Here is a 72089-nt window from a genome sequence, read left to right on the forward strand (position 1 = left end):
AGTGATGCTACTTCATCACATTACAACCATACTATTTAGAGTGAACTCATTAGAGAGCAGCATGAATTGAAGGAAGAGCTCAAACTCAAGCAGATATGAATATACCATAAGCAATAATAAGCAGCATTTCAAAGTTTTAATTGGAACAGTTATGATATACAGGAGTAACTTATTGGTTAGAAATAAGTAGTTTAACCCCAAATTTCCTGATTCATTCCTTGGATGACAGTTTAAACTGACATACTGACTCAAAGTAGAATGGATCAAGAAAGCTGTATGGAGGATGCAGAAAAAAAATTTTTTTTTAAAAATGAGGACTAGCTGTCAGGTTAGAATGTTTTTTTTTTTTTCTTTTTCCTTTCTTTTTGAAAGAAGGAAACATATCTTGTTTATATGAGGTTGGACAATGAAGTTTGCAAACTCATCCTAGAAAAAGTACTACATGCCTCATTGGTGAATATCACTGTGGCCACCTTTGAAGTACTCCCCTTGGGAAGCTGTGCACAGACGCCAGTGTCTAGTCCACTCCTCAAAGCAATTCTGGAGCTCTTTTTCTGGAATGACCATTAAAGGTATCATCCCAGATATACATATATATACAGGGTGACCATAAAGTTCATGTGCAATTTTTAATTAGTTGTCTATTTTAAATTTCATATGAACATTATGGCCACCCTGTATATATATTTACCAACACCACGTAATTGAAGACATTCATATTTAGAGACATGCAGAGATAAACACTTTCTAAAACCTGCATTATGGGATATTAAAGGCATATGAGAAAAAATGAAACAATATCAATAGCAACTAAAAAATTATGATCAAATATATTTTAGAAACTAAGGTTTACAAACGCGAGCACTTTTACGAGATTTCTCCAAGCCATGATACACTAATGTAACATCAAAACAGGACTTTTTTGCAAAGCATGTCTGAATACCAAATCATTTTCTCGTGGAACACCTTTTCTTAATCATGTTCTAAATGACTTCAGTTTGGAGAATGATAACTGTAAACATCCTAATTCCAACATAAATTGCCTTTCTCATGTTTGTATACTTGCTAACTAGTACCAGAAAATTTTCTCCTTTGTGCATAAAATGAAATTCTGAGCCAATTCTGCAGAATTTTCAACAATTTTATGCAGTCTATGATCACTCATTCTTAATGACCCACATAGAATATGAAAGGAGTCACAAGAGCTTAAGATCTACGTGAATTGTAAATAAAAATAGCTTTCATAATCTTGGTTAAGGAATTCACCAATAATATTTTTTTAATTAGTTGACATATATTATGCTCATGCTATGTACTAGAAAAAAAGAAAAAGAAAAAAAATAATGAAGGGCCACACAGCAAACATGGCATCTTTTTATTTGTATATATTCAGTGTATATTGATTAAAGTAGAACATGTTTATTTCTTTCCCATTACCTTCGTGACCAATATAAATTCTTAAATAAAAAATTACTCCTTTATGGGAATTAAAACAAAAAGACATCTGTATCATTTTGAAAAATAGATGCAATGGTTATGTTTAACCACATGAGTTTCCCTGAAAGAAATAAGTTCCTTATTTAGATTTCTACATGTCTACCAGTTGATCTACCAGTTAAGAATAAGAATTTGTGTTCTACAATAATTTCTACATTGATCTACCAGTTAAGAATAAGAATTTGTGTTCATACTTACTAGGGTTTTAATCTTGGCTCAGTTGTGTAACGTTGGAGAAGTTGGTTTCCCTCACTGAGCCTGATATTAGAGACGGGGGTTATAATGACTGTTAGGTGTGGCCAGCGTGGTGGACTCTCACATGTAAGGCACGTACATAGTGATATGCACAGAGTGGATACTTGGTGTAAATGATGATGATGAAGATGATAACGAGGATGAATAACTGAAGATTAATCTGCTGACAGAATGAATTAGGGAGATGGGATATGGGAGACAGAGAGAATGGTAAGAGACTATAACTCAATGACAATGAGAAGGTGAAGTGGGAACAAATTTGAGATACATAATGAAATAAATTATTATCACCTCTTAGTGAGGCTCGGCACCTATAGTTCAGTGGCTAGGGCACTAGCCACATACACCTGAGCTGGCGGGTTTGAACCCAGCCCGGGCGTGCCAAACAACAACAACTACAACTACAACAAATAAAACAGCCGGGCATTGTGGCAGGCGTCTGTAGTCCCAGCTACTTGGGAGGCTGAGGCAAGAGAAAGGCTTAGGTCCCAGAGTTTGAGGTTGCTGTGAGCTGTAGCGCCATGGCACTCTAATGAGGGCTACATAGTGAGACTCCATCTCAAAATAAATAAATAAATAAATAAATATCTCTTAGTGAACATTTGAAAGGAGATGGAGCTCGGCAGTGAGTGCCTCCAGGCTCTGCACCTGAGGATATGTGTGTTGTCAGAACTGTTAGCAGTTATAAGGGACTAGCAGGTTTGGAGACTCTGACCAGGAGTGTTCAGTAAGGTAATAATTAATAACATCCATATGCCTCATAAGGAGATAAATATAGAACCGCTTACTTCTCATAGTAGTGTTCAGCCACACCTCAAAGAGCAGTTAGCAGTATCTTAGCTAAAAAACCGAAAGCTCTTTCTTTATAGCCAATGTGTTTCTTTTCCTTCCGAGTTTGCATTGTTGGTATTTCATGGCAGTATATGGTACAAAAGTGAACTTCCTCTTGGCATATTATATTTATACACTAAAGCCTTTCAGATAAGGTTGTGTTAGAAAGTAAAGTTTTTGGCCAGGTGTGATGGCTCACACTTGTCATCCTATCACTCTGGGGAAACCAAGGCAGGTGGATTGCTTCAGCTAAGGTGTTTGAGACCAGCCTGAGCAAGAGTGAGACCCCATTTCTAGTAAAAAAAATTAGAAAAATTAGCCAGGCATTGTAGCACATACCTCTAGTCCCAGCTACTTGGGGCTTGAGTCCAGGAGTTTGAGGTTGCTGTGAGCTATGATGCCACAGCACTCTAACCAGGGTGACAAAGGGAGACTCTGTCTCAAAAAAAAAAAGAAATAAAGTAACTTTTTCACTAATTCCGTGGGGTGAATAGTTGTTCTGTGTGAGGAGTAGAACCTCTAAGCATCAGCCTTACTGAACAAGATCCATGTATCTGTAATTCAAATGGATGTGATTACAAGAGAATTTTATAGTTATTAAATTCTTCTAATAATAATAAAAAAACTACCCAATAACGTAGGTGGTGATTTGTCCAAAAAGTTCAGTACTTAATGTGCTCTTTATAATCCCTCGAGCCCCTAAAAATGAAGTGTAAACCTTGGCTTCTGGTGGTTGAATTTTTCTAACTGAGAAGCAAAATTGTGTACAGAGGGATTTTGTGTCAAGTGAAACCAGAAAGAAATAAACTATAACTTATTTAAATGCAGTGTCTTGCTTGATTGAATTTTTTTTCTTTTTGATTTTTCTTTTTGTTTGTTTTAAGAGGTAGGGTATTTTATTTGGAGATAATTCAGATTATGATTATTATGCTTTTATTTTTCCGAAGAACTGAGTTACAAGGTGAACATCAAAAGTAATCTGTGCCCATGTATTTATTTTTATAGTTTTTTGCTATAAATTGAACTAAAATTTTAATAGAATAAGAATACTGTCCAAAAACATAAAACATTCTGTATTTCTTCTTTTTTAACATTCTGTATTTCTTCATTATGTGCAGTGCACATCCGAAGAACTCGATAATGTCTTACGGAATCATAATGATAGCTCATGTGACTCATGAAATTGTGTAAATGAGTATTAATAATAACTGTTAGAACAATTATTAGGAAGGCTCTCATTTACAGACAAGGAAACAGAGCAGAGATAATTATTTCATTCCAAGTCGCCAACGAGATCATGACAACCAGATACCATCTGTAAAGATAACACCTCTAGTGATTCCTAATCCTCTTCTTAATTAATTGTTCAGGAACGCAACCTAAAAAAAAAAAAAGGGAAATTGTTGCACAGAGAATTTGTTACTGTGGTTGTTTTTGTCAGTTGTGATGGCTGCTTCTTTATCACCCAGGTTGATTCTCAAGACTTTGGAACCGGGTGGTTCCGTGTGCCTGCAATGGGCATAGCAGGAGATTCCCACATCACTGCTCTTTGGGTCATTAGTCTAACACAGCCAAACAATCCCATTCTCTTTATTAGCCCCTAGTTACAGGTGGCTGACTGGTTCAACACGACATAAAGGGAAAGTTGCTGAGAAAATTTGCTTTGTTTCTAAAAATAGTGCCAAAAAAACCAAAATGGGCCTTTTTTTCCCTTCTAGACATTGCTGTGTCTCCATATAACACCTAAAAATTTTAAAGCCATTGTATAACCATGTTAATAGGCTAGCTGTAAGGCTCATTATAAGGCAACGAATACCACAGTCAAACATTCTTAGGAATTTCTTATCACGGGAGATTACTTTTCTACTATAAAAATCAGTCAAAATGCACCCTATGCATAAATAGAGATGCTCAGTCTGCCAGCTAAGGCCCCTTGGCTTTTCCTGTCATGGGATCTGTCTATATAATGACAAACTTTCAAATAAAATGGGAAAAATTCAATATGACAGTAGGCTCTGAGAACATGTGTGAGCTTGAGTTTTCATCTGGAAATAGGGTGCCACCTAGACACCACTTAACTGATGCAGAATGTGTTTAGACGCCTGGCAGTTGAACTCCTGTCTTGTTGACTGACACCGCCTATTCAAGGAATAAACTGAATTTAATCTTTTCCTAGATTTTGATATTCCAGCTTCTTTCTTATACAGTTGGAAAACAATTCCTATGTGGTCATCAAAAACAAATGGAAAAATATTGTCCAATGAAGCCAAAAAAATTAACAATTTTGTAAAATGTTATAAAAAAAATTAGTTTTACTATTATTCAGATGTTCCGCCCATGACAGATATTCTTCCTTGTTTAGGAGTTTGACACAATTTTGTTTTGGCAGATGTTTCATTTGGCTTTTGTTTCAATCATGTCAGAGCTTGATTTAAGTAAAATCTGTTGCAATGTGTGACTGGCAGTCAAATAGCAGTTCCATGGCAATGAGCGATATGATTTATCTGAGCTGTTACCACCACCCACTGCCACTGCTCTCTTAGAATCTGTTTTGTGTGGTTACTCCCATGAGATCGTAAGTCACAAGCAGAGACACTGGCAGCCAAAGCATGAGGCAAGCCTAGGGATAAATAATCTAAAAAGTTACATAAGTCTGAGATCCATAGCAAGTAATGACAATCTAGGCAAAGGGTCATTTTGAGCAGGGATCCATAAATAAGGTCCCCAAAGCTAAGAGGAAAAGGTGAATCCAGAAGGAAGAATTTGTGTCTGGTAATGAAAAGGACATAGGTGTTGCATCTAATAGGTTTGGATGGAAAATCTCTTTCATATTCTAGCCTTTGACTTTGCCAACTTTATTTCACTGTGTGAGTCTTGGTTCTCTCATCTTTGTAACTGAGAAAATAGCGTCTGTCTCCAAGAAAAGAGAACACACACGGAAAGGGGATTTCCTGAACAGCCTGTGTTTACTCTAAACGTAACTCACCACTATTGTTATAGTTATTTGGGAAGTCTCCAAAAGTAGGCAGAAGCAAAATCTTATGTCAAGAAACCTTAAAAATGATAGGAATTAGAATAAAAGGAAGTGTTTTGACTGTGGACCCTGAATATTGTCTTTTTGTGGTGTTGTTTATGACCCTCGTCATGCCTGGAGCCACAGGACTGGAGCAATGAAGTAGCAAAGCACACGACTAAGTTCCGTCTGTCCAGTGAGAAGGGTCATGCTGGCTTATTTTTTTAACTTGATGTAGTGAACCTTATCATTAAGATTATAACTGAGTTCAAGTGAGGTACTTTCTAATCCTGCTAATTCTCTTTGCAATGCACACCTACCCAGTGTTTTACTTGTTCGTTTCAAGGAAGTAGCAGTGATACAGTTCTCTCCCCTTAACCATGCATAACACATTTCAGGGCCCCACCACAGGTGACTGAGACCTCAGACAGTACTGAACCCTACGTATCTCTTTTTATTGTCATATATATATGATATAAATTTGTAAATGAGGGACAATAAGAGGTTAGACACTAATTAATAATAAAAAAAGAGAATTATAACCATATACTGTAATAAAAATTGTTTCTCTTTCTACCCTTAAATTGAGAACTTTGATATTTTCCATGAAAGGAAGTAGCTTATAGTTTCTCTTCGGCCGACTTGAACGGCCAGCATCACGTCTGTTGTATTCAGGGGTCCTTATTAAGTAACGTAAGGGTTACCTGAACGCAAACACTGCTGCATCAGAGCAGTGATCTGATGATGAAGACAGCTACTGAGTGACTGATGGAAAAGCAGCGTCTGCGGCATGAGGATGCTGAACACAGGGAGGTTCATGCCCTGCTGGAACAAAGCAGGGGGCGGGAGATTTTGTAATGGTACTCAGATCAGCTCATAACTCCAACCTTATAAATTGTATATTTCTGAAATTTCCAATTTAATATTTTTGAGCCACTGCTGAGCACAGAAAACTGAAGGCAAAACTGTGTCTAAGATGAGAGGTGACAACTATATGAGGAGACGTGAACCACAACACCTGCCTGGAGAGTGCCAAGGGATGCAGAAAACATTAACTAGAAAATGTGTCAAATCCTGTGACCAATACATATGTAGACATTGGAATAATATTAAACAAAGCAATGATCCAAATGGAATGAAGTTAGCAAGACAGTAAAACGGAGGATGTGTAAATCTTGATTCAGACGTTAGAGGTTAAGAGAAGAAGCAGAGAAACTAATGATTTTTTTTGCATAACGGCTCTAATCCAGGTATCACACCAATACCATAAAGAGGCCCGCATTTGGTCTAGTTAATATCTCAGGAGCCATGCAAGGCACCACTATCACTTTTACTTCACATGAGATCAATTTTATAATCAGAGACAAAGTGGCAGACTTAGAATTAGCAATCAGGTTGATCAGAACTCATGAGCTTGAACCTCTCCACATTACTATTAGTGCCCTGCATGGAAGAGGCCCTTGGTTGGATTAGGCAGGGAAATTTTCTGAAAGAAAGGGTAAATTTTAACATATTCCATTTAAAAAATCAAGAACCCACCCTGCAGTTGGTCTGAGGTGGTCTGACGAGAATGATAATCTGAATCCAGTAATGAGAAATTAGTTTGAAGTGGCAAAGAGATGAAGATAATGAATGAAAAGCCACACTAAACTGAGAATGATCCAAAATATGTTTCTGGGTTTTTGTGATAACATTTCCTAATTTAACTGCTAAACTGTCAAAATTAAAGAAAATCAGGATATAGAATTCTGATTCCAATCACAAGCCTCTATCTTTTTTTTTTTGAGCCTTGTTCTAATACTCTGCAGTATGAGAGAACTCAATATGATGTCCTTCCATTGTTGATCATTATCCTTGTATTTCAGAAGAGATAATATTTTCATTGATTATCTCAAGGTTTCTTATCCTTTATCACCATTATCATAATGTGTGCTTTCTATTTCTTTGTTAGATTGTCAAGTTATTTATATTTAAAAAAGTCTTGGTGAGTTAAAACTAACTTGAAATATTTTCATAATAAAATGTAATCATTTTCAAGTAATAGGAACTGGGGATGAAATAACACAAGTTCAGTCATTTGCACTTTATCTCTGATCTACTCTAAGATGCACTAAGAAGAGATAGAATGGATGGAAGAGGGGGTTTGGTAGAAAGTACTTTGATAAAACCTATTTTCCCAACATTCTTAACATGAAAAGAAAATTGAAATTTTAGAAAATCTTAGAGATAAGACTAAGCATTTATTTTTCACCGTAATAGTTACTGGAATGTAAGAATTATAAAACATTAAGTTAAGCTCTCATCATGAAAAATCACAGCCGCTTATAAAAATGTTGCTTCCCATGCAATCTTCAGGAAGGTCTTTAAAACTTTCAAGTGTTTTTAAGGCAGAGTTTGTAGCTTGACCTGCAGGCTAACTTCAACAAGCAAATGTGCTTTGTTTGTTTGGTCTGTGCGATTTCATGTTAATTGCATTATGTAAATTTCAGATTTTTATAAGACTGGATAGATCTCCAAGGCCTTGGGAGAAAATGATTCAAATCAAGCTCCTCTGAATTTAAAAAGATAAAAAAGAGTGCCATTTAAAAGAAAATGAACCCAGATGATGTAGACTTGTGCCAAAGTGTAGAAACACAAGAAGCTAAAACCAATGGATATAAATTGTTGAGTTCTTAGCTTAACATATGTCAACGTTTGTATCTTGGTAAAACAAAAGATGGATTTCCCAGATGCATTAACTAGACTCTATCCTTTGTACATGAATATCTTCTTATGAAGAGAGGCAGAGACAACTGTTGCCAACTTTGCACTGCATCTTTGCAGCCCAATTTGTCCTCAAGATTCCTTTAGGAAACTTTTGAAAAGGAGAACTATGTGGGCGGCGCCTGTGGCTCAAGGAGTAGGGCGCCGGTCCCATATGCCGGAGGTGGCAGGTTCAAACCCAGCCCCGGCCAAAAATCACAAAAAAAATAAAAAGTTAAGAAAAGGAGAACTATCATCAGAATCTCAGGGCTCCACTCATTCTTGCTTTAGTGTTCATTATAGGCATAGTAATGGCCCCCCAAAGAGGTCAACATCCTACTCTCTGGAACATGTGAATGTGAATTTGTTAGTCTAACTGGCAAAGAATTTCCAAAGATGGCAGTGAGATTGTTAATCTCTACTTACTAAAATGATATTAGGAGAGGGAAATGACCCTGGATTATCTGGATGGGTACAATGAAATGAAAATGATCATAAAGAGGGAAGTGCACGAATAGAAGTGAAGAGAGTGAGCACGTGCACACAGGCCAGACGATAGCGTGAGAAAGACAGCTTGAGGTTGGCCGATGAAAAGGCAGGAAGGGAGCCATAAGCCATGAAATGTAAGTTGTCTTCTAAAATCATTGCTTAGACAATTTGTAACATTGCATGCAGAAATAATAAAAAGTAAAGATTTTAACTTATTCTAAGCTTCTATTTCAGAAAACTAGAGAAGCAATAACAACATAAATGTAAAGCAAGCAAAAAACAACAAAAATAGAGTAAAAAATAATTAAATGAAAAGCATAAAGCAATAAAAACAAATCAGTGAAACAAGAGCTCAGTTCTTAGAAAACACTAATAAAACTGATAAAATTCCAGCCAGGCTTAACAAAAAAGAGAGAGACACAACTTGCCAACATGAAGAAGGGCCCTCAACCACTGATTCAATGGGCTTTAAAAAGATAAATTAATATCATGGACAACTATACCCACAATCTGATAACTTCAATGAAATGTATTCATTCCCTGACTAGCATAATCTAACATAGTCATACATAGAGAAGTTAATGATTTGAATAATCTTATGTATATTAAAATACTAAGTCAGTAATTAATGACTTTCCAAAAGAGAAGTGCCAGAGCTAAATCAGCAGTGATTTCTTGAAAACCACTTAAATGATAAATAATATCAATGTCCTAGAATCTTTCAGAAAACAGAAACAAAAGCAATAGTTCTTAATTCATCACATGAGACCATCATTAACCAAAAACTATATAAAAACTTTATAAGAAAGGAAAAACTATAGGGCAATATCACTCACAATCATACATAAAAATCCTCAAAAAAAAATTAGGCAATTGAATCCAACAATGTATACAAATATTTACACAGCATGACTAAGTCAGGTCATCCCAATTTTGCAAGTTTATTTCTACATTTGAAAGTCAATGTAACTCATCACATGTGCAAGCGAAAGAAGAAAACTCATGATCATGTAAGTAGATGAAGAAATTCCACTTAAAATAAATTCAACACTCACTAGTAATAAAACTCTCAGTAACCTAAGAATTTAGGTAAACTTCCTAAAGTTGATAAGGAATTAATGAAAGTATTACTGAAACCAATAGGTGTTTATATCAAGTTTGCAGGATGCAAGGTAAAACAAAATCAATTCCTTTCCCACACATTAACGATAAAAAGTTAAGATTTGTAATTTAAAACAGAAAAATGTTCATTCATACAAAAAAAAAACTCAGACAAAATATCTATAAGAACTATATGAGGAAAACTATAAATGCTGATGAAAAAATTCAAAGAATGTCTAACTAAATTTATTGAGAGGTATTCCATGTTCAATGATAGTATGAGTCAGTAGTTTTAAGATGCCTTTCTTCCCAATTTGTTCTATAGATTTATTGTAATTCTGTATCAAAATTCCAGCAACCCATTTTGTACAATATATATGAACACATTTATACCAAAGTTTATATAAAAAAGGCAAAATAAAGAGAATAACCAATATAATACAGAAGAAGAAGAAGAGAAAGTGGTGGAGAAAGAAGTGGGAGAAGAAAAAGTTGCTTCCTAACTTAAAGACTTACTATACAGCTACAGTAACGAGGGCAAAAGAATAGGAGGATAATCAGTGGAGCATAATGTAGACAGTCACCTATAGTCATATAATTATAATCATCTGGCATTTGACAGGAGAACCCTGCCAATTTGATGTAGAGAGACAAACTTCCAAACAAATGAAGCTGAAACAACTAGCAGCCATATGCTAAAAGAAATTGAATCCACATATAAACTTCACATCTTTTACAAAATTAACTCAAAATGGATCATTGACCTAAATGTAAAATGGAAAACTATAAACTATGTAGAGTAATAACATAAGTGAAAATCTAGGTGACCTTAATTTTGGTAATTAGTTTTTATACAATGCAAAAAGCACAATCCATGAAAAAATGTTAACAAGTTGGATTCATTAGAATGAAACATCTGCTCCGTGAAGGTACCATTAAGGGAATAAAAACAGAAACCAAAACACTTGTCCCACAAAAGATATTCATAAACCATTTATCTAACAAAGACCTTTTACCCCAAATATACAAAGACCTCTTAAAATTCCACAATAAGGAAACAAACAACTCAATTTAAAAAAGGATGAGTAGACACCTTATTAAAGATATATAGTTGGCAAATAAACATATGCCTAAAATCAAATATCATTGGGGAATTACAATTTAAAACAATAATGAGATACCAATAGATGCCTAGTAAAATGGCTGCTTCGACGGAGGGTACAACACCAAATGTTGATGAGGATCTGTCTTTTGTTGCCGGTAGAGATGTAAAATGTCACAGATGTTCTGGAAGACTATGTGGCAACTTCTTAAATTATTAAAGATGCAACTACCATATGATCAAACAATTGGTATATAGAGAGGGCGCCAACAGAATGTACACACATTTGCAGAAAGGAAAAAGCCATATTAAAATTGCAATGCTCAGCCTATGCCAATAACAAAAGATGGATTCAAGTTACTTTGAGCACCTCTTGTAATTGCAGAAGTCAAACATGACTTGAGCATTACAAATTGAATACATATTTTTCTGTTCTTAAAATGATGTGTATACATTTTTTGACACTTTCTGTAGTCCAGAGACATAAAAATTTATGTGCACAAACATCCCTATGTGAGCATTTATAACAGTTGATTCATAAAAGCCAATACTTGGAAACAGCCCAGGGGTCCTCCAATGGGTGAATGGTCACACTAGTCCAACCATACCATGGAATATTGCTCAGTGAAAAAGGAATAGACATTATACCTGATAATGTATATGAATCACAATAAGTAAAAAAATCAGTTCCGAAAGGTCAAACATTGTATGTAATCTGGAAATTGCCAAGAATATAGTGGTAAATAGATTGTTTCTGAACCGTGACAACATTAATAGGTTGTAGGACTAAACTACAATTTTGCAAGATGTTGTCACTTGGGCAAACTTGGAAAAGGGTACATTATTTCTCTTCATATTATTTCTTACAACTTCATAGGAGGTCTATATTAATCTCAAAATAATATGTTTAATTAAAAAATAAAGGAAGCTGCTATCCTCCCATGATTGTCTTTACTGAGGTTAATGTCAGTGAAAGTTTCTTTTCAGATTGTACACTGCAAGAACAAAACATAAGTCATGGTGAATCATGTGGGCCAGAGAATCCAGCAGTGATCCCAGTACGCAGAAGAGATGAGGACAGCCATCCTCCCTGGATACTAGAAGAAAATAATGTACAGGAGTTATGAGTTTGATATCAGCAAGGCAAATCTTTCACTGGTTCCTTTGCTAGTAGATACATTTAGAATTCTATCCGACGCATTCAAACTGTCCCATCCCTAGTGCTGAATCCTTGAAATCTAAAGGGTCTGTTTATATGGCTATGAAAATTCTGGATACACTATATTTCTCAGAATGATAAAAATCATAGTAATAGTGCTATTTATTTAAGGCTTATCATGTGGCAGACATTATACTTGTTGCTTTATATAAACTACATAATTTAATTACCATCTCCACAGCTGGTTAAAATTTGAATGACATTTTCACTTGACCTATCAGATTTACAAAGAAAATAGTGGTTTTTTTTTTTTTTTTTCATGATGAAACAGTTTTTACTAAGCTAATACAGGATCTGAACTAAGCTAATATGACTCTGGAGACTGTTAGTTCAACGCTCTGCTCTATTGCCTTACAGAGAAAAACTACATAGGTCATAAAATGGTCCCTGGAGAAGCATATTCAGAAAAAAAGTAAAAACTAACATGTAACATTGCTAGCAGGTGTACTTAGGAGGAAAAAATACATATGAAGGATGTAGAAATTGTATGTAGGTCTGAGATTGAGTTGTACAGGGATTCTGGTAAAAGAAAACAATCAGACTGAAGATTCAGAGTCAACCTTGTAATACGTGGAGAATTCTACGTTACAGGCAGGGCATTGGAGCAGTTAGGACAAAGTTCTCCGGGACCAGTGCACTTGAGATTGAAATTCTGCTCAAGATCACATTACATGGCTTTAATTCTCCTTGCTTGCCTGTTGGGGGAGGGGGTAGCACATACATCATTGAGTTACTGGGAGATTGAAATAAGATAATATGTGGAAGGCACTTAAACAGCTCTCACATACTATTTTAGCATGTAAAACATTTAGTGTGAATTAAATTTAAAAATGCTAGAAGTTTCTGGAAGGATGTGGATGTGTTCCAAACATTCTAGGTAATTTGGTAGAGTTGGTAAGGTAGTTAGTGTGCTTTATTCAGTGAGAGAATAAAAGGACCCAAAACCCCATATGTCAAGGTTGCTGTGTTTATGCAGCCTGATACTAGCCTTGAGCTAATTGCAGGGGGGAGAGAGGAAGAGAGGGAGGGAGAGAAGGAGAGAGAGAGTTTAAAAGAGGTAAAGGGTCTCTTTCATGTATAGATTAACTAAAATAATAAATACTAGAAACACAATTTTATACTGATATAGAACACAAAGAGTTTATACTGGTAAGTGTGATTTTGTATTATTTTGATATACATTTCTGTTTTCCCCACAATTGGTTTCTTCTAGTAGTAGATTTTCTCTCCCCCTCCCACCCTACATGCTTTATCAAATGCCTGATGATTTATAATTTCTGTTTCCATTCTAGACTAAGAAAATTGAAGTGCCAACTGAGAGTCTATGTTTTTGATAATTTTCTTCTTAGCCTGGACCTTCAGTAGCCAGCCTGTAAGCTTCCCCTAGAATGTGCAGCATGGGGTACCGTCAGCTCTCTGATATCAGCAACAATCTTCCATCTTTCTAGAGTTCTCAAAGCCCAGCCCTTGTGTTGGTTCTACAGGGCAGGCAGACACCACCACCACTGCACACAGACCCTACGGGTCGCCATTTCCTCTGCTCCAAATCTTTTGCCAAGTCTCTTCCAAAAGTATTTTCTTTCTTTTTTAAATCTTTCTTAAATGTAGTGATTCTTTTTTCTTTTTTTTTTTTTTATTGTTGGGGATTCATTGAGGGTACAATAAGCCAGGTTACACTGATTGCATTTTTTAGGTAAAGTCCCTCTTGCAATCATGTCTTGCCCCAGAAGGTGTGGCACACACCAAGGCCCCACCCCTCTCCCTCCTTCCCTCTCTCTGCTTTTCCTTCAGGGGAGTTCCTCTCTGTTTCCATTTGTGTTTATTGTTTGTTCTTATATGTGTTTGTTTGTAATCAAATCATGTATTTCTCTGAAAGGAATACACAGCTTAGGTTCTTCTTTGCCATTTGAAAAACCGACAGTAATTTTGTTTAGAAATGTATAAATCATGTAGAACACAAATGTCCTAATGATATACTTGGGTAAATGAGGTGAAAGCTATGTTAGTATGATGTAAGCACTCCAATTTGTACAAATAATCAACACATTGAAAATGGCATAAATTTATTTATGATCTATGTACAAAAGACTTAATAAAAAAAGAAATGTATAAATTGTAACTTTAGCATTTAAAAAAAATGTTTTTTTGAGCTAACTTTTAAAAACTCTAAAGAAGCTAACCATGTATTGTGTTGGGTAAGTCCCAACTGGAACATCGTCTCCTATGCAAGGGGTCAGAATGGGTCCCACAGCTTTACAAGGTCAGTGTTCAGAATTGGGCTTTATTTTTCAAGAGAGACACTGAGAAGGCCAGGTCGGCAAACCAAAGTTACAGGATCCTCAAGCTCTAAGACAAAAATTCACATTTCATACCTGCATGCCAAATCATTCAGTGGCTTTTGTCACTAAGTATAATTATTGAAGATCCAGCTGTGTGAGATCTATTGGTGCTTCACTCTTTCCATTCCTGGAATACTTCTTGGATGCATATACCAATATTTTATTTTATTTATAAATATTTTATTTATCTAGTCATATTTCCACCTTTTGAATATCAAACATAATGAAGCTATAGATATTTACATACAAATTTATGCAGGCTTAAGTTTTCATTTCTCTTTGTTTATATGCCCAGCAGTGAAATTGCTGGATCACATAAGAATTCTCTGTTTAGCCATTTGAAGAGCTCCCATCCTGCTTTCCACAGTGTTCACACTTCTTGACGTTCCCACCAGCAGTGTTGAGGATTCTGATTTTTCTCTATAATCACAAACACTTGTTATTGTCTCTTCTGTCATTGTTGTTCCTGGTGGTGGTGGTGACATTTTGCTTGTATTATTTTGTTAAAACCTTGCTTTAGTCATCCTATTGGGTATGAAGTGAATATTTCTCAGGGGTTTTGTTTGGCATTTGCTGACCAGTATTTAGTAGGGATGAGCAGCTGTTCATGTGATGATTGGCCAGTAAAATATCTTCCCTCAAGAAAGTTCTTTTCATATTTTTTCTTCTTCTTTTTTTAATTTGGTTGTTTTTCTTTGTATTGTTGAATTATCAGTGTTCTTTATGTGCTCTGGATACATGTTTCCTTTTAGATATATGATTGGCTGATACGTGCATTTTCTTCCATTCTCCGAATATATTTTTGTTTCCTAATAGTGTCCTTTGAAGAACATTTTTTTTTATTTTGTTGCTGATACTTATAGAATGATATTTAAGATTCATTGACAACTGCAAGGTGACAAAGATTTCCTTCTATTTGCCCTGTAAGCATTATGTAGTTTTAGGTGCTCTATTTAGATTTTTTTAATCCAATATGAGTTATAATTTTTATGTTTTGTGAGATAAGAGCAAACTTTTTTCTTTTGTCTACCAAAATCTATTTCTCTTAGCACCAGATGTTGAAAAGACTATTCTTTTTCCCCAATGTTTGTCAAAAGTCTGTTGACAATCCAGATGGGTTTCTTTCTAGACTCTCAACTCTCAATTCCATCTTATTAATCTATAGGCCTGTCCCAATGTTAGTCTCCCACTGTCTTGATTACCACTCCTTCCTGGTAAATTACAAAATTGGGAATCATAAATCCACTTTGTTCTTTTCAAGATTATTGTTGTCTATTCTGGGTTCCTTGTAATTATATATACATTTTAGAATCACCTTGACCATTTCTACAAATAAGTTAGCTGGAATTTGGAGATTTCACTGAATCTGTAAGTCGTGGAGTATGTTGGCATCTTTAAAATATTAAGTTTCTGATTTGCAATTACAAACTGCGTTTCATTTACAGTAGAACCTCTGTATGTTAACCACCCAAGGGACTGTAAAAAATCGATCAACATACAAAGTGGTCAACATAAAGAGCTAGGCCTACCGTATTGATACATAAATGTAGTGCTTGTCTGGTCTAAAATTAGATCAACTTAAGGAGATGGTCAATGTAGGGAGGTGGCTAACTGGGGATGCTCTACTGCATTTAGAGTTTTATAAGTTTTTCCACAAAGTTTTATGGCTTTCAGAGTATAAGTTTTGAACGTTTGTGTTAAATTTATTCCTAAGTATTTATTTTTTTAATGATATGGTAAATAGAATTCTACTAATTTCATTTTCTAATTATACATTGAAAGTATATAGGAATACAATTGACTTTTGTAAGTTAATCTTATATCCCACAACTTTGCTGAATTCATTTATTAATTTAAATAGAGTTTTAGTGGCTTTTTAAGATTTTCTAACACAGCAAGATTATGTTAGGGACATATCTGCAAAACAGAGATTGTTTAATTTCTAAATGTGATGCTCTTTATTTCTTTTTTCTCTTTCTTCCTTCCTTTCTTCTTTATTTCTTTTTAATTCCAAATTACTCTGGCTGTCTCCTTGTATTCATCCATGAACACCTGAGCAGAATGCAGGGCTGCCCTTGGACATGGTGTGGATTTCATTCCAGCAGAGGGATTCTTTCTTTTTGAGGCACCATTTCTAAAAAAAAAGAAAAGAAAAAGAAAGAAAGGAAAAATTGTACAAAAGCTGCTTTGTGCAACCAAGCTGAATTTGGGCCCCCGTTATATTCCATTATCTGAGACTAAATATCTTAAAGTCCATGTTATTTTGCAATTTCTTTGAAGCTGGTCTTGGGAAAAACTCTTTACTCTACAATAGTGAGATTTATTCCCTGCTGATTCCTCATCCATATGAGGAAATCCAATTTCCTCATCCATATGAGGAAATCCAATTTCCTCATCCATATGAGGAAATCCAAAGTGAGATCCTGAGTTATTTTGTTTATTACACAAAACTGTGCAATGAATAACACAGGATACTCAACTATAAAACAAATAATACATATTTTTTTTACTACTTATTACTTAATGATGCTCTTTTCTTGAAGTAGGAACCTGCACAATCTTTGTTCCATTAATTCACTTTCAAATTTGTATAAACCTCGTATTTGAAATTTCTCCTTAGGGAACTTCACTATTTCATCTACATAAAATGACTTTATGCCATTTTTGCAACTTTGCCAAGTTAAATGTTCAGAATAGCCCAGTAGTAATAATATTGTGAAGTTATGAAAGTGCATAAAACTTTAAAGACATGCATGAGTCATACCCCCCCACATACCCATGTGGATGGATTTATTTACTTAAATCAGGCCTATAATAGTTTGGAGCACGTTTCTTTGTAAGTGATAACTCCAGTTTATGTGAAGTCCTACATTCTAGGTTAATCTAACCATGACTGTAAGTGAAGAGTGACTTGGATTCTCCTAGAGCACAAGTTCTACATAATACAAATTGGTTTCTACTTACATTCACCATCATATTTGCCCCTCTCATCTAAATGCTCATTTCATTGATCTGCAAAAATACTGTATACTTTCCACATTTCTATCATGTCTTTTCCTGACCTGCAAGCTCTTCCCTCATCATAAGATTTGACTAAGCCTGATACTCTTTTTTCATTATAGTTTATATTCTATCTCATCTCTGGATCCTTCCTTGGTTTTATGGGTATCATTCTGTCCTTTGAATCTTTATTCATATAAAATTTAGGAAGTATTGTGTTCCATAATGCAACTGTTGTATATACCTCACAATCAGGCTATAACATTAAAGAAACACTATACTTCATAAATTTTATTAAACTTTGGTGTGGAATCTGTCAAACATCAAAAATATATATCAAATATGAATTTAGCCCAAGTGCCCATCAATCCACGAATGCATTAATAAATTGTGGTATATGTACACCATGGAATATTATGCATCCTTAAAGAAAGTTGGAGACTTTACCTCTTTCATGTTTATATGGATGGAGCTGGAACATATTCTTTTTAGTAAAGTATCTCAAGAATGGAAGAAAAAGTATACAATGTACTCATCCCTACTATGAAACTAATTTATGGCTTTCATATGAAAGCTATAACCCAGTTATAACCTAAGAAAGTGGGGAAGAGGGAGAGGGAGGGGAGGGAGGGGGAAGGATGGGCGGAGGGAGGGTGATTGGTGGGATTACACCTGCGGTGCATCTTACAAGGGCATATGTGAAACTTACTAAATGTAGAATATAAATGTCTTAACACAATAACTAAGAAAATTCCAGGAAGGCTATGTTAACTAGTGTGATGAAAATATGTCAAATGGATATAAAACTAGAAAAAAAAAAAAGAAAAGAAAAGAAAACTTAACCATTTTGTCAAGTTTCAATTTGGAGAGACAATTTGTTTATATGTTATCTGTGTAGTTTTTTACTGAATGTAGAAAAATTAACATGCTTTTTGATGACATTGAATTAAAGAGTTGCTTCTTGAAAGCAGGCACAAAAAAAATACATATATATATATATATATGCACCTTTATTTCCTATTCATAATGGACAATAAAAGCATACTTGATAATTGCTAAAGGCTATCTTGTATACATTGCCATTCCATGGTACAGAAGTATCTGTACAAAAATCTTCTTGTTACCAGAGAAAAATGGTGAAGAAGAGGGTCTATTCAGGTTTGGCAACTGGTCATAGAACTTCTAAGAAGACTTGGCAGAAAATCTCTGAGAGCCTAAGCAATATTTGGTTTATTTTTAATAGGAAATTCAATTGATCGAAATGCATTACATGTAGCTCCCTAGAGAGAGACGAAAACCAATGGAACCAAAATTTCATTGACATATCCAGTAGGAGACAACTAAAGCCACACAAGCCCATTTATCACAGACAAAGTTAATGTCATCTTTTTGAGGCCTTTTTATTGAATCTTAATCTGATGGTTCTTAGGAGGTAATGTGAGGAGATTGGTGAAATGCAGTTTACAGCCCCTTTTCTCAGGTGTGATATAAGAGCAATCTCCCAAATGTCAGAGGTGGATAACTTAATGTTGACTCCAGCCCATAATTCTTCCACAATAAGTGTAGGAGACACTTGGATGTGGGCTATGAATTTGGGGTAAAACTGTTTAAAGCAGCAGAAAAGGTTGTAATCTGGATTGATTTTAAGTGAGACGGGGTGGCTCAATTTTATCAATTCACAAGAGTCCACTTCTCCCAGGCTCTTATTTGTTCATGGGAAGCAGAAATGTTAATTTTTATTAGCAGAATTTGCTTGTAAATTCTTAGTGGTTTGAAAGTGAAAGAACTGGCAGCTTTTTAGAAAAAAAGAACTTTCTAAATATTATTTATCATCCCTGGCTTCTTTGATAAGACACTTGTAATACTCCATTAGTCTCTTAATTGGACAAAGTTTATGACTTTGTGTTAATATTTCCTAAATAAACTCCATTGGAAGAGTAATAAAACTTGGAGAGAGACCAAAGCTACTTGCTCTATTCCTTTCTACTTAATTCCAGTAAAGGCAGCAAAAGGGTCCCAGTGATTTTTACATAAAACAGTAAAAAGGGTATGGGGTTGAGGTATTAAACTTGCTTTAATTATATTAACATCCTTGATAAGTAGAAATTAATAGTGTTATTCTGAGAAGTTTTGGATTCACGAATTTGAAGAAAATCACAAGGACAAACCAAAAAGCTCTTCCTTTTTTATCTGGATCCTTGCTATTTTTATTTATTTGTCCTCCTCCTTTCCTCCTCCATATCTCATTACTCCTCTTATCCTTTGCTTTTTATTATTGTTGTTGTTTTTTAATTTTCTTTTGTTTTAAACAGTGCTTTAGATTGATTTGAGCAAAATACCAGACTAGGAAGCTCCAGGCTCTTGTATTTTCATAGAAACGAAACAAACAAAAACACATCCAGAATCTATCTATACCAGTTTTGTAAGAGCTATGAAAATAGTCAAAGCTTTACAGAAATCTATCAAAAGCCTAATCAAGAAAAAGTCATCTTCAGGGGCAGCGCCTGTGGCTCAGTCGGTAGGGCGCCGGCCCCATATACCGAGGGTGGCGGGTTCAAGCCCGGCCCCGGCCAAACTGCAACCAAAAAAAAAAAATAGCTGGGCGTTGTGGCGGGCACCTGTAGTCCCAGCTACTCGGGAGGCTGAGGCAAGAGAATCGCTTAAGCCCAGGAGTTTGAGGTTGCTGTGAGCTGTGTGAGGCCACGGCACTCTACCGAGGGCCATAAAGTGAGACTCTGTCTCTACAAAAAAAAAAAAAAAGAAAAGAAAAAGTCATCTTCAAAATGGCAGGAAGCAACAGCATATTAACTTGCCCTTCTGTGCTGCTTCACTAGTGGGGAATCAGTCTTGGATTCGAGCACCAGCCGTCATTTCCCTCATTGCATTGTTCCTCCATAAACAGGACAAGAGCAGATCTTATTCGAAACATATTGTGTATGTCTATTCCAATCAGTCGATGTCAGGTTCAGTCCTGAGGGATGGAATTGTTCAGAAATATGAGATTATAATAGAAGAGCTTCCAAGTATATACTCAAAAAAACCTAAAATTAGGACTCAAAAAGGTGCTTGGACTCTCATGTTCTTATCAGAGTTATTTACAACCACTAAAGATGAGGAAAAAACTCAACGGGTGATTAGATAAGCAAAGCATGGTGTACGTGTATTATGGAATATTATTTAGCTTTAAAAAGAATGAAATCCTACATCACAGATGAACCTTGAAAACAGTATGCTCAGTGAAATAAGCCAGACACTAAAGAATAAATATTGTATGATTCCACTTATATGAGATATAACTAATAAGCCAACGTGAAGAGTGTAAGTATAGGGACTTGAAATAGAGAAATAGGAAGTTATTGTGTATTGGATACAGAGTTTCCATCGGAGATAATGAAAAATTTCTAGAAAATGTGGCAAGGTTGCAAAATATTGTGAAAAAGTTTAATGACACTGAATTGTACACTTAAAGGCTAAAATTACAAAGTTTATGATATGCATATTTTACTGCAATAAAAAAGAAAATAAACCAATGTGCTACTCTTTAAGTAAATGTTTATATTAATATGAGATCCCAATGGTTGATATGTTAAAATATTCTGTTTAGGTAACAAACTTTTATATACAGTGCCTCATGTTTTAAAATAGTCTTCTGAGTACTTTAAATGTTTTAATTCATTCAATCATTATAACTTTCCAAGAAGTAGGTGTTATTATTATCCCCACACTACACTAGAAAATCGTGACACAAAATCTTTATGTAACTTGTTCAAGGTCACACAGCTGGCGAACAGTATATCCAGATTTTAACACCTGTACCCTTCATCACTGCACTATCAAGCAAGAACTTCTTTGTTCCCTTATAAGATCAGAGTTTGGATAGATCCTTTACTTAAGAAAGCCAATTTTCACATACAATGGGAAAATAATCATGGATGACTTGATACTCTGCATGGCATATTTACTATTCATATTTTTTACAAACACAATTTGTGCAAAACTCAAATGTACTCTAGATTAATATTTTTCTAGTAATACTGGTTTATTATTTTCCTTTTGGATATAATTTTAGAAATCATTTTATGCTCTGTATTTAACATTTCTCAATGTTTGTTTCAATCACTCAATTTGTCTTTTTTGTAAATAGATATTTTTTAAATTTGTATTTAATTAAGCCGTTATAAAGTGTATAACATATGCTAAATAATTGTGATAGATACAGAAATTATTGTGCTAGATTTAACAGCACATACACTAAAACTAGAATGATATAAAAATGGTGAGCCTGGGCCCTGGCCAAACATAACATTCAAATTTGTGAAGTATTCCATAATATTTTTTTTTTTTAAAGAAGAGATAAAAAGGAAAGAATTACACACATGTACACTGCCTTCAAGCTTATGTACCCTTCCCCTGCAAAAAAACCCAGATACGTGAAAATATAAAATACTGGAGTGGAAGAGGAATATAAAAGAAGGGATAATTCTTAAGACAACATGCCGTACATAGAAAGCTGCCAACGAATTCATTTGTTGGAGTGAATTAGGATAAGCAGAGGGTAGGAGAGCTATGACCAGAGAGGTAGAGAAGACTCTAAATCACGGAACTTCTTGCAAAATGTGTTAAGTAGGTATAAAATTTTAGTTTGTTAATTTATGTTCTCCTTGCTATGTGCCAGATAGCCTTCTAAGGAATTTAATTATAATAACTTATTAAATACTCACACCGACTATGTGAGTTACTTGTGACTATTATCTCATTTTTAGAAGAGAAAATACAACAAGAAATGTATTTAATTTGCTCTAGTTCATAAGGTTAATAAATGAAGGAGTGAGGATTCATATGCCAAAGGTTAGGCTCCAAAGCCCCCACTCTTAATTTAACCCCATGCAAACTTGCTTAATGTTATCAGGTTATTATTAATTTTGTAAGTTTCTCTGGTGGTAGAAAAGGTATTTTAAAAGATCAAGTTTTAAGGGTATAAGCCCAAACAAAAGTTGATGGTATTAGCTAACTCATCCTAGAAAAAGTGTTACACTCCTTGTTACACTCCTTGATTGTTAAATATTATTATTGTCACCTTTGAAATATTTTGGGAAGCTATGCACCAATGCCAGCACCTGGTCCAGCCTTCAAAGCACTTTGGGAACTCTTTTTCTGGAATGGCCATCAGAGCTGTTCTCATTATTACCCTTGATCATCAAAATGTTTTCCTTTCAGTATTTTTTCTATCTTTAGATAAAGAAAAACATCATTTGGGGTGGTGCCTGTGGCTCAAGGAGTAGGGTGCCGGTCCCATATGCCAGAGGTGGCAGGTTCAAACCTAGCCCCGGCCAAAAACCAAAAAAAAAAAAAGAAAAACATCATTTGAGCCCAGATCAGGTGAGTAGGGAGGGTTTTCCCAACACAGTTATTTGTTTACTGGCTAAAAACTCCCTTACAGACAGTCCCTTGTGAGCTGTGCAATGTCATCATGCAAGAGCCCATGTTTGCACACACCTTTCTCATGCCAAGGTTTTCAGTTAAGATTTTCCCATTTCTCTATCATTGTTTACTTGGTCTGCTATGCTTCTCATAGTCAGATGATAATTTTGATGCACAATTCAATGAATTTTTAGAATGTCTTTGTCCATTTTACTTGTTACTGGCTGCCCTGACCTCCTTTTATCAATGACTCTTTCTCTTGTCTCAGAAAAAAAATATTTAATCTATTTGTACACAATCATTTTCTTCATGGCATTATGCCCATAAACTTGGACTAAACATGGCACTGATTTTACCTCCACTCTTGCCAAATTTAACAAGAAATTTAATGTTTGTTCATTTCTCTAATTTAGGCTCTGAGATTCTTGCAATGGCACACAAAACAATAATGACACATGTCAGCAAGAAACTACCAAACAACAACAGAAACACAACTGTGAGATGTTTATATACCAAGGTTATGAAATTTGTTTATACGGTGCTGCCAACATAAATGCATGTGGTGAGTTTGCATTCATGTCAGGCTTCGTAGTCATAGGAATAAAGAGGTCATATTTTGGACTTAGCAAAAGAAAAACTGTTTATGGATTGGACACGAGAAGTAAGGAAGAGAGATGAGGATTTTAAGTGTCTTGTTTGAATGACTTACTAGTGGTCATCTAACTGAGGTAATGAATATTGACAGCCTATTAACTTATCTATTGGCTTTGAATCACCAGAAATTTTTGTGAAAATTCTATTAATGTCTATGTTATGAAGAAAAACAGGGAAAATGTTTGTAATTTTAAATTTATATTACCATCCAACCAGGTTTAATACCTGATGCCAAAGAGGAAGCCAATAAACTGAGACAGCAGGCATAGCCAAATAGAAAGGGTTTAATATCGCAGGCACCATGTGAAGAGATTGGAGGAATTTCTGAAATCCCTCTCCCTGAAAATTTAGGAGAAAGAGTTTTGAAAAATATGGTTTGGTGGGCAAAAGCTAGGCAATTGGATCTTCTAATTAGCTAGGGTTGGGGCAGAAATACAGGGGTGTAGAAATTGTCTTCTTTGCTAAGTCAGTTCTTGGGATGGGGGTTATTAAGACCAGTTGAACTAGTTCCTGGGTGTAGGCTACTTATCCTGGTGGCTCAGCCATTCCAGTAGGGGGTATGTCACAAACTACTTTTAGGTTTCCAAAAGGTGATGTTATCTATGAAGAAAGAGTCTTTATAACCACCAGCTATGTGATTCCAGAGTAACAATTACAGAAAAGAAAGGGAATTGACAGTGGCTGATCAAGGTCATAATTGTCTCGATGTTTTAGGCCTTCAATACAGTCCTCATCTTGGACCTGTTTATTGATTTATAAAGAGTGAACTTCATTCACAGCCTGTCTCTAGCTATTGCTTATGACTAATGATAGTAGATTTAGGGCAATAACGTAATATATGGCCATATGTTCTTTTATTTTATTAAATCATATGTTCTTTTAATTTGAATCTCCTCATTTTTTATTTTTTAAATTTTTTTGAAGGTTTTTGGCTGGGGCTGGGTTTGAACCCACCACCTCTGGCATATGGGGCTGGTGCCATATTCCTTTGAGCCACAGGCACCACCCAATATTAGAGTTCACTTCTCCCCTCAACCCCCAGTTTGGCCGGGTCAGGTTCAAAATTACCACCCTCAGTATATAGTGCTGGCACCCTACTCACTGAGCCACAGGTGCCACCTGAATCTCCTCATTTTAAATTTTACCTTGTGCCATGTGTTAATCAAATATCTTTATCTTTAGGAGAAGCTAAGCTTTGTTTCCTTCAATCTCTCTATTCTATCCCTATGAAGTTGTGATAGGCACCAAAATGAAGCACTATAGTTGTAATAAGAGGAGGTTTTAGAAGTAAGTGAAATGAATCAAAACAGAGTTTTTATTAACTTTTTATGATATGCTTTACATAAATTAAAATGAACAAATATGCCTAGCCTTTGATCATTTTGACAAATTTGTACATGAGTGTAATCTGCACCTGTTTTCAAATACAGTTGATCCTTCAGCAACATTGGCTATGAAGAGCCAACCCTACATACAATAAAAAATTCACAGATAAGTTTTGATATGCCACAAACTCAACTACTCATTGCCCACTATTGACCTGAAGCCTTACATAAACAGTCAATTTACACATATTTTTTATATGTATTATATACTATATTCTTAAAGTAAGCTAGAGAAAATAAAGTATAAAAATCTTATGGTATATGTATACCATGGAATACTATGCAGCATTAAAAAATGAAGACTTTACCTCTTTTATGTTTACATGGATGGAGCTGGAAAATATTCTTCTTAGTAAAAAGTATCTCAGGAATGGAAAAAAAATCCAATGTACTCAGTACTACTATGAAATAAATTTATAATCACTCACACTTTCATATGAAAGATGAATCACAACTATAGCCCAGGTTGAAGGAGGGAAGGAGAGAGAGATGGGGGGAGGTTCGATAGAGGGAGGGTTAATGGTGGGACCAGACCTATGGAGCATATTGCAAGGGTACAAGTCAAATCTATCAAGTATAGCAAGTATAGAACACAAATGTCTCAACACTGTGATTAAGTAAATGAGGTGAAAGCTATATTAATTAGTAGGATGTAAGCACTCCAATTTGTACAAATAATCAACAGGTTGAATCCCACAAAGGCATAAATGTATTCATGATCTATGTATATGTGACGTAATAGAAAAATAAAAATCATTAAAAAGAGAAAGTATATATACTGTATGTTAAGTGGAAATTGTTCGTTGTGAAACTCCATCCTCAGCGTCTCCATGTAGAGGAGGCTGATGAGGAGGAAGAGGAGGGGTTAGTCTCAGGGATGGCAGAGGCTGAAGAAAATCCACATATGAGCAGATTTATGCAGCTCAAACTCGTGTGATTCTAGGGTAAACTGTGGAAAACATTTCCCTAACACCAAGAACATCCCCCTTTTCTTCCTTATAAGCAATCAGCCATCCCTGAAACAGCCACTGTTCTGGTTAAAATCACCACAGATGAGTTTTGTCTTTTCTAGAACTTAATGCAACTAAACGGTGTGTACTTTTTTATGTCTGACTTTTCTCACTAAGGGTAAAGTTTTTCATATTCTTCAATATTGTAAGTTATCTACTTTATTTTTTATTTAATAGCATTCCATTGTTTGAATCTACTACAGTACATTTATCATTTTGTCTGTTGACAGACAACTTTTGCTATTTTGCATTAAGCTGCCATAAAGATTCATGTACAAGATGTTCTGTGGACTTACATTTGTTATTTCCTATAAAAGAAAATTCCTGAGAAGAGTTATTGGGTCATAGAGTAGATGGATATTTGTTTAATTTATAAAATCTAGCAAATAATTTTTAAAAGTGATGGTTCCATTTTACACAACTACCACTAATGTATGGGTCTCAGCCCTTTATCACCACCACGATTTTCTGTGCTGTCAGACTTTGAATTTTAGTTTTTCTAGTAGGTGTGTTGTGGCACCTTATCATTGCTTAAATTTATATTTCTTTGATGACTAATAGTAGTGACTCATTGGCCAAGCATGTGTATGTTTATTTTATAAAGTTTTGATTTAAGCATTTTACCATTTTTGTCTATTACTGAACTATAAAAGCACTTTACATATTATTGATACAAAATATTCATCAAATATATGCATTGCATTTTGATTTTTTCCATGTATATGACTTGCCTGCATTTTTGCTTAACTATATATTTCAATCTACATAAATTTATAAATTATAATGCAGTCCAGTTTATCCATTGTTAATATCTAATGCATTTCATATATAGTTACATAAATCTTTGCCTATCATAACTCACACAAATTTATCTTATCCTTCTAGTAACATCATAGTTTAGGGTCCATAGTTTAACTCAATATTCTGTTTTGAATTATATATGTGTATCATTTAATGTAAGGATCAAAGTTGTTTTTTTTTTTTCACTTCAAAATAAACAACCAATGTTTGCAAGATTATTTGTTGAAAGATTTTCCTCCCCCCTCCCACCAATTTACTTTAGCACTGTCCTTGAGCACCAGAATTTATGTGTGGGTTTAATTCTAAACTCTATTTTATTCCATTGATGTGTTTGTTTATTCTATTATCTATATTTTACTGTCTTAGTGATTGTTGTTTCATATTACATCTTAGGAGTTAAATATAGTAAGTCTCCCAATCTTGCTGTTCTTTTCAAGATAACTTTTCTATTCTATCAATTGCATATCCACATCCATATCAAGTTTAGAATAAACTCAAGATGTTTCAAAAATACCATCTGTAATTTTTTTTTTTTTTTTGTAGAGACAGAGTCTCACTTTATCGCCCTTGGTAGAGTGCCGTGGCATCACACAGCTCACAGCAACCTCCAACTCCTGGGCTTCAGCGATTCTCTTGCCTCAGCCTCCCGAGTAGCTGGGACTACAGGCGCCAGCCACAATGCCCGGCTATTTTTTGGTTGTAGTTTGGCCGGGGCCGGGTTTGAACCCGCCACCCTCGGTATATGGGGCCGGTGCCTTACCGACTGAGCCACAGGCGCCGCCCACCATCTGTAATTTTAATTGGGCTTACACAGCATGTAAAGATCAATTTTGAAAATAATTGATATTTTTAAGATAGTTTTCTAATTTACAAGTATGCTGTGTTTTGATTTTATTCAAATCTTCATTAATCGAATTAGCAATTTTGTATAGTGCTCAGTGTTATGGTCTTGTACATATTTTGTTAAAATTATTCCTATTCATTTTATGTTTTTAGACACTACTGCAAGTGATATGCTGATTAATATTAGTTTTTAACTGTTTTACAACTAGTGAAGATAAACATATTTGATTTCTGTATATCAACTGTGTACCCTGTGAATTGCTAAATTCACGTATTAGTTTTATTAATTTACCTCCAGATATTTAAGAATGCTCCAAGTACAAAATCAGGGAATAAAGAAAGTTTATTTAATGATTTTTTCAATCCTTATCATATTCTCATTTTTTTTAGTACCCAATTCTGTAAACTAGAACCCTTAGTAAAAGTGTCAGAAGAAATGGTAAGAATATACATCCTTACATGGCTTTTTGCTCTGAAAGAGATACTGAAAATTTTAATTGTTACTTATGAGTTGAGCTTTACATTTCTAGTAGACATACTTCACTGTGTTTAAGAAATTTCTCTCTATTCACCATTTTCCAGGAGTTTTGTTTCATTCACGAATTGATGCTGCACCGTGCCATATATAATTTTCAATGACAATACTTTTTCTCTTGTTTCTGATAATCTTATGAAATACACTGAAGTTTTAAAATCAAGCCAAATTTTCCTTCTTTATATGAACATTACTTAGTTATGAGTTTGAACCCGCCACCTCCAGCATATGGGGCCGGCGCCCTACTCCTTTGAGCCACAGGCGCCGCCTTGCATATATTCTTTAAAGAAATGTCTATTCAGTCCTCTGCTAATGCTTTTAATATTGTAGTTAATCTTTTTTGTAATTTTTGAATTGTGGGAGTAATTTATATAGTCTACATAGTAAATACTTACCAAATACATTATTTCCAAATATTTACTTTTACTCTCAAAGTTTCTTTTCGTTTTTTGACAGTGTCTTTTAATGCAAAAATATTTAATTTTTGTAAAGTTCAATTGATATTTTATGTGCATTGCTCATGATTTTAGAATTAAATCTAAGTTTCCACTGCCAAACCTGAGGTCATGAATGTTTGTTCCTATGCTTTCTTCTAAAATTTCCTAGCATGAAGCCTTATATTTAAGTTCAGATTAAGTAAATATTTCTATATACAGTCAAGTAGGGGTCCATATTAATTTTTCCACATAAGGAAATTCAGTTTTCCCAGCATCTTTTTTTTTTGCAGAAATTGTTTTTCTCCATAACATAGGAAGATGATTCCAACTTTATCCCTTTAGCCTACATGTTTATCCTTCTGTCAGACCACATTATTTGATAACTGGAGCTCTGTTCTTTTTTAATTGGAAAGTCTCAGTATTCTTACCTGTTTTTCCTCTTTTCAATGTTGTTTTACTATTTTGGGGTCCTTAAAATTCTTCATTAACTTAACCCAGTACATCTGTAAATGTGGATTTTATAGTTCAGTCAGTTTTTATTGCATTTGTTTTGCACTGTTTATCCATTTTTTAATTATTATTATTTTTTATTGTTGGAGATTCATCGAGGGTACAAGAAACCAAGTTACACTGATTGCATTTGTTAGGTTTAAAAATCCCTCTTACAATTGTGTCTTGCCCCCCCAAGGTGTGGCACATACCAAGGCCCCACCCCCCTCCCTCCTTCCTTCTCTGTGCTCTTCCTTTCCCCACCCCTCCCTCCTTCTTTCTCTCTCTGCTCGCCCCTTCCCCCACCCCCACTGTGTCCTTAATTGTTATTAATTGTCCTCATATCAAAATTGAGTACATAGGATACATGCTTCTCCATTCTTATGATGCTTTACTAATAATAATGTTTTCCACTTCTATCCAGGATAATATAAAGAATGTAAAGTCTCCATTTTTTTAAATGGTTGAATAGTATTCCATGGTGTACATATACCACAGCTTGTTAATCCATTCCTGAGTTGGTGGGCATTTAGGCTATTTCCATTTTGGCGATTGTAAATTGAGCTTCAATGAACAGTCTAGTGCAAGTGTCCTTATGATAAAAAGATTTTTTTCCTTCTTGGTAGATGCCCAGTAATGGGATTGCAGGATCAAATGGGAGGTCTAGCCTGAGTTCTTTGAGGGTTCTCCACAATTCCTTCCAAAAAGGTTGTATTAGTTTGCGGTCCCACCAGCAATGTAAAAGTGTTCACTTCTCTCCACATTCACACCAGCATCTGCAGTTTTGAGGTTTTGTGATGTGGGCCATTCTCACTGGGGTTAGATGGTACCTCAGGGTGGTTTTGATTTACATTCTCTAATAAATAGGGATGACAAGCATTTTTTCATGTTTGTTAGCCATTCATCTGTCTTCTTTAGAGAAGATTTTATTCATGCATCTTGCCCATTGATATATGGGATTGTTGGCTTTTTTCATGTAGTTGAGTTATCTATAGATCCTAGTTATCAAACTTTTGTCTGATTCAAAATATGCAAATATCCTTTCCCATTGTGTAGGTTATCTATTTGCTTTGGTTGTTGTCTCCTAAGCTGTACAGAAGTATTTCAGTTAAATTAAGTCCCATCTGTTTATTTTTATTGTTGTTGCAATTGCCATGGGAGTCTTCTTTATGAAGTCTTTCCCAAGGCCAATATCTTCCACTGTCTTTCCTATGCTTTCTTTGAGGATTTTTATTGTTTCATGCCTTAAATTTAAGTTTTTATCTATCATGAATGAATTATTGTGAGTGAAAAAAAAAAGTGTGGGTCCAGTTTCAGTCTTTTACATGTGGATATCCAGTTCTCCAGGCACCAATTATTGAATAGGGAGTCTTTCCCCCAAGGTATGATCTTGTTTGGTATATCGAAGATTAGGGAGTTGTAAGATGTTAGTTGCATTTCCCGGTTTTCTATTCTATTCCAAATGTCCATGTCTCTATTTTTGTGCCAGTACCATGCTGTCTTGACCACTATGGCTTTGTAGTACAGCCTAAAATCTGGTATTGATGCCCCCAGATTTATTTTTATTACTAAGAACTGCCTTAGCTATACAGGGTTTTCTCTGGTTCCACACAAAAGAATCATTTTTTTACAAATATTGAAAATATGATGTTGGTATTTTAATAGGAATGGCATTGAATAGGTAGATTGCTTTGGGAGGTATAGATATTTTACAATGTCATTCTTCCCATCCATGAACATGGTATGTTCTTCCATTTGTTAATATCCTCTGCTATTTCCTTTATTAGGATTTCATAATTTTCTTCATAGAGGTCCTTCACCTCCTTTGTTAGGTATATTCCTAGGTATTTCATTTTCACTGAAGCTATGGTGAAGGGAGTTCTGTCCTTAATTAGTCTCTCGTCTTGACTGTTATCGGCGTATACAAAGGCAACTGATTTGTGAATGTTGATTTTATATACGAAGACATTACTGTATTTTTGACAACTTCCAGGAGTTTTGTGGTTGAGTCTTTGGGGTTCTCTAAGTATAAGATCATGTCATCAGCAAAGAGGGAGAGTTTGACCGTCTCTGCTCCCATTTGATTTCCCTTCATTTCTGTGTCTTGCCTAATTGTATTGGCAGGAACTTCCACCACTGTGTTGAATAGGAATGGTGACAGAGGACAACCTTGTCTGATTCCAGTTCTAAGAGGAAAAGCTTTCAGTTTTACTCCATTCAATAAAATATTAGCTGTGGATTTGTCATAGATAGCTTCAATCAGTTTCAGAAATGTGCCACCTATGCCTATACTCTTCAGTGTTCTAATTAGAAAAGGATGCTGGATTTTATCAAATGCTTTTTCTGCATCCATTGAGAGGATCATATGGTCATTATTTTTCATTCTGTTAATATGGTTGATTATGTTTATGGACTGCATATGTTAAACCAGCCTTGCATGCCTAGGATGAAACCTACTCCATCATGATGTATGACTTTTTTAATGATAAGCTGTAATCTATTGGCTAGGATTTTGTTGAGAATTTTTGCATCTATATTCATTAGTCAAATTGGTCTGAAAATCTCCTTTTTAATGGGTGTTTTCCTGGTTTTGGTATCAGAGTGATTTTTACTTCATAGAATATGTTGGGGAAGATTCCTTCCTCCTCAATTTTTTGGAATAATTTCTGCAGTACAGGAATAAGCTCTTCCTTGAAGTTTTAATAGAATTCTGGTGTGAAGCCATGTGGAGCAGGGTATTTTTTGGGGGGAGCTTTTTTATAGTTTCTTTAATTTCAGTGCATGAAATTGGTCTGTTCAGAAGCTCTATTTCTTCCTGGCTAAGTCTAGGGAGAGGGTGTGATTCCAAATATTAGTCTATTTCCTTAACATTGCCAAATTTCTGGGTCCATTTCCTTCACATTGCCAAATTTCTGGTAGTATTCAGAGATGATCTCTTGTATCTCTGTGGGAACAGTTGTTATTTTCCCTTTATCATTTCTGGTTGAGGTTACTAGAGATTTTACTTTTCTATATCTAGTTAGTCTTGCCAATGGTTTATCTATTTTATTTTTTTCAAAAAACCAACTCCTTGTTTCATTAGTTTTCTAAATGATACCTTTGTTTTCAATTTAATTGATCTCTGATTTAATTTTGGAGATTTCTTTTCTTCTGCTGGATTTAGGCTTAGATTGTTCTTCTTTTTCCTATTCCATAAGTTGCCTTGTATGTTTGTTGATGTGCTCTCTTTTGAATGTAGGCATCTGAAGCAATAAATTTTCCTTTCAAACCTGCTTTTACAGTATCCCACAGGTTTTGGTAGCTTGTGTCATCATTACTGTTATGCTCAAGGAAGTTAGTTATTTCCTGTTTTATTTCTTCCTGCACCCAACTGTCATTTAACAGAAGGTTGTTTAATTTCCATGCCTTTGTGTAGGGTTGAATGTTTTTGTTGGAGTTCAGTTCCACCTTTAGTGCCTTGGGGTCTGAGAAGATACAAGGTAAAATTTCAATTCTTTGGATTCTGTTCAGGTTTGTTTTGTGTCCTAGGAGATGATCAATTTTGGAGAATGTTCCATGGGGCAATGAGAAGAATGTATATTCTTTATCTTTGGGATGGAGTGTTCTATATGCATCTATCAAGCATAGTTGTTCTAAGGTCTCATTTAAATCTCTTATATCTCTGTTTAATTTCTGTTTAGAGGATCTGTCCAGCTCTGTAAAAGGAGTATTAAAGTCCCCTGTTATTATGGTATTATAGGATATCATATTGCTCAGACTGATTAAGGACTGTTTCAAAAATCTGTGAGCATTTAAATTGGGTGCATAAATATTTAGAATTGAAATGTCTTCTTGTTGTATTTTTCCCTTGACCAATATAAAGTGACCATCTTTGTCTTTTTTGACTTTAGTTGCTTTAAATTCACATGTATCTGAAAATAAGATTACAACTCCTCTTTTCTTCTGAATTCCGTTTGCCTGAAAAATTGTCTTCCCACCCTTAACTCTGAATTTTAATTTGTCTTTTGAAGTCAGGTGTGTTTCCTGCAGACAGCAAATGGATGGCTTGTGTTTTTATTTCAGTCAGCCAATCTATGCCTCTTCAGTGGGGAATTGAAGCCATTGACATTTATTGATATAACTGATAAGTATGGTAGTGTTCTATTAATATTATTTTGTGAGAGTCCTTTGCTTAGTTTTATCTTTTGCATAATTGTAGAAGCTAGGTTCTGTCCTTTAATTTCTGAGTTCTTACTTTGCTGCTGACCGTTGTGATGATCATTGTGTAGAACAGGTTGATGTATTTCCTGTAGAGCTGGTCTTATTGTGGAGAATTTCCTCAATGTTTTTATATCAGTAAATATTTGATTTCTCCATCAATTTTAAAGCTTAACTTAGTAGAATATAGAATTCTGGGCTGGACATTTTTCTGTTTGAGTAGATTAAAGGTAGAAGACCATTGTCTTCTTGCTTGGAAAGTTTCATTAGAGAAGTCTGCAGTCACCCTGATGGATTTGCCCCTGTAGGTCAACTGGTGCTTACTCCTGGCAGCTTGCAGAATCTTTTCTTTTGTCTTGACTTTGGACAGGTTCATCACAATGTGTCTTGGAGAAGCTCGGTTAGAGTTCAGGTGACCTGGGGTCCAATATCTCTCTGAAAGGAGTGTGTCAGAATCTTTGGTGATATTTAGGAAATTTTCATTTACAATATTCTCTAGTATGGCTTCCATTCCCCTGGGGCACTCTTCTTCCCCTTCTGGGATACCTATCATTCATATATTTGAATGCTTCATAAAATCCCATAATTCTGTCAGTGAATGTTCTGCTTTCTCTCTCTTATTTTCTGCCTCTTTAACAATCTCAAGAGCTTTGTTATCTCAAGAGCTTTGTCCTTTACCTCTAAGATTCTTTCTTCCGCATGGTCTAATCTGTCGTTGATACTTTCTATTGCATTTTTGTTCTCTCTAATTTACTGCTTCAGTTCCTTCAGCTCTGCTATATCCTTTCTGTATTCTTCATATCGTTCATCTCTTATTTGATTCTGTTTTTGGATTTCCTTTTGGTTATTTTCCACTTTATCAGCAGTTTCTTTCATTGTTTCTATCATTTTCTTCATTGTTTTCATCATCTGTATTCTAAATTCCCTTTCTGTCATTTCTAAAATTTCTTCATAGGTGGAATCCTCTGCAGTAGCTACCACAAGATCCCTTGGGGGGCGGGGGGGGTGCTCTGGACTGTTTTTTCATGTTGCCAGGATTTTTCTGCTGATTCTTTCTCATGAGTGATTTCTTTTATTGTTTCCTTGCCCCAATTTTCCTTTAACTTCCTCTTGTTCTTTAAGTTGTCATGCCTCTGGACCAGGGCTTTGATGAGTCCTTTTGGTACAGGACCAGAAGGATGAGAAGGTTGAAGAGCATGAAGGGAAAAAAGAAAGAGGAAAAAAAAAAAAAGGAAAAAAGGGAAAGGACAGGGGATGGGTAAAAGTGAATATTAGGAAAAAGAAGAGGGGCACAGAAAGAGGGAGACAGAGCAATACAGGTGTATAGTAGGGTACTTTGACCCAGCCTTAAAAACCAGCAACCTCTGGGGGTGCCAGGTTATGTTGTTACCTTGAGGTCAGCAACTCCTTGCTAGCCTGTTCAGACACCGTACCCCACCTCAATTAAGTACAGAGGAAAGACAAAAATGCTATAAATCCAACCAAAACAAGCAAACAGAAAACTTTATGGGATAAAATTGGGGGGAAAAATGATAGGGGTAGAAACACTAGCAAAAATGAAGTTCTAATTCTTAAAAAAGGCAACAATGGGAAATTATATTTAAACTAAAAAAAATGAAGAAAGAAACAAAAAAAAGAAAAAAGAAAAGAAAAATCTATAGGGAAAATGTTGAAATTAAAAAATCAAAGAACAACAACAACCAAAAAAGAAAAAAATCAAAAACAAAAACAAAGCTGTATATATCTCTTGCTGATTATGTTTGGGCAACAGGTGATCTTCTGGGGTATGAGATGTTAATCACAATGCTGATATGCCTGTACCCCAGATGGAGACTGGAGGCTCTGCTGATTTCTCAAACCCCACAGCGCAGAAAACTTAAATCTCTCCTCAGCCCGCATAAAAAGTACTTTAAACTGCTAAACTTGGCTAAGCAAAGCTTTCCCAGGAAAGTGCTTGTTGCTGGGATAACTCCTGAAGTGGCTATCCACTTAACTAGTGTGCCAAAACCGATCTCACTTATACCCCTGAGGGCTATATTTTTAATTGAGCTAAAAAGTCAGTGTAAGATTTATTTGCAGACTGCATTACTTTAATAAAAGTTTTAGAGACATCTCCAGGTGCTTGAACCTTTTCCCAGGCTCTAAGACAGCACAGCTTTGTTTGTATTATAGCTATATCATCATATTGAAGTTGTTTTGAGATGCCCATCCACTGACCAGAGCCAGTGAGCTGTTCTGAAGTTATGGGAACATTCCTCTGCTGGTTCTGGTGACTTAACAAGTCAGCCTCCTCCTTCCACCAGGTTTTAAATTGTAAATATTGACCAGATTCGAGAACAGTTCTGGCTAGTATGTCCCAGTCATATGGAATAGGACACTGCTCTTGCACAAGTCCCTGTAATAAGCCTCTAGAAAATGGAGACTGCATGTCATTCTCTGTTACAGCATGTATCCTTTAGAATTTTAGAAGTAAACATAAGATGACTAAAGTGTTGGCCCCTTGAGGATATTGCAAATTAGGAGGGATGTCAGTAACTGTAATAGGGAGGAGCCCCAAAGTATTTTCTAAAGGAAAGTCTCCCATTTGGCCATGCTGTAATAGTGCTTTTATAACTGGAGTGGTGGGAGAGCTATTTTCATAAGGGGGTGCCAAGGGCAGTGCCAGAAGTTTTATATGAATAATCTTAACTGAGATCATTCCATTGGTCTTCTAACTGCCTACTCCTGGCTTTCAGGGTTTGATTCAGCTTAGCTTTATTGAGGTGGCAAAGGTGGCAATGGACGGGAAGACACAGAGTCCAAAGACTCAGGTCCTTCCACATCCTGTTCTAATTGAACCTGTTGCACCACCTCATCACCATCTTTATCAGTCTGAAACTGATGTGACTCCATGGACCAGAAGCCACTCATTGCTTTCCTGTGAATCCTTTTGCTATTTAAAAAGCTCTCTCCCACTACAATTTTCATTCCCTTTGGTAGGACAGAGAGTAATTTGCTTGTTATTTTGCCAAAGGTCTTAATATCCCTTTAGTAGGTGCCTATGATTGGCCAAAGGTGTCACTCATTCGAAGTGATCCTGTCCTTTGGTAGGTTACCTATTATAGGCAACCTATGATTTGCCAAGGGTCTTAGTCACTTTTAGTGACATTTCCCCCTTGGTAGGTACCTATGGTGGCCAAAGGCTATGTTGTCCCTTGGTCAATCTGGACGGAGAGTCACTTTTCCCTCCCCGTAACTCCCTCCTGCCATATTGATGAAGGTTACACTTACTCAGTGTGATATTCCCCTTCAGTCCACTTCACCTAACCTGCTGACTATGCCAGATGTTGGTGCTGCCACAAAGGAAGCAGGCCAGACATTGGATTGTAAGCTTGAAGCTTGCAGGAGGTGGGCCTCTCCATGCACATCGGGGAAAAGGTCCCAAGCTGCTATTTATAGAGAACAAGCTCCCCTCCCCTGAGCCCAGTGATCCCCACACTGGAATTCCACAGCTTATCAATTTCCAACTGCCAGAATTTGTTCATTAACATCTAGTGATTCCTTGTATGTTTCAAAAAACTGCCACTTTGGCTTGGCCAAACTGCAACAAAAAATAGCCAGGCTGGAGGAGGAGAGCAAGATGGCAGCCGAGTAACAGCTTCCTTGCATCTGGGCACCGTGAGTCTGGGAGATAGGACTCCAGGCATATCTGGCTGGTGGGATCTCCCTATCATCACCCCTGCGAGGATACAGAGAGTCAGCTAGAGATTTCTGGACCCCAAGAGGAGGACTAAAACAGTGGAAAACTGGCACGAGAACTTAAAGAGCAAGAGGAAGTGAAAGGAAAATTAGGGCAAGGAAACAGATAAAAGAAATCACTCATGAGGAAGAATCAGCAGAAAACTCCAGGCAACATGAAGAACCAGTCCAGAACAACCCCGCCAAGGGACCATGAGGTAGCTACTGCAGAGGATTCCACCTATACAGAAATGTTAGGAATGACAGAAAGGGAATTTAGAATACACATGTTGAAAACAATGAAAGAAATGATGGAAACGATGAAGGAAATTGCTAATAAAGTAGAAAATAACCAAAAGGAAATCCAAAAATAGAATCAAATAAGAGATGAACAATATGAAGAATATAAAAAGGATATAGCAGAGCGGAAGGAACTGAAACAGTCAATTAGGGAACTTAAAGATGCAATGGAAAGTATCAGCAACAGGTTAGACCATACAGAAGAAAGAATTTCAGAGATAGAAGACAAAGTTCTTGAGATAACTCAGATAGTAAAACAGGCAGAAAAGAAGAGAGAGAAAGCAGAACGTTCACTGTCAGAATTATGGGACTTTATGAAGCGTTCCAACATACGAGTTATAGGAATCCCAGAAGGGGAAGAAGATTGCCCCAGAGGAATGGAAGCCATACTAGAGAATATTATAAAAGAAAATTTCCCAAATATCACCAAAGATTCTGACACACTGCTTTCAGAGGGATATCGGACCCCAGGTCACCTCAACTCTAACCGAGCTTCTCCAAGACACATTGTGATGAACCTGTCCAAAGTCAAGACAAAAGAAAAGATTCTGAAAGCTGCCAGGAGTAAGTGCCAGTTGACCTACAGGGGCAAATCCATCAGACTGACCACAGACTTCCCTAATGAAACTTTCCAAGCAAGAAGACAGTGGTCATCTACCTTTAATCTGCTTAAATAGAACAATTTCCAGCCCAGAATTCTGTACCCTGCTAAGCTAAGCTTCAAAATTGACGGAGAAATCAAATCATTTACGGATATACAAACATTGAGGAAATTCGCCACAACAAGACCAGCTCTACAGGAAATACTTCAACCTGTTCTGCACACTGACCACCACAATGGATCAGCAGCAAAGTAAGAACTCAGAAATTAAAGGACAGAACCTAACCTCCACACTGATGCAAAAGATAAAACTAAGCAATGGACTCTCACCAAATAAGATGAATAGAATACTACCACGCTTATCAATTATCTCAATAAATGTTAATGGCTTGAATTCCCCACTGAAGAGACATAGATTGGCTGACTGGATTAAAATACACAAGCCATGCATTTGCTGTCTGCAAGAAACACACCTGGCTTCAAAAGACAAATTAAAGCTCCGAGTCAAGGGTTGGAGGACAATTTTTCAGGCAAATGGCATTCACAAGAAAAGAGGAGTTGCAATCTTATTTTCAGATTCATGTGGATTTAAAGCAACTAAAGTCAAAAAAGACAAAGATGGTCACTTTATATTGGTCAAGGGAAAAATGCAACAAGAAGATGTTTCAATTCTAAATATTTATGCACCCAATTTAAATGCTCCCAGATTCTTGAAACAGACCTTACTCCGTCTGAGCAATATGATATCTGATAATACCATTATAACAGGGGACCTTAACTCTCCTCTTACAGAGCTGGACAGATCCTCTAAACAGAAATTAAACAAAGATATCAGAGATTTAAATGAGACCCTAGAACAACTGTGCTTGATAGACGCACATTATTCTTAGTAATGCATGACAAGAATGGAGAAGCATGAATCCTATGTACTCAATTTTGATATGAGGATAATTAATGATAATTAAGGTTATGTGGGGGGGAGGAAAAGCAGAAAGAGGGATGGAGGGAGGAGGGTGGGGCCTTGGTGTGTGTCACACTTTATGGGGGCAAGACATGATTGCAAGAGGGACTTTGCCTAACAATTGCAATCAGTGTAACCTGGCTTATTGTACCCTCAATGAATCCCCAACAATAAAAAAAAAATAAAAAGGGAGAAAAAAAAAAAAACTGCCACTTTGTCTCTGCAAGCCCTCTGTCCCAGTCAATGGCCACTTTGTCTCTGCAAGCCCACTGTCCAGATCCTACACATCTTGCTGCGTAAGTTGCTACATAGGTTGTTACATAGATCACTACATATGTTGTTACATAGGTTGCTGCATATCTTATTACACAGATTGCTATATATACTGTTACATAGGTTGCTACATCTAACTTCAGTGGAATAAAAGTAGAAATTAATTGCAAAACAAAAAGCTTTAAAAATCCACAAATATGTGGAAATTAAATAACACACTCTTGAACAATCAATGAGTCAAAGAAATTAAAAGTCAAATGTAAAAGTATCTTAAACCTAAAAGTACAATGTTCTAAAACATGTGAGATGCTGCAAAAGCAATAATAGAAGGGAAATGTACAATAATACATGCCTCCATAAGGAAAGGGGAAAGCTGTCAAATAACAATCTAATTTCGTACCTGAAAAAAAACTTGAAAAATAAGAACAAACTAAGCTCAAATTTTCAGATGGAAAAAAGTAATAGAAGTTGCATCAGGAGTAATGAAAATAGGAAAATAATTTAAAATATATTTTTTTAAAGATCAACAAATTGGCAAACTGTGCCCAGTCCAAGAAGAGAGAAGACTCAGGAAATTAAAATAAGAAATGAATGACAAGACATTAAAAATGATGCACAGAAAGAAGAAAGACCAGGAGAGACTATTATGAACAATTAAATGCCCACGCATGGATAATCTAGAAGAAATGAGTAAACCCCTATAATCATACAATTTTCTAAGACTGAACTATAAATAAATAGGTTTGAACAGATCTACAACAAATAAAAAAGATTGGATCAGTCATCAAAAACCTCTGAGCAAAGAAAAGCCTAATTTCAGATGGTTTCACTGGTGAATTCTATCAAATATTTAAAGGAACACTGATCCTTCTCCAGCTCTTCCCCAAAATTGAAGAGGAGGGGATACTTCAAACTCATTTCATGAAACCATTATTACCCTTGTACATAAATTAGATAAAAAGAAAATTCTAAGTGAATGTCCTAAATGAATACATGGTAAATGCAAAAATCCTCCACAAAATACTAGCAAATGGAATTTAACAGCACACTAAAAGTCTTACACAAAAGGGCCCAATGGGTTTTATTCTTAGGATGCAAGAATCGTTCAACATACCTCTATATGGTTCAATTCATCTTTATATTATGCTTTTATTCTACTAGAATTGCATTGACTACAGAATTGCCAAAATCTACTGTTAGGTTAATCTGAAGACTCCTGTTTTCATACTTTTAATCCCTGTTAAAGTGTGAATGGGCCAGGATCTGGAACTTTGGATATTTAACTGAAAAAGAATGAGTTTAATGGTCTTTTTCTTTTCTTTCTTGAAAAAAAAAAAAAGAATGTACATTCCCCTGCGGTTGCTTTTCTCAGAATCTATTACTCAGCCTTCACCCAATACACATGTTGGGCTTACACTATGACCTTTCCTTCAACAAATCAGGTATTTGTGCTACAAGAAATTCAGATTTCTATTTCAAAGGTCTCCATTATTAAAGAACAATTGACTGTCCCTGTTCTTGCTTAAAAATGTTTGGAGAAGTACTTTGATTGTCATATTTTGGACTATTTGTCCACTTATGCATTAATAGTTTGAGGATATCATATAAGAAAATAGTTTTTCTATGGGAATAAAATCCTTAGGGTCTAGAATAGGTCCTAGAATAATAAGGGGTAAAATTCCCAAAACAAATGAGGCATCCTACTCATATGAAAACAATTTTTAAAAAGAAAACTTGCCCTAAATAGTTCTATCTTGTAGATGTGCATGGACAAAATGCTTAGAAAGAAGAAAATTTCCAAACCCCCCAAATATAATGAGAGACAGTTTAAAAATTAGATATATAAATTATAGTTTGTAAAGGAAAGGGTAAAGAAAATTACAGAATTTCAGACGTTCAGGCAGATGGAATCGTTAATGCTCCTCGAACACATAAGGCACGTCTACCTTACTTTTCAGAGCTTGTTGGGCTGGGGGTTTGCTCTTGTGTCCGTTAGTCATTTACCATACTGCATTGCAATCACCTGTTCACTTGTTTAATCTTCTGCTGGTCTGTAAGCTACCTGCCCACTGAGGTCAGGGAAACTATCTTTTTTTTTTTTTAATTACGTTGTTGTTGTTACTTTATAAATACATCTCAAATAACTCCTCCAGCGTCTGGCATAATGTAATGGCCAAAGCATGTGTATTACCTGATATTCTAATTAATCAACTGGCACATATATAATTTGTAATCATTCCTCAGCCAATAGTACAGTGTGTAGACCACAGTAGATACATAATGATTTTCTTTGTATTTGATGTAAAAACATGAAATAAACAATATGTATAGATTGGCATACTTATGTGACTTTTATTTCAAGAGGTAGCTTTTCATTTTAAGAAGAGAAGAATCACGAATTTTCATTCATGTTATAATGTTTCATTATAAACACCAAGTCAAAAATATGAACAATAATAGTCTGTCCTCTCTGGAAGGTCCATACTCACGGGCCAATGTACATCCCATGTAAGCTTTTGCAGTCTTGTGATGTGAACTTGGTGGAAATGCAGACCAAGAAGATTCCTTGTTCTCTGTGAAGCCCAGTGCTCCTGATTCTGACCGCAGTGGAGACATCTCAGTGCTGACTGCTCTGAGGGTTGGATGAGGAGAACTCTGAAACAAAAGGCTGCTTCTGTGATACTCTGCTTCAACATTAGTGTTACAAAAGGAATTTTTAGTCCTCTGTTTCTATTTTAACCTACAGACTATTTCTATTTGAGCATCAAACCAATTGAGTGGAGATATGTAGTGGAAAAGGTTTCAGACGAGAGTTTCACTCACATTTAAAAAGTCATATTACTGTAACTTCTCTGCTTAGCCTTGGGAAAAGAAAAAAAATCATATATCAATATCTAACTGCTGCAAAAAATACGCCATGCACTTTCTTCTTTAACTGGTTCATAAAACTGAATTTCTGTCTACAGAACAGAAGCTAAATATGAACTCATTCTGTAAGGGCAAGAGACTAATTTTCTTTTTAGTGTTCCATATGGCTAAATTTCACATAAAAATCCTCATGTGACTGGAGGACTAAGGCAATTTCTTTAGTATACAATGAAAACTTCAAGAAAAATGAGAAAATATATGGTGGGTCAGATCAAGGAGTCAACTTGCTCAAACTCTTCTTGATAGCATTAAATACTTGATGTAGGCTATGAATTTTGAAATATGCAATGCAAAACAAAACAAAGTTCAGAACTAAGAGAGCTCACCAAATAACAAAGTAGTTAACATCAATATGGGAACAGAAAAGTATGAGGAAGGATGCAACAATATGTTATAAATATCACTAATTCTGATAATTTCATCAAGGTAAAATATATGTTTAAAGTTTGATTATACTTTTTTTATCCCCCCAACATAGTTCTATTGCGTTCATTTGACTGCTGCTTGTTCCATGTCAGAAATGGTTACTAGCCATATACCAGGGACCAATAAATACATTTCTTTATTACTTCCAAAGATTTAAGAGATCTTTTTATGTCCATTATCTCTCTTATGTCCTCTAGTTAGTATATAACAAACCCAGATCCCAAACAGAATTATTTATAGGTCAACAATGGGATTCGAGAGGGTGGTATCAGATACATGAGTTGGTAAGAATGCCGTAATGGCTTGTATCAAATCTTAACAATTCTCCCCGGAGTAAGACTCACTTACATATTTGGAGTACTGCTGGTGCTGTTTTGCATTTTCAGAATGTTACTAAAGAAACCTGGAGAACCAAAATTCTCTCTTCCAGGACCATTAGGACTCACATAAATTGGTTCTCTTCTATGGGTACCATGGAATTTTCTTTTAGCTTATGTTGAATATTGGAGGATTCACATGAAATATTTCATTCTTGTTCTTGAGGAAGTCATAAAAATATTATTCATTGCTTCATTCAGGGTTCTCTATAGAAAGACCAAAAAAGGAAAAAGAAAAAAAACTATCGTATTTAAATGCCAAGAGCTTGTGAATCCCGTAACTTACTGCTTCCATTTTTGTTTTGGCCTCTCAAATATCAAAGTTAAATTTATGATTCAGTTTAAAAACTGTGAATTTCTTTGCAGCCTGGGTATCATTGTGATAGAATTCTAATCTCAATTTTAAAACAGATTTGCTATTCCTTTTTATCATTATTTCCCTGAGTTTTTCTCTTAACAATATTTTTTTTTCTGCTTCATATCAGACTACTTAAATTTTCTGGCGAAGAATGTGGAAAATTTCCAAGTAACAGAAGGTTCAGTTATTTAAAATATTAATGATAAGTTGATATGACAAAGTAAATCTATTATAAGAACTTAACTTTTTACAAGGACTTTTTCTTTGCTTATCAAAACATAATTTAGAGAGTTTAGGAAACTAGATTTTTGAAAGTGATGATTTCATGAAGTAAAAAGGTCAGGATTGTTAGTCACTACTATTTTGAAGATGAATTTGATTTTAGAACCTAGTTCAATGGACCGATTATATTTTCCTTCTCTTTTTATCCCTCTGAGCCATTTTTATGCTTGTTGGATTAAATATCTATAAAAGAGTACTTGGCAAAATAAAAAATACATATATAATAAATTGAACACAATCAGTTCTCCACTTCACTCCTTTTTTGAAATGAAAGTGATATAGCACCATCATTGCAAAAAGTGACAGGGCAGGCAGAGACTTATTAAAAATATATTATCTTTACAGTTTTATATGCATTAAATATGTCAACTCTTTTCCAATTCTTTTACTTTTTCAGCCTGAAACAGAAGGGGATTCAACAGGGGAACATCTTTTGTGCCAGGGTTTGGCTGAATTTTTGCATTTCCTAATCCAAAAAAGCAGATTTCATTATTTTATGCAAAGATAAATCTCAGTAAATGTCTCTGTTATTTTTTGTTCTGTAAAGGGAGAGTATACTCTTTTCTATCACTTGGCCATCATTAAGATATAACTTAAACATATTTTCTATAAACTCTAACTTTTCTCAGAAGAAACATATCAATTACACAATGAGAAAGTGAGTGTGAGACCACAAACCTAAATTCCAGAGGCAAAGTGGCATTTGGACACCACAAACCTAAATTCCAGAGGCAAAGTGGCATTTGGACTTCACGTGTAGGGACAGGAAACGTCATCCAATAGGCTCTGGGGTACTCTTTCTACTTGAGCTGATTTTAATAACGCTGCCCTCTACTGCTTGTGCAAAATTCTGTCAGTGGAAACTTTGCTGGCTACTACACACCTTTGAGCTCCTGTGCCCTATGTCCACTGAATTTCTCCCAATCATACTGCCCTTCAGATCTTATAATTTACATATAACCAGTTAAGAGCTAGACAAATCTCTCATGGGGAATTTGGATTTGAAGAATAACAATGACATATTAGTAGAGTGATGAATTTCAAGAATGCAAGAATAGGTTGTAGGAAATTTTAAAGTAGCAGCAGACATAAACTTGCACCATATAGAGATCCAACCGATATTGATGCTGTAAGTTCAGACCACAAATATAGGAATATGAGAAAAAGTATTCTCTGCTAGCACAGGTGTAATTATATGCTTTTTAAATGGTCATTATCTCTGCCTTCCAGTGAAAACATTGTAACAATCTAAACAGCCAATTGATTAAACTAAGTATTCTATATAACACACTTCAGGTAGCATATTGTAAAAAAAAGTTTCATCACAAAAAATGTACAAGTAAATTATCCAATAAAATAGAGTGCAAATATACGTGAAACTAGTTTCCAAATTTTCTAAAAGTAGCATGATTATAGCTTCACATGGGGAAAAAAACACCTGAAAACCTTTATTTTCCCTTCCTCTATGAAAAACCATAAACAGATAGTTCACTTTTCTTTTTTAAACAATGTTTACAAATAAAAAATTTTATTTTTCTAAATCCTCTCTTAAATTTTAAAATTATTGTAATTTAGAGTTCTAATATTTGCTGAAGAATTTCTCAACTCTTTTCTGATAAAATTTAATTATCTCACCAGAGAAATAAAAATTAAAAACACAATTAGATACCACTTTATGCCTATTAGAATGGCCATTATTAAAAAGTGAAAAGACAATAGGTCCTGGTGTGAATGCAAAGAAAAAGGTGCACAGACACACTGTTGGTGGGGCTGAAAACTAGTGAAATATCTATGGAAAAAATATAAAGACTCTTCAAAAGCTAAAAGTAGAACTACCATTTGATCTAGCAATGTCACTACTGAGTATCTACCCAAAAAAAAAAAAAAATTAAATGTATCAAAAAGATGCCTACATTCAAATGTTTATCATAGCATAATTCACAATTGCAGAGACATGGAATCAGCAGAAGTCTGCGTGTGTGTGTGTGTGTGTGTGTGTGCGCGTGCATATGCGTAAATATAAAGCATGGAGCTCTTCTCAGTCATAAAAAGGAATGGAATAATGTCATTCACAGTAATTTGGATGGAACTGGAGACCATTATCCTAAGTAAAGTATCTCAGGAATGCAAAAATAAACACTATGTATTTAACTAATAAATGGAAACTAAACAATGGATACACAGAAACATATTTATAATCCATATATAAATGACTTAATAAAAAACTAAAAAAAAGGTATAAAGGACAGTGGAAACTAAAGAGGGAGATGATGGGGAAGGGATGAGAGATAAAAACTTATCTATTATAGTTAATGGTGACAGGTGTGGGTCCAGTTTCAGTCTTTTACAGATCGCCAGCCAATTCACCCAGCACCATTTGTTAAATAGGGAATCTTTTCCCCACTGAATGTTTTTAATTGGCTTGTCAAAGATCAAATAATGGTAAGTAGCTGGATTTATCTCTTGGTTCTCTATTCTGTTCCAGACATCTACTTCTCTGTTTTTGTGCCAGTACCATGCTGTTTTGATCACTACCAATTTAAACTTAAGACATGAAGCTATAAAAATACTTGAAGAAAGTGCAGGGAAAACTCTTGAAGGAATCAGCCTGGTGAATATTTTATGAGGAGGATTCTCCAGGCAATTTGAAGCAGTATCAAAAATACATTACTGGGACCTGATCAAACTAAAAAGCTTCTGCACAGCCAAGAACATAGTAAGTAAAGCAAGCAGACAGCCCTCAGAATGGGAGAAAATATTTGCATGTTATACCCCTGATAAAGGTTTAATAACCAGAATCCACAGAGAACTCAAACGTATTAGCAAGAAAAGAGCAAGTGATCCCATCTCAGAGTGGGCAAAGGACTTGAAGAGAAACTTCTCTAAAGAAGACAGACGCATGATCTACAGACACATGAAAAAAAGCTCATCATCCTTAATCATCAAAGAAATGCAAACCAAACCTCTTTGAGATATCACCTAACCCCAGTAAGAGTAGCCCACATAACAAAATCCCAAAACCAGAGATGTTGGCATGGATGTGGAGAAAAGGGCACACTTCTACACTGCTGGTGGGAAGGCACACTAATACGTTTCTTTTGGAGAATACGTAGAGATCTAAAAATAGACCTGCCATTTGATCCTATAATTCCTTTACTAGGTATATACCCAGAAGACCAAAAATCACAACATAACAAAGACATCTATACCAGAATGTTTATTGCAGCCCAATTCATGATTGCTAAGTCATGGAAGAAGCCCAAGTGCCCATCGACCCATGAATGGACTAACAAATTATGGTACATGTATACCACGAAATATTACGCAGCCTTAAAGAAAGATGGAGACTTTACCTCTTTCATGTTTACATGGATAGAGCTGGAACATATTCTTCTTAGCAAAGTATCTCAAGAATGGAAGAAAAAGTATCCAATGTACTCAGCCCTACTATGAAGCTAAATTATAGCTTTCACATGAAGGCTGTAACCCAACTATAGCACAAGACTATGGGGAAAGGGCCAAGGGAGGGGAAGGGAGGGGGGAGGTTGGGGTGGAGGGAGCGTAATGGGTGGGGCCCACCTACAGTGCATCTTAGAATGGGTACAGGCAAAACTTACTAAATGCAGAATACAAATGTCTACATACAATAACTAGGAAAATGCCATGAAGGCTACACTGAACAGTTTGATGAGAATATTTCAGATTGTGTATGAAACCAGCACATTGTACCCCTTGATTGCACTAATGTAACACAGCTATGATTTAACAATTAAAAAAAATAAAAAATAAAACACTTACCTATTAGATAAAATGAACACCGTTCTGGTAGTGAGCACACTGAAAGCCCTGACTTCAGCATTTTATGGTTTCTGTGTAACAAAAATCTTTGTACCCCCTTCATATTTTGAAATACAAAACAAAACAAAAAAAACTTGAAGAAAAAAATATAAAATTCTATAGTCTCATTTCACTACCTTACATAGTCCATAACAGTGATTTCAACCAATAAAAGCAACAATGCGTTGTTGCATTCAAGTCTTTTGCCCACATAAATAGAGTTGTCTTCTCTTTCACTGGTAATTAATTTGAGTTATCTGTATATTCTGGTTATCAGCCCTTTGTCAGATTTATAGCATGAAAATATCTTTTTCCATTCTGAAGTTCTTCTTAGTAAAGTGTTGCATGAATGGAAAGCAAGTATCCAATATACTTAGTACTAATATGAAACCAATATATAGACAACTACATGCCCACACGGAAGGAAAACACAAGTATATTCTAGTGAGGGGGAGGAGGAAAGAGGAAAATGGGAGAGTGGAGCAGAGAGGGTGATTGGCAAGTCGTCACCTAATGTGCACAATGTGGGGGTACACGGCATATCCCCTGGGTGAAGGGTTTGGCTACAACTTGAACTTTACCTCGGAAGTGAAAACATGTAGCCTAAACATTTGTACCTTCTTATCAATCTGGAGAAAACAATGAAAGGATGTAAGGAATAAAGAAAGAAGGAAGGAAGGAAGGAAGGAAGGAAGGAAGGAAGGAAGGAAGGAAGGAAGGAAGGAAGGAAGGAAGGAAGGGAGGGAGGGAGGGAAGGAGGGAACGAAAGGAAGGAATGAAGGAAGGAAGGAAGGGAGGGAGGGATGAATGGAGGGAAGGAACGGAAGGAAGGGAGAGAAAGAGAAAGGAAGGAAGGAAGGAAGAGTGGGAGGGAGGAAGGAAGGAAAAGAAAGATAGCAAAGTAGCCATCTTGTTTCAGAATCTATGTCACAGTTCTGGGTCACTGATAAGGAAAGTTCGCTGATAGGAGGAATGAAAATGATTGCCGTAAGTGGGGATTGCTTTCATAGTACCATATTCCAGAGAATATCTTTGATATAACAACTCATTAGTACATTTATTTTTCCACAGAATTGATCTTGGGCAGGCAGATATTTCCCCAAGATGAGAGAAGACTGCAGAGCAGCCTGTCTTCTAACTTTACATTGAGGAGGTCGTGGTGATGCCACATGTCAGTTGTCACCAGTGCTCTAGTGTTTACATAGCTAGTTCTGTGCCAAAAGAAGCTAGTGAGGGAAAATGAAATTGTCTTTGATTGGGGTATGAATATGAGCTCCACTGTGAGAATGTAGCAAGGAGGCAGCTCAGGCCAGCCGTCCTTTGTTTTCTTGGCTAATATGCACTGTGTATCCCTGTGGTATTTTCTTTTATCTGCATGATAACCCAACAGGAATACTTGGGAATAGGAACTTCAAGGGATTCTCTGATTTCCTGGAAAGAGGGAGAGCTTCATTCTCAAATTTATCACTGTGTCTTGAGGCTAAAGCAAACATTTTCTGAGACCCTCAGCCACTAGTAACATCTTCAAAGGATTTCTACAATTTTTAGATTTGGAGATTCAATGAATTATTTAAATTAAAATACAATAGTATCAACTTATTTTTGAATATGAGATTTGTCATAAAAGTCCTACTTTTCTCTCTTTATCCACTGGTTTCTACTACATTTTCATCATTTCCATGGTGCACTTCCAAGCTGTTTATTCAAAGTACCATTTACTATGTAAGTTGGAATTGTGTTCACTCTCTTGTGAAAATGTGTGGGATATTTGCTTACACATTTATGTTATTACTTCATGTCTTTTGAAATGTATTTTCGTAGTTTCATTCACTCTCATATGCTTCCTTTAACTTTCTTAACTCTCATTTACATTTTATTTGCCTTAACTATAGGAATAAAATTGACCATTTTTTCAATGCCTCTTATGAGGATGTGGAAGGAAAATTATTAAACACTTCAAAATACCCTGTCGTGTGAGAACAACGAGACATTGACAGTATTCCTCACTTCTAAATTTTAGGAAACAGAAGCTTAATTAGCTAAAGTCATCATCTAAGTAATTACAATACACTTATAAACAATAAGTCTATTGTTGTCAGGGGTCTCTAAGACCCTGGGCTGTCCAGTTGACCTGGTCCAGTCACTCAGCAGACATAGCAAGTTCAGCAGAATTGAAGTGAAAGTCAAAGAAAGGGCAGTGGAAACAAAGCATCCAGGACTCCGGGGCAGCAGGGAAAGCACAGCTTATTTGAAGCCTAGCCGTCCCCAGAGAAATTGGGAAAGGCTCCTCCTCACTAGTGAAAGGAGACGCCACACAAAGGCTCTACGCCAATGTGAGTATTTTGTCCTCGGTCCCCCTATAATTATCTGCCAGAGTTTTTCATTGGTTCCCCAAGTTCCTTAGGTATTCTTGTCTATTTTTTTATTGGTTACAAGTTTTCTTAGTTACCACACAAGCCCATTTTCCTTTGCACATTAGCAATGTTTGTTACCTGCTGTCTTTCAGGCTCTGCATAGTGGCGACTAGTAGTTCTGTGATGTTAGTGACCTTTGCTGAGTGCACTGTTCTGTAACTGTGACCACTGCTCCACTTTGTGTCCCAGGTTGGAAGCTGTATTTTGGGGAGAACAGGACACACTCCATCAATGGAATCTCCAGGTTCCTGAAACTTGCTGTTTGATGCAGGGCTCTTTTTCACTTTCTTATTTAGGAGGCTAGACTTTTCTCCCACTTCCCTGTAGCCCCTTTCTAACGCCAGTCAATTCTGGATGGAGAAAAACTATCAGTGGGATTAAAGAAATTACAAAATTAAGAAATAAACAGTGTTTGGGAATGATCATAGAAGTCACCCAATTCCACAAATTTCCTACTGAGCCCTGCAGCAGCCACAGGGAACCACACAGCTACCAGGAAGAATTCCAGGTCCCCCACTCCCTGGTCAATCAAAACATTTTTCTTCCATCTGTTTTATTAATATAGTGCACGTGTCTAAGATTTCATTTAACAAACCTATCCTAGGCTAGGCTAAGGAATTTTGGAGATTGATACCTAAATTGCATAGTGAAATACACATGAAAGAACATGAGTTGTTCAAATGATGTTTGTGTAAACTTCCAATAATTAGCTGAGGCCCTGTTTTCTCATCTATTAAATGATAAAAAGTGTTTTTAATCTTAGTAGATTTTTAAGTAGATACAAAACTATGTAGAAAGGAAGTAAAACCTAACAAGTCAAGAAATTGACATTTCCTCCCATTTCCTTTATCCTCCCAGGACATCCCTTCAAGTCACCTATGTTTACGTGGTGAGAAAGGCAACTCACTGTCTAGAGAGGGGAATTTAGTGTCTACCTTTGAACAGGACTTGCTGACAGCAAGGCTCTCTGTCTGACAATGTAAATTGCTATAAAAATATCTATGTGTGTTATTTTTTCCAATACAGCTAAAATCCCAGTAGCTTCTTAGATTTCTTCCCTGGGTCTTAGCTTGGCATTTTCTCTATCTTTTGGTATCTTTAGAAAGCACCGTGTGATTGGAAGATGCCTTTGATAAACTGCCACCCGAAGGCTCAAGTTGCCTGTACTTGGCACCTCATTCACTAGGTTTCACTTGTAACTTCTAAAATATTTTCTTTCAAGTGTTATGTGTCCTGTATTTTGTCAAGAGAATTTATAAGAAACTTCTCACAGCAACTATGAATGTGACGATGGGGTCATCATGGCAACAGAAGCAAATAAGCTCATTCAAGCTCAGTGGTTCAGTTGGGGAGGAACAGTAACTCCTACCATGTTTCTCACTTATATATCCTAGGCCTGTCTTCACTCAAAGATAGCAAGTTGCAAAATAATGCAGGAAAGAGGCTGCATTTTTAAACAGATATTTTCTTAATTCTAAATAATAGGGGCTCATTTTAAATATCTTTAATAATTTAAATGAAATTATTAAAATATAACAGTGATACACCAATTTTTTCTTTTTTTTTGAGATAGAGTATCAAGCTGTCACCCAGGGTAGAGTGCCGTGGCATCATAGCTCACAACAACCTCCAAATCGGGCTGAAGCAAGCCTCTTGCCTCAGGTTCTCTATTTTTAGTAGAGACAGGGTCTCACTTTTTCCTCAGGCTGGTCTCAAACTACTGAGCACAAGCAATCCACCTGCCTTGGCCTCCCAGAGTGCTAGGATTACAGGTGTGAGCCACTGTGGCCAGCCTTTTTTGGGGAGATGTCTGTAGTTATGTAACTCAGATATAAACATAGTCACAACATTAAGATGGGCTTTCTACTTTACTTTCATTATCTGTCTTGTTTTAATGTTTTTGAGGTCATAATATAGAAGTTTATGTAGGTTTGTTTTTTAACATGACAGCAATCATTTTCTATATCATTAAAAACGTTCCTCTCCATAACTTGCAGATGGGGCCTTTTTGTTGTTTTCACTAGGCCTCTTCTCTGGGCATGCGCTTCCTGGGGTCTTTCTCCATCCAGACTCCCCTCTTTATAAGGATACCAGTTAGATTGGATTAGAACCCATCTTAAAGGCCTCATTTTCCCTTGATTGCCTCTCTACAGGCCCTCTCTCAGGGATGGGGGGGGGGCTCACCTAATGTGCATGATGCAATGGTACATTTCAAAACTATTAAGAAAAGAGTATAATTGTCTTACCACAACAGAAGTAAGCCAGGTGATGTATGTGTTAATCAGTTCAGTGTAAGCATTTCACATTGTATATCAAATCTGTATACTGAACCCCATGAATGCATCAATGTACATAGTTATGATTTAATAAAAACAAAATAAAAGCAAAGGTCCTCTCTCCAAAGACTGTCACATTCCGGAGAAATTGGGATCAGGGCTTTAACATACAAATTGGGAGGAAACAGTTGAATCCATATATGTTTCTCAAAGAGCCACAGTTTCATTAAAGTACTGCTGGAATGTACCGCCTTCCTCTTACAATTGAGTACATTTGATTCTTGCGTCTCCACTCTTGTGATGCTTTACTAAGATTCCTCACAAGAGACCAAACCTGCTAACACCTTGGTCTTGAACTTCCAACCTCAAGAACTGTGAGAAATAAATTTCAGTTGTTTAAGACAAAAAAAATAAATAAATTAATTAATTAATTAATTAAATTCCTAACATACTTAAAACTTTGAATATGATACATACAAAAATCATTTTTACTGGTTTAGAGATCATTTTATTTGCTCTTAACTATCTGCCACTTACATCAACTTTAAAGTATTGATCAAGTTTTGAGTCCCCAAAAATTCTAACTAATGGGGTGAACACACAACTACCAACTGACGACATAATAATAAAAGCTTATTTTGCATCAGACAATGTAGCAAAATTAAAGCAAGGAAAAGTTTGAGGTATCATCTACTATGGGACCATCGTTTTAAAGATATTCCAAATTGTTCAGCTCCAGAGAGTTGAGTAAACTTATATATGGAAATCTAATCTTCTGGAAAGAAAGTAACTTTAGGTTCCAGGACACTCACTCACCCTTCAGTGACCGGGAAGAGGTGAGAAACACATTTACACATTTGTTTCATTTAATATCACATTCCCTTTGCACTCATCTATTTCCTTTTATAAGTTTCCTGCTTTTCAAACATAGATTTTTATCTGCCTATATCGTTGAAAACTCTGAGAGAGATGTCAAATTATTTTACTTTACTTTTCACCCAATTGAATTGTCAGACAGGACAATTTCTGAAGCTGTAATGAAGTTCACAATTTCAAAGATTTTCCTGCCTATTTCTGCTGCTCCCCACTGTTTCCTGTAGGATTTATCTACTTTTATCTTTTGAACTTCACATTATAAAATATAGATAAAAAGTTAAATATAAGGGGACCATAATGTTTGTGTTGCAATTTTAATAAATTGCACACACACACATACACACAAAAAATACTTATGCAGAAAACAAAACAAAATTAAATTTGTGGCTATGTTTAGGCAGCAAATTACATGAAAGGTTTTGAAGTATTCCAGAAAAAAGTCCTCACTGCTAGACTTAGTGATTAAAATTCTATCCCTCTGATTTCATACTCAATATTTAAATAAATTCCTTATATCCTAGTTCATCTGCAACTTAGCCTACGCTGATTCAAAAGACCTCACCCCAAAAAGAGCAGTGAGTGGTACAAACATAGGGAATGATTCATTCTTGAAATAGTGAATGCTTCTGAAGCATGGAAACTATAGATTGGTTGTGGAAATCCAGGTCCTCCCTTCATTTGGTAACAACACAGAGTGACTAATCTGAGATCAGCACAAGACTTGGTTTATTCAAAAGGCTAAAGCCAGAAGGCCTTTATTTTCTAACTAGGCTACTTCCTTCATCAATGTTGCAGTTGTTACAAAGTCACCTGGGAGGCTTTTTTTTCCTTTTTATATAAATATGCAGTCTTGAGAGTTTAGGGAAGAGTATATTATCTTCTATATCTGGATTCACAACTTCTTCCCAATAATCCTTACTTTATCTTTAATGTTTAGTGCTGGTAAGGAATGCGTCAACTCCTCATAGCAAGGCTATTCATTTAATCGATTTAACAAGTAACTAACAAAAATCAGGCAGCGTACAAGCTGCCGTTACACAGTGATAAAAAGACGCAGAGCTTTAAATATTTCATGGTTTGGTAGAAAGACAATAAGTAAGTGATTAGAAAAGTTTAACAATGCCGTAAACATTTTCATAGAGTTTTTACATTTTTTAATTAACACATAATAATTGTATATGTTCGTTCAGTACATGTGATATTTAGGTGTATGTATATGTGCAATGGTCAAATCATGGTAACTGGTATATTCATCAGCTCAAATATTCATCTTTGTTTTTTTTTGGTGTTGACAACCTTCGAGTTCTTCTAGCTATTTTAAAATATGCTCTAAGTTATTATTAAGTATAGTCACTCTACTCTGCTATACAACAGTAAACATAGTCAACCTAAATAATTATAATTTTGTACCCATTAACCATCCTCTCCCCATTTGCTTTCCCTGGCTAACCTCTCCAGCTTTTGCTCACCACTATTCTACTCTCTTCTTCTATGAGATCAATTTTTTAACTGCCATGTAAGAGTAAGATGCGTAGTATTTGTTTTTCTGCGCCTGGCTTATTTAACTTAATTTTCTCCAGGCTTATTTGTGTTTCTGAAAATGAGAGGATTCCATTCTTTTCGATGGCTGAGTAATACTATATTGTATACACATATGTGTGCACATACACACACACACACACACAGAGTGGGCCAAAAAAAGTATATAGATTTTAAGAAAGGAAAATTGTAATCCTCAATACATACTGAGAATGTCTGTTACCTTGTGAATTGTATCTAGTATCTCATAGTGGAGAAGTCAAAAGTGACTAATACTCTATTCTGAATTCTGCAGTTATAAGAGGTGCTCAACTGTGACTTGTGTTCCTCTTTTGTTGTCAGTATATATTGAATATTGTGATTTTAATTGTTTTTTTTTCCTCTCATAAAATGTGTATACACTTTTTGGCAACTTCTGTATACAATCACAGTTTCTTTATCCACTCATTTGTTGATGGACACTTAGATTAATTTCATATGTTGGCTATTGAGAATTTTACTGCAGTAAATATAGGAGTGCAGGTATCTATTTGATATACTGATAACCTTTCCTTTGGAAATAGACCCGTGTAGTGAAATTTCTAGATCAGGTGGTATTTCCATTTTTCAGTTTTGTGGAGAATCCTCATACATTGTTTATAATGGCTACGCTAATTTTCAGTGCCACCAAGAGTTTATAAAGGTTCCTTTTTCTCTGCTTCCTCACTTGCATTTGTTATTTTTTGTGTTTTTGATAATAAACATCTTAACTAGGGTTAGAAAATGACATCTTAGTGTAGTTTTGATTTGCATTTCTTATGATTCATAGGACTGAACATTTTTTCATAGACCTATTGATAATTTGTATATATTCGAGAAATATCTATTCATATCATTTGTCCATTATTAATTTGATTACTTGTTTGTATGCTCTGAGTTCTTTATATATTCTGGATATTAATCCATTGTCAGATGAATAGTTTGCAAACATTTTTTTCCCCTTCTGTAGGTTGCCTCTTCACTTTGTTGAAAATTTTTAGTTTGATAGAATTCCATTTATCTATTTTTACCATGCTTTTGAGGTCAAAATCAATTTTTTTTCTCAAGTCAATGTCCTAAAGTGTTCTTCATATGTTTTCTTCTATTAGTTTCATGGTTTTCAGCACAAATTTTAATATTTAATATATTTTGACTATATTAAAGAGAGATAGAAGTCTAGTTTTATTCTTACACACATAGATATTTAATTTTCCCAGCACCATTTATTGAAGGGACTGTTCTTCTCCTAATGAATGTTCCTGGCAACTTTGTTGTTGAAAATCAATTGGCTACCAATGCGTTGATTTATCAAAGGTAACATTTTTGAACACAGAAGAGAGATTCTATGAGTGAGGACAAGTCTGCTACTCTCTACTGGGTGCAGATTCTAGCATAATAAGTGCTATCCTAACAGCAGGGGAGTCTTCCAAGCAAAGGATAATTTTTAAAAAATGAATTTTAAAATTCTAAAGATCTGACTGATAAATTATAACTTATTAGAATAGAGGATTGTCACAGAAATTGCCAGGTATTGTGGACTACATTCATATGTTGAAATACCAACCATTATATAATGATATTAGGAGGTGGAGATTTGGGGAAGTGATTAAGTGATGAAGTCATGAAAGTCATAAGCCCTTGCTAAGAATATTTCTTTTATTTATATATATATATATATTTATTTATTTATTTAGCGACAAGGACTCATTCTTTCTCCTAGTCTAGAGCGCACTGGCCTCTTCTTAGCTCATTACAGACTCCAACTCCTGAGCTCGAGTGATGCTCTCATCTCAGCCTCCCAGAGTGCTAGGATTGCCTCAGGAGCCATCACACTTGGCCTCAATTGTGTTCTTACAAGAAGAGATACAAGACACAAACGCTCTCTTCTCTCTCTTTCTCTCTTTCTCCTTACTTTTCTCTCTTTCTCTTCTCTCCTTCACAAAAAGAGACAACAAACTAGAAAAAACGTTCTTAACAGAAATGAAATCTGCTGCACCAGGACCTTGGATACCCCAACATGTATCCATAGGAAATAATATTAATTGTTTAAGCCATACAATCTGTAGAATTTTTTATAGAAGCATGGCCTAAATAAGATATTGGGTATTATTACTATTTTAAGAAATAAAAAAACAGATGGTTTTGAAAATCTAATGCTTTGGAAATTGTTCTTTAAAAAGAATTTAAAAACCTTAGCTATCTATGCCACTCTCCTCCAATTTATTCCATTCCTTTTCCCTCTAATCTTTCCTTTTCCTGCATTTCTATATCTATGTGATATGATTCTGAGAGAAGGATCTGATCATCCACCAGGCAACTATGATTATGAAACTTTTCATTAACAAAAACAAAGGTGATACAGGCTCAAGGTTTTCTTATGTAGCAGAAGACTAAATTAATTAGCAAAAGATATAGATGAAATTTGTACATGTGATTACTGCAATGAAATCAATGACTGCTAAACTAAGAATCTGTGGATATAAGAGAAAGTAAAACAAAAAGAGTAGACATTAATTCAAATTATTCTTACACTTTGGCAATAAAATAAATCCCAGTTAAATCCTGGAGTATTAAATTTTGTCCACTCATTTAATGATTGATATGAACAAGTACCTCCTTGACATCAAAACGAGTGTGGAATTGCCAAATGGTCAATTTGATCAAAAGAGTAACAGTGTTAATATTAATAATCACAACCTTATATAAACTTAATTATAATAAAGAGTATGTTTTGGGAGTGTATTAGATGTAAAACACTTATCCGTGTACTTCCCTGCACAACTCATTCAATTCTTACAATAATCCTAAGTAGTACTGTTGTTACTTTTTCTGTTTCATAGATTATGAAGCTAAGTACTTGTGTGGTTTAAAAAGTAGCATGGGGTACTCAAAATCAGTAAATGTTTTTAATAATCAAGAAAACTTAAAATTGTTGACATAATATTTATTTTCCCTAACCCAACACTATGTTTTATTTATTATTAAAGGATGGTTTTAAAATTAATATTCTTAACAAAGAAAAAATATGGGCAGCGCCTGTGTCTCAGTGAGTAGGGCGCCGGACTCATATACGGAGGGTGGTGGGTTTGAAACCGGCCCTGGTCAAACTGCAACAAAAAAATAGCTGGGCGTTGTGGTGGGCGTCTGTAGTCCCAGCCACTTGGGAGGCTGAGGCAAGGGAATCGCCTAAGCCCAAGACCTGGAGGAGCTGTGACGCCACATAACTACGGAGGGCAACAAAGTAAGACTGTCTCTAAAAAAAAAAGAACAAATATTACAATGTTTTTCTTCAGAATGCATGTATACTGAATTGATTGATATTATAAGAAATAAGAGCAACAACATTTATATATCTTACAAACTAAAAATAGGTCCTGTAATTAGACAAGCAGAGTTCCTCCAGTAAGGCTGAAAATTATGATTTCTACAGTGGACGCTATGCATTAGAAGCTTCTTTCATTACCATTAACCAGTGTTGGAGACACACACAATGAGGAACAGTAATCAATGCCTCAGCCTCTTGTACTGAAATGAGTTAATTAGTAACAGCCTACATTAAATGATTTTTTTCTTACTCCCTGTGTGATCCTGTTAATTAGGAAAATTCCCTTGCTCATTGGAAATTTGACATAAATTCCCTTGCCTTCCATTGAATATGTTGGCCCAGAACAGAAATAAGTTCATTTTTTGAAAAACATGCACACTTTGACTTGACTCTTTGTAATGAGATCCTGACGAGTGGTCTGGTGCAGGCCAACTTCTTTCTCTAATTTTCAATCATTAACACAAGAACACTCAATTAAATGAGACATGACCTTACCTTAAATTGTTCTTTTGTAAAATCTATAAAGCTTGCATCTTTTTTACATCATGGAATTTTTGTGTCTATTCAGGCCAGCAAGTCTTCAAATGTATACAATGCAAAAAGGATATGAACAGTTAGAGAAATACATTGTACCTGAAAGTTAATTAGGATAGTCTATCTTCTAAACTCTACTGATTTGTGTGGTCCTGTTGAAATATATTACATATACATACAATATAATATTCTGACATATTTAATATGTGGATAGAGACATAAATATATAGTAGTCATTTGAAATACTATATTTATATTTTGCACAATAAAATAAATCCGAAGTACAGATTTATAGAATCTTACAATTGAAATCCCTACAAGTCTTCTATTAATTTCATTTGAGAGTAGATTTCATTGGTATTTCTTATTTTAATCAGTAGGTTATAGCTTATATGACCCTTATTTAAAACAAATTACTAGGGTTGTCAAGTTAAGAAGTCATTCATTCAATAACTATTTATAGAAACCAGATACCAGGGCAGCGCCTGTGGCTCAAGGAGTAGGGTGCCGGTACCATATGCCGGAGGTGGCGGGTTCAAACCCATCCCCGGCCAAAAAAAAAAAAGAAACCAGATACCAGACTCAATGCATGAGATGAATTTTGAACAAGATTAGCACAGATTACATCCTCGTGGATATAGAATGAAGCAGGTGATGTGTAGTACAACAACCAAATTAGTAATCAAATGTAATTTAAGAAGTACAGTAGAAAAGAAAGTTGAAAAAAAAAAAAGAAAGTTGAAAAAGAAAGTCAGGGGCGGCACCTGTGGCTCAGTTGATAGGGCGCCGGCCCCATATACCGAGGGTGGTGGGTTCAAACCCGGTCCCGGCCGAACTGCAACCAAAAAATAGCTGGGCGTTGTGGCGGGCGCCTGTAGTCCCAGCTACTCAGGAGGCTGAGGCAAGAGAATTGCTTAAGCCCAGGAGTTGGAGGTTGCTGTGAGCTGTGTGAGGCCACGGCACTCTACCGAAGGCCATAAAGTGAGACTCTGTCTCTACAAAAAAAAAGAAAGTCAGTAAAAAAAAAAAAAAAAAAAAAACTTGAATCAAGGATACATAACCTGGGCTTGGAAATTTAGGGAAAAAAATGTTGACATAAGTAATGCTTGACCTGAAAATGAATAGTCAGTGAAAAGTCAGTTTGAGGAAGGGGTAAGGCCAGAGTCTTTCATGCCAACAGAATTGTATGTACAACTTCCTATAATAGAAAAGGAATAGGACAGGTGCAAGAAAAGAAAAAAAAAAAATCTGAATATAATTGGATCTTAGTACACTCATGGAGGCCTAACAAAAGTGAGGTCAGCAAAAGAGAGGGAACAAGTCATGGGGTGCATTTTAAAGCACACATTAGGTTAACCTGTATCCTACAACTGTGAGAAGCTAATACAAAGCTTTATTCCTGAAAACAAAGTAAGTTTGTTTATGTTTTATTTTTAGTATGAGAGAAAGCAGAAGCCACATTAAAATCATCACGAGTTCCAGATATTTTGCCCGAATTTCAAGGTTCAAACTTGAGTTTTAGAACATAGTGAACTCCCATGCCTCAGTCTGCTTTGGGCTGCTGTAACAGAATACTGCAGAGTAGGCAATTGATGAACAGAACTTGATTGGCTCACAGTTCTGGGGCAGGGACACCCTGTATCAAGGTGTGGGTGTGGGGAGGGCCCTCTGGCCCCCTCAGAACACAGCAGAGGGCATCACACTGTAGAGGAGCAGAGAGGGGGTGAGAAAGAGAACAAGAGGGAATGAACCCACAGCCGGGAGAGTGTCATTAATTCTCTCATGAGGGTGGAGCCCTGGTGACCCACACACCTTTCAAAGGACCCACTTTGTACAGTTACAATGACAATTAAATTTCAACACTATACAGGGTATGCTAAAAGTCTCCACACAAAGGAAAAAATGGGAAATATAGCTATATGCATTTTTATTTTCAAAATATTATTTACAAAATATCATCCACCATTTGGCCACCTTTTTCTACACCACAGTCTTTTTTTCCCACTCACAGTGAGCACATTCTGATATATCTGTTGTTATGTGCATTTGTTAATTTTCCCTAGGTATGGAGACTTTTGGAATATCTTGTAGAGAAGACAAAAATATTCTGTCTATAGCTTTCCACCCCAGCCTCCCCAAATTCATGCTCTTTTCACATACAAAATACATTTCATTTCATCCAAATGGTTCCCAACATTTTAACTTATATCAATTTAAAATTCCAAGTTCAAAGTCTCTTCTAAATCAGGTATGGGAGAATATAAGGGCACTATTCATCAGGAGATGCATTCTCCTGCAGCTGCGACTCTGTGAAATCAAACACGTTATCTACTTCGCAAATCAATGGTGGGGCAGTTATAGAGTAGACACACCGACCCAAAAAGGGAAAAACAGGCAAAAAAGAAACGGATACAGGTCTCAATAATTCTAAAACACAACAAGGCAAACAACATGAGCTCTTAAATCTTGGGAGTGATATTTTTTGTCTCTGTTCTACCTCCTAAATACACAGGGGCAGGTGCTCAGCACCCGGAGACCCTGGGAAGCCCTGCCCTCAGGGCTTTGCTGGGCTCAGTTGCTGCAGCACCTCTCACAGGAGGCCTCACGCCCGCAGCTCTCCCAGGGTGGAACTGCACACTGGTGGCTCTGCAGTTCTGGAGTCTTGGGGAAAGCCCCGCACCTTCTGCCACACAAGGCTTGGTCCCGGTGAGGATTATCTGTCGTGGTTCCTCCTCTGCAGCAGGTTTCTGCCTAGGACAGAGCCAGCCAGACACATTCTTTGAAATGTAGGTGGAGACAGCTTTGCCTCCACAGCCTGAGAACTTTCTACCGCTGCAGGGTTAGCAGCACATTTGTACAGCCAGACCTTACCTCTTGTGCCTTCTGGAGCTGAACCTGGGTCCACTTGCGTCCCGAGTGGAGCAGCCCAGGGGCGCTGCACTTCAGTGTGAAGAGCAGAAAAGAGAGGTGGGGCCGGGCAGTAAACGCTGATTCCCGCAGATGCCCTGACCTCTCTATTGGCTCCCTCGGGGGTCTCTGAAATGACCTAGGTGTCATTTTCCCGTTGTCTTGATGGATAACACATTAATTTCTTTATCAATTGGTTTCCTGGCCATATTTTTGCACACTTTTTCTGTTCCTTAACTTTTTCTGTTCCTTACTTGGCCAGGCTGCAAATTTTTTCCAAATCTTTACATTTTGTTACTTAAAAAAAAAAAAAAAAAATCTGTCTTTAAATCATTTCACATCTCTTGTATTTTACTATAGGTAGTTAAAAGTAGTCATTCAATTCCCTCCATGCTTTGCTGCTTACAGATTTTTTTTTTTTTTGCCAGATATCCTCAATTATTGCTCTTAAATTTGGCCTCCCATATATCTCTCGGATATAAACACAAATCAGCAATGTTCTTTGTCACTTTGTAACAAGGGTGGCCTTTACGCCAATGCCCAATATCTCGTTCCTCACCTTCATCTGAGGTCTCATCAGAATTGTTTTTACTGTTAATATTTGTACAAACATTCTGACCCCAACCAGTGAAGTAATCTCTGTGTTGTTTCAGAATTCCCTGCAGCTCCTTGCCATCGGTTTCTGTTTCAGTCCCTTTGCAGTTGCTGTAACAGAGTCCTTCAGGCAGATGGGGTAATTTATAACCAACAGGATTATACTGGCTTTCAGTATTGGAATCTGGGAAGTCCAATTCTACTTGCCAAACTCTGTGAATGGCCTTCTCGCTGCCTCCTGGCAGGAGTCATCCTGCTGTTAGAAAGGCAAAGAGAGAGCAAGGAACAGAATGAGAGGGGGAAGCTACTCCCACCATAATGAACCAACTCCCCGCAAAATGGCGTTCGGACATTCCCTCATACCCTAACACCCTTTGAAAGTCCCACCTCTTAATATTGTTAGTATGGCAATTAAATTTCAACTTTAAAATTGGAGGATACATGCCAGCCATAGCACCCCAGTTTTATAATTTCAACTACATGTAATATACTATTGCATAAAAAATACTATACACTTAGAGTCATAGAGACATTGAATAAAACCACAGTGTTCACACCAGTTTGATAACCTAAAGGGTAACATCTTTAATACACAGCTTCCACATGAAAAAATAAATACAATAATGCCAACCTCATAGAATCTTATAAAAATAAATGCAATAGTATATATGTATATATATTGACAGAATAATGTTAGACAGAGAAAGTGATAAATAGGTAGAATAATATTTTAGGGTTATTAATAGAATAAGTAATATCTTTGTACAATCTTCTGACCCTACCACCTTTCACTAAAGTTTTTTGTATTATTAAAATTGTATGTAATGTTTCCACAAAATTGATTTAAAAGTATAGGTAGATTTATCACCTCCTAATATTTTTAAAATAAAAAAAATTAATATAAATTGCATGCACAACTATCAAAAAGCATATTTCCAGAGAGGCCTTGTACGTTTGCTAAACGCTTCATCCTGGTGCTCGAACAGTGCTTGATAAGCAAAGGCATACCATATCTTTACGGAAGGCATTCCTCCCTATTCAGATGTGTTATTTAATAATCAGCCCCCAAAGAATTGCATATGAAGTAATTCTAATTTATAAGTGCATATCTGGATTATTTTATGAATGTATAGCATATCAATATAAATATAAAAATGTGTGGTTCACTACAGAAGTCTTGAGACTGTGTTATGGTCCATTATTTCACGTCCAAGAAACCCAGTTGAGACTGTCGTTTCTGGCTCACCTGTACGAGTTTCAACCTGTTTCACTTACTGGTTTTGCAGGGAGACTTTCTTCTGTTTCCATCTGCGAAACTTTGTTTTTGATTTTTGTGTATCTTAAACTTTTATTATTATAAATATGCTCACATATAGCCTGTATAGTAGTAGCTTTATATATTAAATAAGAATTCTTAACCAAATAACATGGCCACTCTATCTCCCAAGACCAATAAGAAAAGTATTATCTTGCATGTATTATAGAATAGATTGTTTAAAATTGAAAGTATACCAGTGGTTTCTAAGTGTGCAAATGTACAATAATTAGAGAATTATAAATCAAAATAAATGTTAGGTATGAATATTTATGTTAACATTAAATAACATTAACAAATAAAATGTGAAAACACATAATTGTGCATGTAAAAAATTGTGTATGTAAAAAATTCAGTTTATTTGCCTCTCACTTGAAAAGTAAAAAGAAAAGAAAAACTAAGTGTAGAAAACATTGGATATAAGCCAGTAAAGCTGGAACAAAATTCTAGAATGGCGTTTATGCAGCAGACTCCCCAAAGAATTAGCTTATTAAAAGGGCACGTTTGAAGGAGGGCTCTGAGAAAAAATTAACATCTTCTAAAAGAAAAAGAAAGCATTTCTATGGAGAAAATAGCATGACTAACAAAGTGAAGGCTTAATATTTATTCTTGTTAGATAAAAGGGAAATATAATGGTCCAAGTATGAGGAAAGCTAATATTTGACATTATTTTGATATAAATTTAACACATTTGCTTTATGATACTTGTCACATCTCCTTTCAATGGCACAGACTGGATGACAAAGAATTATAAAATTCTGTCTCAAGACTTGGTTCTGCAGTGAGGAACATCTACATTATAATAATGCAATATAGATTTGGATCCCCTGGTCACAGACCAGAAGTGTGAATATAGATATTCATTTTCAATTGAGCTACTTTGGTCATACATAACACAAACAAAAGTATGTTCATGAAGAAAAGGAATCTCTTGACTCAAGTAACTTGCAAGGCTAGTGTTGTACCTGTGTGTGTAAGTTGCTAGATCTAAGGACCCATATTATATCGTTAGTTCTCCCTATGTATCCATCTATTAGCTGTAATCTTCTCTATCATAAATGTCACTCTACAATTAGGCTTCCTGATAATTGTGGGAGAAATGGCTTCCACCAGCCAAAGGTATACAATCTAGAAACTTGAAAACCCCAGTGAGGTAGGCATTGTTTTTTTTCCAGCATTTATCCAGAAAGGTCTGCTGCAGATGCCTCTAGTGATTACTGTTGCCATGGGGATGAAGTCCAATGAATGATTTGACCTGAAGTCACATGTTCAACCAGAGATCAGAAGAGAACAGGAATTGTAATATTTATTTCTTCTGAGATTAAATGGAGAAGCATTTCTCCAAAATAAAAAGCCATGTCCGAGAAGGACATAACAACCAATTGCACAACAATCATGTAAATATCATAACTTGACTGACACATGTGGAGGAGGCAGAGCCATGATGAAGGGAGAGTAGTCCCAGGCGCTAACTGGCCACTTTGCATAGCAAAGTTAAATTACGTGGTAAAGGTTGATTAGGAAATCGAGGTTTAATCTATAAATAACGGAAAATTTGAAGAGAATAAAAAAGCGTATGTAAGAGGAATGAAATTTACATGCTAGTTATTCAGGCTAACATATCTGAATGTAAAGATCTCATTGGACAGTTTTTATAGCAAATTGACCTAAGAAAAATATAAGATTGATGCACTCGAAAACAGAAGAATTCGAAGATCTGCAAGCTGAGAAAACAAACATAGAACAACTTAAACATGAGAAATAGTCAGAAGATCCATCTTATATGTAAATATATGTAACTGGATTTCCAGAAAGAGAGAAAGGGCATATCAAAAAAAGCAATACTGGTACAGATGACACAGTAGCTGTTCAATGCTAATGAAGGATGCTAACAAGCGCATCTCTGGTTTTAGAAAATCCTCAACCACAAAGTAGGATAAATCAAAAAAAAAAAACTTACATAGTCTATCATTAGGAACCTGCTGAACATTATATATATATATATATATATATTATATATTGAATATATGTAGAATATATATATTCTCATTAATAAATCAAAATTATAATCATATTATATCTAATTCATAATATATGTAAAGAAACATATGAAGAGAGAAAAACATACAGGGAAGGTAGAGCATTTAGAAGTCCCCCTACTGGCCAGAAAGCTTATTTGTGATTTTTCAGGCCTGCCTGTGGGCAATTATTATTATTAATACAAAGACTTTACATGACAGGCCTCCTGAGATTGTTATGCATGTGAACATCAATTTGTTGAAGAACCATATTTATAAAAGAATTTTTTTTTGCTATGGAATATCTTGGTGCCCACATCAAATGTCAATTGACCATAACTGTAAAAAATTAGTTTCCGAAATTCATTTCAATTGATCTATATTCCTATGTGTAAGCCACTACTGTTCTGTTTTAATTAGTTTAGCTTTGTAGTATGTTTTGAAATTGAGAACCTTCCAATTTTTTTCTCTTTTAAAAAGATCATGTCGCTATTCTAGGCCCTGTGTATTTCCATATGGCTTTTCACCATCATTTTCATGTATTTTACCAAAGAAAAATGTCAGCTAGGGTCTAATAAGAATATTGTTGAATCTGTTTATCAAGTTAGGAGTTTAGCTTAAGGATCTTAAGTCTGATTCATAAAAATTGGATGTCTTTCCATATGTGCATATTTTCTTTGTTTTTACCAAATTTTTAAGATTTTAGTGTATAATTTTTGCACATTTGTAACAGTTATTCTTAAGTATTTTATTCTACTGATACTACTATAAATGTAATTGTTTTCTTCTGCCATTATTTTTTCCTTATTGTGTGTATACCTAGTGTGTAGAGAAAAGAATTAATATTTATAAGTTTATCTCATTTTTTGCAGCTTACTCAAATGATTTCTTAATTCTAATTTCTGGATTTTTGTGATTTTTCATATATAACATTATGCCATCAGCATGTAGAGATAGTTTTATTTCTTCCTTCCCAATATGGATGTCATTTACTTCTTCTTTTATTCTTGCCCTGGATAGGACCTTTGCATAATGTTGACTAGAAGCAGAGAAAGCACATATTAGTGCCTTTCTTATCCCTGATATTAGCAGTAAAACATTAAGTATGTTGATAGCTGTGGATTGCTGGTTGATGCCCTTGATCAAGTTGAGGAAGTTCCTCTCCATTTCTACTTTAAGTGTTTTTGTTATATAAATATCCCAGGTTTTTAAAATTAGTCTGCATTGTATTGATTGATTTTCAGAGGTTAAATCAAACTTGCATTAATAAAATAAATTCCACATATTCATGGTCCATAATCCCATGCACGGGTCAATTAGTTCATTAGTATTTTTTGAGATTTTTTTTTTTTGTAGAGACAGAGTCTCACTTTACTGCCCTCAGTAGAGTGCCATGATGTCACAGGACTCACAACAACCTCCAGCTCTTGGACTTCCGCGATTCTCCTGCCTCAGCCTCCGGAGAAGCTGGGACTACAGGTGCCCGCCACAACGCCCAGCTATTTTTTGGTTGCAGTTCAGCCGGGGCCGGGTTTGAACCCGCCACCCTCAGTATATGGGGCCGGCGCCCTACTCATTGCTTTCTTCTCCTGTAATTTCTTTGTCTACTTTCCTATCCAGATAGCTTCAAAGAATTAGCTGAGAGGTAATCTTTAAGAGTTAATATCAGATTGGTATTAATTTTTCTTTAAATGTTTCACCAGCATTATCTGAGCCAGTGCTCTTTATGAGATGGTTTAAAATAACTAATACAATATTTAAATTGTTATTGCCTTATCCAAATTTTTAATCTCTTCTTGCATTAGTTTTGGTAGTTATTGTTTTCCTAGAAATTTTCTTGTTTTAACCCGGGTTATCTGATTTGTTGGTTTATTATCATTCATAGTCTCTCCTTATAATTCTATTTCTGTCAGATTATATGATGTCCTCATTTTCTTTTTTGTTGATTTAGTAATTTGAGTCCTCCATCATTCTTTGTAGGCCAGTCTATTTACAAATCAATCATAAGGACTTATGTTAAAGAACAAATGTTTTATTTTGTGTTGTTTTTCCATGTTTAATCTCTATTCTAATCGTTAGTATTTTTATTATTGTTGTTTTATTTTCTGTTGCTACTTTGGGTGTGGCTTGCTCATCATTGTCTAGTTTCATGAGGTTAAAAACTGAGGTTATTATTAGAGCTTGTATTTTCTTTTTAAAGATCCTCATTTGTGTTATGAACTACTTCTAACCACTGCTTAACAGCATCTCAGACATTTTATTTATTATTTTTATTTACATTGGTCTCAATTATTTTCTCATTTCCTTTATTAAAAACCCATTGGCTATTTGGCTCTGAGATAAAGAATTTACATTTTAAATCTCCTAACCTTTTTTTTCTGTTATTACTTTCTGATTAATTTAATCATTTTTATGCAGCACCCTTTCCATGATTTTAATCACCTTTAGTTTTATTGAGGTTTCTTTTCTATTTTTTACCTTATGGTCTATAAATGTTCCAAGTGTTCTTGAGAAAATATGTATGCGGTCTGACAATCAAGTTCATGACCTTGCCACTGTGTGCTTCCATTGGCAGCACTGTACAAAGAACCTAGTAAAGTTTCACAATCTTGGTATAGGAGAGTCTCATGGCCATGTTCATGTTGACTTGTGGTAGAGTCTTGTTAATTGCTATTCATTATTGTTGCGTGTTTTTTGTGCCATCATGAGGATATTGGCTGACCTTGAATTAGAACAGCAAAGAAACAATAAAATTCTTGTTAAACTTGGCAAGAATGGAAGTGAAATCAGGGACATGTTAGTGCAAGTTTATGGAGGAAATTCAATGAAGAAAATGACAGTATACAAGTGGATTAAATGTTTTTCTGGGGTGAGAGAGAACATCACAGATGAAGAGAGGTCAGGGTGGCCAGTAACAAGCAGAACTGATGAAAACATTGCAAAAAAATCGTGAAAGTGTGCATCAAAACTGTCAGCTGACTGTAAGAGCCATACTAGACCAACTAAGCCTCAATAGAATAAAAGAAATGTCTTAACTGAAAATCTTGGCATGAGAAAGGCTCACATGGCACTGATAGGGAGATTTTAGCCAGTAGCCAAATAATTGTACTGGGCCACCCTCCCTACTCACCTGGTCTGGCCCATGATGACTTTTTCTCAAGATAAAGGAAATTAAAAGGAAGACATTTTGATGACATCCAGGGCATCCAGGATAATATGAAGACAGCTCTGATGGCCATTCCAGAAAAAGAATCTCAAAACTGCTTTGAAGGGTAGACTAGGTGCTTGGGTCAGTGCATAGCTTCTCAAGGGAAGTAAGTGACCTTGCAAGTGACCATAGTAATATTTGCTAATGAGCTACACAGCACATGGTCTAGGATGAGTTCACAGTCTCTATTGTCAGAACTTGTATGTGCTGTGTTTGAAGTATTCTATAGATTTCAGTCAGGTCTACTTAGCAGTATTTTTCAAACTTTCATTTCCTTGTTGATCTTCTGGCCAGTTGTTCTATCCTTTGTTAAAAGTAGGGATTTGAATGTTTGCAACTAGTATAGTTTGTATATTTTTTCCCTTGAATTCTAATATTTTTTCATGTGTATTGATGATTTGTTGGTACTTGCATACATGTTTATAATTGTTATAGTTTCTGATTGATTGTTGCTTTATTATTAAATTCACTTCTTATTCTTGTCTTATATTTATTTTGTCTCCTATTTATGTAGCTATCTTAGTCTATTTTAGTTATTTTTGTATGGGATATATTTTCTCTAACATTTTAATTTTAAGCTTGTTTTTTTCTAATCTGAAATGTATAGTTGAATCACATGACTTTTGCTTCTTTGTTTTTAAATATATTTGGACATTCTACTGTTTAATTACTTGTGTGTTTTTATGTGTTTATTGATAAAATAGAGTTTATGTCTGACATTTCGATATTTGTTTGTGTTCCTTTCCTTAGAGTTGATCATCTCTATATTCAGACCTGTTGACACATACTTCTGCCATCCATATTCTTCTACTGAACCTTTTTAGCGATTTTCCCCTTTCAATTTTAATTTCTTTATGCTTGAGTTTTAAATAAGTTTTTACATCTTATTATATTTTATATTCAAATGACTTGTTTTCTCTCACTTCTTTCAGTAAATTTGCATTTAAAACATTTGTTCAGTAAGTTTAACATCTGAGCCCTCTGAATAGCAATGGCTATTAATTGATTTTTTGACTCCTTTTTGGTCATATTTTTCTGTTTATTTGCATGCCTCTAATTTTTGTTAAATCATGTAAATATTAGAAGATATGGTATGGCAGTTCTGGAAGTCAGATTCTGTACACTCAATTAGCTGGTATTGGTTTTACTGCATGATCATTGATTACTGGCTAATTTGGGGATGTTTGGATTTCCTTCCATGTGGATTCCATACAATTTCCATTGTCATCTACCTTAGTGATCAGCTTATGATTGGATATAGATTTTCTTAAATTTCTTGAAGAATAAATCTTCTGCATTTTTCTCAGGAACTCTGAATGAATGTTGGGAAGCATCTTCGACACTTGAGCAGTTTATAATTCAGTGTTACTCATCACTTCCTAAATATACATCATATCACTGCATACTACACAAAATGAATTCATAATCCTATGCTTTAAAGTAAGAAATAAAACCATATGGTTTCTGGAGGGAAACTTAGTATGTAGTAGAATATTTTCATGATGTTAAGGTAAGCAGAACTATTAAATGACTCTAAAAATGAGATTGAAAAATGTACTGTATTAAAATTACAGACATCTATTAAAACATTGATATATGAAGAAAACTGAAATATAAATCACAGAGTGGAAAAAGACATTTTTCACTTAAACATATGAAAATAGATTCTTGTCCATAACAGATACAAATTACAACATATAATCAATACAAAATTAAACAAAATATTTGATAAGTATACAGCAAAGGATATTCAAAAGAGCAATAGACACATGAAACAATACTTAACATTGATTATAAGAAAAATGAAAATAAAAGAACATATTGTATTATTTTAAAAACACATGATCAAGATAAATAAAAAGACAATACACAAGTCTGGTAAAGATGTGAAGTGAATAGTGTGAGTATAAATTGGTACATCCATTCAGATAATTGTTTAGCTGTATCATGAAAAGTTTTCATAAAATATTATATGACCTATTTATTCAATATCTAACAATATACCAAAATATTTATTGTTAACATCTCTCAAAATACTTCTGTCATAATACCCCCAAACTGGAAATGACTCAAACACCCCTCAGAAGTAAAACAGATATTTTAATATTAGACACATTTATATAACCAAGTGTTATTCAGTAATAAAAGATATGACCATTAATAGGTGTGACAACATAGTTGAAACTCCAAAATATAAGCTTAGGAAAAAGAGTAAATTTTATTTTATTACAGAAGTGGGAAAGAAATTAGAAATATATTTATAAGGTACATGCAATTAATAAAGTAAATACCAGAAGATTTAAAAAACTGCAATGCTCAAAATTAAAACTTAAATATGGAAGAAATTTTGATAGAAGCTTTATTTTTTTGCTTTATATCATTTTATACTATTGTGACTTTTATTTTGTGTGTATCATATGTGTAATAATAAAATAATGAAACATTTGTATATATGCAACTTATAAATATTTATGTTTACAGAGAAAGTAATATGAACACATCCATAGATACCTGCTTCATGGTAAAAACTTTTAACTAACAGGATATTTATGAAGTCAACAGTGTAATTTTATACAATTTCATGGTATTACATCAAATTGAAAATAGCATTTATATTATTAAAAATACATTTATACTGGAATCCTGTGATATATAACATTATCATTAGCATTATAATTATTAATTCTATAATTCCATAGAATATACACTAAATTAAATCAATTATATTAAAGAAAATGAAATTTCTTTAAAATATAAATATATGAAATATATTTTGAAAATATAAATTGCAAAAACCAACTCATACTCAATTGATTCAATGGCTATTTTTGAAAGTTACCTTCCTTTGGAAAAGAGGCATAAAAATTGTGTGCCAGTGCTTCTATATGTAATTGTATTTTGCATTTAGTTTTCAAGTACTCAAAACTTAGTTGTTATTATTATTTACATTTTATAAACAAAAGTTTGAGAATAAGAAACACACAATTTTTGAAGGTGCATGAACATAATGTTGGTTGAAAAAAGATTGAAAGTATATGTCAGTCCATGATCTTGATAATATACTAACTGTCCTTGTTTATGATTTTTATCTATTCATTTCTTGGAAAGAGATTTATCCAGTGTATATAAGGTCTCACAGTCAAAACTGGAATTAAACAGTGTTCATATCTTTAAAACAACAATGATTCATTATTTAAAGTAACTTTCACTGATCAATTACATTGGTATGGATGTGTCTCAGTTTCTAAATTCAGTATTGTTCAATAATATTTCATGTAATCTGTTTATAGAATGAAGCCTAAAATCCTCACCTTGATATTTGATGCCCTTCAGAATTAAGCCTTTCTCTCTACCTATTGTCCTGTGTCTTTATTCTCCACTCTTCCTGAAAGATTCCTCAGGGGTCAAAGTCAGCTTTAGGCTTAGCTTGCTTTCCTTTTTTCAGCATGTTGGTTTGAAATCTTTTTAATTTCTTTTCTTTCTTTTTTTTTTTTTTTTGTAGAGATAGAGTCTCACTTTATGGCCCTCAGTAGAGTGCTGTGACATCACACAGCTCACAGCAGCCTCCAACTCCTGGGCTTAAGCGATTCTCTTGCCTGAGCCTCCCAAGTAGCTGGGACTACAGTTGCCCGCCACAACACCCGG

The sequence above is a fragment of the Nycticebus coucang genome, chromosome 7 (assembly GCF_027406575.1).
Source record: "Nycticebus coucang isolate mNycCou1 chromosome 7, mNycCou1.pri, whole genome shotgun sequence".
NCBI classification, from domain to species: domain Eukaryota; kingdom Metazoa; phylum Chordata; class Mammalia; order Primates; family Lorisidae; genus Nycticebus; species Nycticebus coucang.